At 44.0% G+C, this 60,948-nt stretch overlaps 1 protein-coding gene across 1 annotated transcript; it reads right to left on the bottom strand.

The window, feature by feature from the left end:
• Positions 1–2,241: 2,241 nt before the first annotated feature.
• Positions 2,242–42,301, bottom strand: LOC136578628 (leukocyte elastase inhibitor-like). Its single transcript, XM_066578823.1, has 5 exons — positions 42,115–42,301; positions 38,891–39,008; positions 30,787–30,929; positions 4,484–4,642; positions 2,242–2,773 (listed from the first exon to the last, which is right to left on the bottom strand). The coding sequence occupies exons 1-5, from the start codon at positions 42,277–42,279 to the stop codon at positions 2,372–2,374; spliced, it is 987 nt and encodes a 328-aa protein (XP_066434920.1). The 5' UTR covers positions 42,280–42,301; the 3' UTR covers positions 2,242–2,371.
• Between the last annotated feature and the right edge of the window lie 18,647 nt (positions 42,302–60,948).

Below are 60,948 nucleotides of genomic sequence, written 5' to 3'. Positions count from 1 at the left end.
TTCAATAGAAGAAACTGTAGGGTTTATTATACAGGTGACTGTCACAACTGGTTTACTTTGTGCATGAGGTATGCCTTCTGTCCCCCATTGAGGAGAGTGGTACAAATTACAGCACAATCCTGTGCTTCCAGAAGTTTAATAGAGGTAAGCAGCCTGGCACTAGACTCTGTACTATGAACAGTCATAATTGGGCAGATAGCGACACAAGGGTAGGTACTTAGTCTTCACAATGCTAAATGTTCACTTACATTTCAAATATATAGAAATAGTAGGCAATTGCCCGGAGCAGACAGTCTTTGAGTTGTGGGGTTGCTGTCTTCAAACCTAACTTGGACATTAAGAATATACACAAATAGTGGTGATGAAGCCTGTTTGCTCCTTAATGACCAGCTAATTTTTCAGGTTTTTTTATGGTCATGTTCCTAGAGCTATAACGTTTTATTTTTTTCTGTCTACATAGCCGTATGAGGGCTTGTTTTTTGTGGGACAAGTTGTAATTTTTAATATCATTTTTGGGTTCATATAATGTAATTTTGTATTAATTTTTGCTTAGGGGCAATGGGTAAAAAAACATTCAGCCATTTTGTTTTTCGGTTTTCATTTTTACAGCATGCTATGTTCTGGAGTCATCTCGATTCCAGCGATACCAAGTTTATACAGTTTTTTTATGTTTTGCTACAGTATGTCTGTACACAAAAAAAAATCACATTTGTTTTTTATTAGATGTGCTTTTGTGCCGCTGAATTCAAAGAGCCATAGTGTTTTTATTTTTCCATGGACAGAACTCTAGTCCCATCCCTCCAGCGCCGCCCCCTCTATAGTTTGCTATAGGGAATCTCTGAGCATCTCTTTAGCCACGCCCACTCATTCAAGCCCCGTCTCTCTGTGCTATGGGGATATCCCCCATTTTCTATTCTGCTTTTTTAAAGAGACGAGATGGTGAAAATAACTAATTTTGCCTATGTTTTTTGCATTTTATTTTATGGTGTGCATTGTGCGGGTTAAATAATGTACTCATTTTTTCTCACTCTATAAAAAGCCTGTGGACTCTGAGGTGATGCAATATATGTATATGTTACTTTTTTATGTTCATTTAATCTTGGTCAACCACACTAGGCTTAGAGTGTCACAGCCTAGTTTAGAAGGCTTTAGTCAGACAACCAGAGAAAGACAACCTATGATAGGTAGAAGGGTTCTACGCACTGGTTGGTAGATAGGAGTTACGGTAGGAGAATAGGATGCGTTTTGGGTAGGAAAGTGAGTTCTGTAGAGGAAGAAGTTGAGGGAGACTGGTGAAGAAGAAGGTTGCTAGACCAGGAGTTCTAGTGAAAGAGGAAAACTACTAACCAGTGCGGTGTGGAAGGATAGAAAGTGTAAGTACCCCAAAAGTTCTATAATCATACTAAGAAGAAAGTAAAGAAAATAAATAGCTAATCTTCAACAAGAATCTAAAGGAACTGTAATGTACTAAAGGAAACAATTATAATTAAAAAGAACTGAAAAAGAGCCAGCCAAGGACGAAGTAAATTGTAAAGGCACCACACTACACTTCAGGGGAAAGAAATGTTTTATTTTTCTCATTTTTATATTATTTTGTCCGACGCACACCCTGGCCTGTATATGCACTTTTTTCCCCCGTGGAAACCGCACCAGAAAACATACATTTTCCAAGGAGGAGAGCAGCAGCGCCTCCATGACAAAAAGCCGTCTTTCTGCTGCTCCCTCATCTGGGTCTGGTTCGGCTCACAGCACTATTACTGTTGTAGCCACTATGAGAGTCACAATCATTACTGGAGTCACTATAGGGGTCCCTTACTACTGCGACCATTATGATGGACTCTCACTACTGGGGTCACTATTATTACTGGAATCATTATGGGGGTCACTATTACTACATAGCCATACACTTACAATGCGTGTCTTTGAGGGCCACCATAAAGCTGGTGTGGCTCCTGATCTACAAGCAGAGTACAGGAAGCAGTTTACTCTGCTGACAGTGCAGTATGAGAATTTGATGTCCCCTGCTTTGCTCTATTATTCTATGTTACATTTGTGAAATGATATGTATAGGGGATTACTGCAGAAAAATGTTTCCATTAGCCAACGGCACAAAAAAAAATTCATACGTTTCCTTTCTTGCTCCCATAGCGGAGCAGGAAAACAGAAACCCCCAATGCAAATGTGAAAGCAGCCATAACCAACACTTCTTTACTGCATAAATATAAGAGATGACCTCTACAATGGAATACAGTATTTTATTCCAGGAATTAAATAGAAAATAGCCACAAATAAATTATATACATTACAGAATACATTTCATAAGAGCTGGCCAAGGTTTACAAGTAATAACGGCATGAACATATTTCTTTTCTTAGGGCTCATAGACCATCCCAGATAGGAGTATACAGCTGGACGTCTTCTCTATTATGAAATAGTAGAAGGGAAGATCTACGCTTACTTCTTCAAGGGGAAAACTTCGAACAGACATGACTGATGCAGTGGAACTGGCGGCCTCCGTTCCTCTTTCATTGACCACTAAGAAAGTCTGGTGATAAGCCTCAGACACAAACATATCGCTCTGCTCTGTCATTCCGGAGAAATTTGCCTTGTTCTGATTAAAAGCATCCACAATTCCCAAAGACGAAAGGATGTTTTTCATGGAGAGGCTTTTCTGTGTACTGAACTTTGGCAGATGTGCTAATACATTCATCTTCTGCATTTTTAATGGGCTCATCCAGATATTTAATTTTTCCATTGACAGCTGTTCTTTTACCTGCATGGAAAATAAGCAGCTAAATCGCGTAAATGCCTTTTTTAAAGTAACTTCTAATTGGAGACATAATGCAAGCTGGAAAAAATGTTTTAAGAATCTCTATAGCAAGGTTAATAAGTTATTTAATGCACGCAGTTGTTTTGTGGTGAGTTTCAAGGCGAGAACAAATATCCTGTGTATGTAAACCTAAGTATTACAATGTACCTAAAGTGCTAAAATGGGATCTACATACAAGCCTAAGATATACAAATTATAGGAAGGAACAGAGATATAAAACATCCAGGATACCATCAAAAGTGACATTGTATCCTTTTGATCTTAACGGGATATACGAATATTGTAGTATATCAGCACGATACGAAAAAGCAAAACAATATGATACTTTTCATCCAAGATAGATGATCAGCAATCTGGGGGAAGTCTGGTAGATTTTTCCATCAACCCCAGAGGTCAAGAATAGATTTCACCAACACAATTCCATGGGGACTCTGCCCTCTTTTGCTTGAAATCAATCTATATACCATGGATGACGCTGGATGATATTTTTACAAATTATCCGATGAGGCATTATACAGCCATTCTCTTATCACTTGTAAAGTGAGGCTTCTTCTTATCCCTGCATTTCTAAATCTCTTATTATTGGGGAATTTAACTAAGTGAATGCTAAAAACTAATTAACTCCACTATACAACAGTGAACAGTAGTAAAACAAAATACAAGAACCAATGGTGGTATAGCTTTTTTCTCCCCATATGCTTTGAAACATAATAAAAGTTATGACTGTAAAAAGGGAGCAACATTAAATACACTGTTGTGCAAAGTTAGTAAAACATAAAAAACTAGGCATATTTGTTTTCACCATAATTTTAAGGTCTCTCTCACACGGCGGCAGTGATATCGCCGCTATAATATTGAATAAAGAACCTTTATAACGTCATAACTTGGACAAGATTCATTTCTACAAGCTGACCTGGATTTTCAGGGGTGTCATTTGCACTGACACCCCTGCTAAGTAAGTTCCTTCTGCCTTCTCATTTCACCTATCCGATTACTGGAGCACGGTTTTTTTTTCTAATTTGTTGTCTACTGCCATTGCGGTGATATCGCAACTTTGTCCACATGATTTTGTAGCAGCAATGCATTTTCTTGTGAAAAATCGCATGCTTTTACAGTGAGAAAATTAAACTGTACTCTGAAAATAAGCCCTAGCTGCATTCCATGGGGAAAAAAAGGAATACTTAGCTAGCAGGCTCAGTCTGGGTTATCCCACTGCTCTCCGGAGCTCTGTCACAGATCCTGCAGTACTCATTCGCCCACAGAAGATCACTTCCTGGTTGCAGGATTCATAAATCCTGCCTCCAGGCTCCATTGCAGCCCTGGATGAACCAATCACTGTGATTTGTTCTTTGGCTGCTGCTCAGACAATCACAGCCATTGCATTGTGGAGGGGGGATTTATCAATTGGCCAATCAATGCCGCAGCTCAGCCAATTCATAAGTCCCACCTCCACAACACGATGGCTGTTGATTGCGTGCAGAATGTGACTAAACAATTCTCGTTCAGGTGCTACATGCTTTTACACGGAACGATTAAGGTTCAAATTCCCATGGGAGCGCAGGACAATGGTGTAAAAGGGCCATAAATTGTTACTCAGACAATACGTCAGATATTAATGCAAATATTTAATTTCTTGTCTGGCCTCTGACTTACCTGTTTGAACACTGAAATATTATCGGGGACAAGTGCAACCATAACGATGTTTCCTGATGTACCATATGGAAGCTCCAATATTTTAATGCCAGGATTCTTAACGTATTTCACATTGAAGTGACTAGTGATGTGCATCATGTTCACCATTACTTGTTCATTCTGAAGGGAAAAAAAACAGGGAAATAATCTGCCTATTTTTTCCATAACATAAAGGCAAAACAACTCCCTAATTGTGCGGCGGTGGAGTAAAGCTAATTACATGTTTTTCCACTAGGAAATGTATTCTGTTTATTTTCTCTTGATACATATATTATTTACAAAGTGTTGATGCTCTACAGAAGGTACGATTAATTGCAATTGTGAGGGTTATGAACATGAAAACTTATATATGTATACATTTCATCCATCTGTAATATACGTCTCCGGAGGCTGTAGGCCTAAATTGTACACTCTATTCTGTGTCCTATGAAAAGGTCTGCTAAATGCTTGTACATTTAGCCTAGTACTTAATTACATTATGTAGAGGTGTAATCTTAAGTGTCCATCATGTCTCCAAAGATCCTGTTTATCTCGTTACACTGATCAAAAGGTTGTATGGAATGCTTTGTACTGCTGTCTAGGTAGGGCATGCAATTAGAATGTAGAGTGTGATGATAATCAGGGTACCAGACACGATGTCTACAAACAAACAAATAAAGCATTGTTTATAAAGAAGACAAAATTATGTACCAGTAAAACAGGTCGACCTCTGTAAAGCAGTTCAACCTCTGATACGCCTACTATTTTTTGTATAAGAAAGACAAAGTACACAATAAACTCAGATTGCTCTAAGACACGACCGTGATGCCTGTGTCTATTGCTTTCTCATGGTGGCTGCCATAACCAGCTCTGATTTGGAGCCCCACAGCATATTAACGTAACATGGATTTTATCCCTAACATAATTGGCGCCCGATCGCGGGACTTGATGGAACAAGAGGACCACCTACACCTCGAACCCCCCCGGACCCAGATGGGATAAGGAGCCACTCGGAACCACGGATTGACAAAAACTGCGCAGTAAGGTAAGGTTTTATCTTGCCACAATCTATCCGTGCTTCCTGGCTGCTCCTTTCCTGTCCGAGGGGTAAGAAGTGCATGCCTCTTATAAATCTTCAAGCTTTTTAAGAATTCATATGGTGGGCTGAATATGCTGTGCGGGTGTTTAACTGTTATTGTCTTTATTTGTTACTTTGCATGGTCAGTGTATGATACCCTATTGCCAATCTCTGGAAGGCATGGTATAACTTATACCAGGGAAGCCTAAAATTTTCAGGGGATAAAACCCCTGATGGGATCCTCTTATAAACATAAGAGAAGTAGTAGAGACGAGGTAAAATATGCAGGGTGAGGAAGTACAGAATATGAAACCCTCTTGCCGATCTCTGAAAGGCATGGTATAAATTGTACCAGGGAAGCCTAAAATTTTCAGGGGATAAAATCCCTGATGGGATCCTCTTATAGGTATAAGAGAAGTAGTTGAGACGGGGGGAAATAAGCAGGGTTGGGAAGTACCGACACTTTTAGACAAGTGAGGAAGTACTGACACTTAAAAAAGTACTGACACTTTAGTAACTGACATGCAAATGTTTTTGTCTTTATGTGTGTGTATAAATGGAAGGACCTGTATGAGAATTAGACTGTGTTATATGGTGTATACTGTCCGGTAACCAGAAACGAAATGAAGCAAAAATGACCAAATGCTGAGCCAGACCACAGGGGGTGGAGCTAGGTGATGTAAGGAGATGGGAGGGAAGAACAATAGGAACAGGTCTTGCTCCACCCTACACACAGTCCAGCCTAGGTGAAAAGTGTGTCTCCATTTTAAGTGGATGTTGGTGTATATATATGTATATTGTGGTAATGTATAGAGTGAAGGTCACTCTTAGACTCCATGTTAAGTCTCCCACTTGAACAAATGGAGTGACCAAAGGAGGGGCATCTAATTTTATTCCTGAGACTAGTTGTGTGAGATAATAGCCCAGGATTACCACAGTGTATATATGTATATACAGATTCGTGGAATATGTGGAATTCAAAAATATTGGGTTGTGTTAATTTGAATATTATTGAATTAAGATATTAATATGAGATAATTGTGTACTTGAAACACCTGATAAGTACTTTAGTCAAATTAATAACAAAAGTTCTATTTAAAGTGTATCTCACTTTCAATTAACAACAGTATTTTATTTGAAGAGTGTATAAAGAAATTAATAATAAAAATAATAAGCCTCTTGGTGTACATAAACCGCCAGCCATTGGCCATAGTGCTGGTAAAGAGGATAAGGTATGGAAGACTGCATAAGAAAATAGTGAAACACAATTGTTTTATGTGTGTGAAAGAATACAAAATAATAAGCCTCTTGGTGTACATAAACCGCCAGCCATTGTCCATACTGCTGGTAAAGAGGATAAGGTGCGGAAGATAGCTAAAGAAATTGGCAAATGAATATTGGTCCCCATCCCACTTATTAGGGTCCCAATCAACTACAGTATGAACCTTTTATAGTGTCTAACTCTCTTTAAAGCGTAATTTGAACTAAGTCTTGCTCCTTCCAGCAATACATTAATAGCGCTGTGAACAGGATTACGCAGAGAGTAATACACTAGTTTGTTTTAAAGGAAAATTTTGATAAACTGATAGTTGAAGAATTTCTTGTGATAATCGGGCTTAGTGTGAAAATGTCGCCTTTTAAGAAAATCCGCAATAGTACGAAAATGTCGGTAGCTAAGAACAAAGAAGTGTCCGATGAATTGTTAATTATGCCAGGGTGGAATAAAGCCCCCTATAATATATTGGCCGCTGAGTGGTCGCAGTGTGGTGAATATCAGTATGTGGGTAGAAATGGGCATAAGTTGTATTGTGTTTGTCATTGGGTAGCCTATTCTGAGCAAATTGTGTAAAAACCGCGGTACTAAGAGTTTTTCTTATCTATACATAATTCGCTCATTATTGGAAGTCTGGTGTACAGTAAATACAATCCCAATTTCTACTTCACATATTATCAGTCCGTATAGGAATGAATAAAACCCCCCCTTAGTGAGTGTGAATTTGCAGTTTTGTAAGGTGGGGGGCAAGTGTATTACATTCTGGGTTAATCTTAAATAGACAGCCCAGGAAGATGGTCACAGGCAGTGGAACCTGTTATACAGCTTTGCTATCTGTCTGGACAAGTTTCTGTGTTCTATAGAAGATAAGATAAATTTCAAAGGGTGGGGAGTACTGGGCTTTAGAAGACCTACTTGTCTTTGCAAAGAAATCTGAATTAAGAATTGGTTATATTTGGCTATACAGGAAGTATGTTGTATTATATATATATATATATATATATATATATATATATATATATATATATATATATATATACTGTTCAGTAGCTGAAAATGAAATGAGAAAAGAATTCAAAGATGTTCTCTCATTGTCGGGTTAGTTCCCTCTTCCATCTTCACCCCCTCCTTCATCTCAATTCCAACCGTCTCCTCCCCACCCTATGCCAAGTCATCCACTCCAAGGTCAAACATTGGACTGGAGGGATGGACCTGCTGGCATTGTGGACAACAGAACCCGGATTGGAGAGAGAGCTGCCCTGCTTGCGGAGCTCCTCGGCACAAACCGGTTATGCCTATGCTCACTAGATCCTAGGCTAGTGAGTGGAAGCATGAGGACAAGGAGGAGATGCAGGAGTATATGTAGAACAGGGAAGGCAGCGGGAACTATAATCTAAAATTATGTGAAAGACTATTGTGGCACAGATTGGGATAAAATTAAACATAGAGAATTGAGAAGTGGTAAAATATTTTTAATTTGTCTGAAACATTGGGGAAAAAGAAAAAAAAAAACAAAAATTTGAGAGAATCCTCCTTGTCTCTTTCTAATATCACACAAAGAGAAGGAAGAAAGTGTAAAACAATTCTATGCCCGCCTTCAACAACATTAGTCAGATCTGGGGTATAGGGGCATAGAAAAGATGGGCAAACATGTACTTAGTATGGCCTTTGTAGAAGGTCTATTGGAATCCCTAAGGTCATAGATAATAAACCAGAGTGGAGACAGTCTGAATCTCCGGCCCTTTTTCAGACAAAAGGGCATTTATGTAACTGTCCTGCAGGCTTGGACTCCGCCTGAGGGGACTGTGCTGTTGCAATATGTTAATGACTTTCCAGCTTTGTGTTGAGGATCTGAAACATGTCAATCTGCATCTATTTCTCTTCTAAAATTTTTTTAGCAGAAAATGGCTGCAAGGCTTAAAAAGGAAAAATTACAGCTTTGTAAACAAAAGGTTGTTGTCTAGCTCAAGAAGGCAGACATCTCACAGAACGACGCAGGGCTGCAGTTCAAGCCATTTCTGTATCTTCTTCTGCTGCCAAAGCTTCGCACCTTTTTGGGACTTGTCTCATACTGCCGTCCCTGGCCTTTCATGCGACAGCAGTATTGACGCAAAAACATGGAGGACGTCCACGGTCACTTGGGTATTACTCCATGAGATTGGATCCGGTAGCCCGAGGAGCCCCCTCCTGTGTCTGTGCGGTGGCAGCAGTACAAGTAAGGGTTGACAAATCTTCTGAGTTGGTCCTGGACTACCCCCTAGTGGTTCTCACCCCTCATGACATCCAGAGTATACTCACTCAAGTACAACCTAAACATCTGTCTCTAGCTCGTCAAATAAGGTTGCAATGTGCTTTGCTCATGCCCCCCTTTTAATATTTCTTTTCAATGGTGAACCCGGCTACTCTTCTTCCAATCGAGTATCCTGTTTCAAATGGGGGAGGGGGAGGCATAGGTGATCAAATGGGGGAGGGGGATGCATAGGTGATCTATGTACTACAGATCAGCTATTTTTAAAAAAAAAAAATTTTTTTGCAAATAAGAACGTGATTTATTTGGAATAGAATATCAGCATGATTGTCTAGCATTGATGCAACAAGAAAGTTTAAGTTTTAAAGAGTTATTGAAACCCCTTGTTAATACATATTTTGAGTTGTATTTTATAGATGGTACCAGGGTGATTGACGACTCCACACCAGATGTTCACACAACAAGATCTCTAAAAGCAGAATGCCTCCGCATGTCTCGATACAAGAAGCGGAACTGAAGGCCCTCACTGAGGCGTGTAGAGTGACAGAAGGTAACCATTTACACTGACTCCTGGTATGTATTCGGCATAGATCATGGTTACGGCCCAATATGGAAGGCCAGACATTTTTAAACTTCTGTAGGACAACCCATTGAGAATGGTGTAGCAGTACAGAACCTTATGAAAGCCCTACTCCTACCAGACAAAGTAGCAATCCTGAAGGTGAAAGCTCATACTAAAGCCAACAGTGCAGAAGCAAAAGGCAACGCCCTAGCAGACTTCAACGCAGACAGCGGCCCTCAAGCCGTGGAAGAAAGAAGAAAAGAAGATACTGACCGCACAAGTCAGAGACTATGATTTGGACTTTGATAAAAATTTGAACATTGATGTACTAAAGACATTACAGTCACAAGCCAGCAAAGAAGAAAAAGATAAATGGACTAATATGAGAGCAGTAGAACAGGGTGGCGTATGGCAAACAGTCAGTAACTTGCCTACCACGATCCCTGTACCCCATGATGGCCCAGCTGATCCATGGAAAGACTCACCTATCGAAGGCAGCTATGTTACCTACGCTTGAGAGAGAAAGGGTTGCCCCCTGGGTTCTTTGTAGCTGCTACATCATTTGTCCAGTTTTGCATGAGCTATGCCGTAAGCAACAGGGTAGAAGTAAATTGACCACAAAGGCACTTGCCAGGACCACTCTACCCATTTCAGGGATTGCAAATTGACAACATTCAGCTCCCACGTGTTGGGAAGTATGAATATGTGCTTGTTGTTGATGTTTTTCAGGTTGGAGGCGTACCCTGTTACAAAAGTAAATGAGCAGGTAACCGAAAAGAAGCTCATGAATAAGGTAATCTGCAGATACGGGGTACCAGAGGTAATCGAGTCAGATAGAGGTACACATTTCACAGGTGAAATAATGCAACACTTCATGTCTGCCCTGGGTAACTCCCAGGCATTTGACACCCCTTATCATCCACAAAGAGCCAGAAAACCATATTGCATTATAATATTTCTCTTCAGGCAATGAAACCCTGCACCAGAGGAAAACGAAAATGGTATGCTACCCTATTAGGGGGAATTGGTACAGGTGTAGGGGTTCTAAACTCTATAGATTTAGAGGTGATGAAGAATAAAATGGCTGGGGTGGGACAGGATGTTTCTAGATTGATAAATGTTCAGGCACAATGCATGCCTTCCTTGTTCCTCCCCCGATGTCTTGCATTAGGATATGATAAGGATGTATTAACGCTTTTTAATCTGGTTTTGCGGTTTAAAAGGATTTGTTTGTAAATATGAGTAAATTCATGAACTATACACAATGTAGCCTGCAATATGTATATATGATTCACGAGAGGGACAAAGAACAGTCAGATGTGATGACAAATAATGAAAAATTGTGGAGAAATATTCTCAATAATGTAATTCCAGTAGCATCCTGGATACGGCCCGGGGCTGATGGTGTAGAATGCTCTGATGAATATTGCACTGGAGAAATGACTTTTTATGATGTAAAGGACACAAGCCTGATGTGTAAGTTTGTAGTACTACCTGTGGTGTTCGGACCGCCTCTATATGCTTTACAATATTGGTTGCCCAAGTTCACAGGTATGATGATTTATAGTGAAAATAAAACCCATGGTATAGAGAACTGTGAAGAAACACTGGATGGCCTAGCATGCGGACGGAGTACAGCCGCATATGAGCCATGTTTCCAGCAGCCTTCAATCAGCATATGTGATTGGACGGTGTTACCTGCTTCTTCTATATGCTGATAGAAGTTGGCCCCCAATATGTATATGTTCTTTGTTGCCAACCGAACTGGAACCACCAGTATGTATAATCTCACCACTCCATTATCTGGATGTATACAGAACATATCGGTGATACATTGGTTTACAGAAACTTACACATTTTTGCCAGATGCTGAAGCAACATTAAGGTACTACTGGTACCCAGATGCTATCCCTATGTCAACTCTGACAGTATCCTTGGGTAGAATTGTAAGACTAATGATAGATACTGAACACCTTTAAAAGCATTTGGATGTTACTAACCTCTCCCTTATGGAATTAGAAAAATGTATGGGTAGGAGATAAGCTAGTCAGCCTAGGTATTGAGATCCAGGTAGACACAGAGTATAACTGGTATGATATTTTTACTGAATGGTCACCTATTGCAGGAAAGATGATGGATTTTATGTTTCACCCATTACTAATACTGTTTCTTTTGTTCATTCTTTTGAGTGTTTGCAATTTATGGACATTCTGTGGGATACGGAGACAAGCAAATTATCTGGAATCGCCCCCTCTACGATATCGTTAAAACAGTCATACGTAAAAGAGCAACAACAGTGGGGATCCGGCAAAGAGGATAGAAAGACCGGCAGGGGTGGCTTAGCACCCTTGATAGTACCACTACAAAGGCTCTTTTCAAGATGGACTGTTTCAAAATGGGGGACTGTGAGGGTTATGAACATGAAAACTTATATATGTATACATTTCATCCATCTGTAATATACGTCTCCGGAGGCTGTAGGCCTAAATTGTACACTCTATTCTGTGTCCTATGAAAAGGTCTGCTAAATGCTTGTACATTTAGCCTAGTACTTAATTACATTATGTAGAGGTGTAATCTTAAGTGTCCATCATGTCTCCAAAGATCCTGTTTATCTCGTTACACTGATCAAAAGGTTGTATGGAATGCTTTGTACTGCTGTCTAGGTAGGGCATGCAATTAGAATGTAGAGTGTGATGATAATCAGGGTACCAGACACGATGTCTACAAACAAACAAATAAAGCATTGTTTATAAAGAAGACAAAATTATGTACCAGTAAAACAGGTCGACCTCTGTAAAGCAGTTCAACCTCTGATACGCCTACTATTTTTTGTATAAGAAAGACAAAGTACACAATAAACTCAGATTGCTCTAAGACACGACCGTGATGCCTGTGTCTATTGCTTTCTCATGGTGGCTGCCATAACCAGCTCTGATTTGGAGCCCCACAGCATATTAACGTAACATGGATTTTATCCCTAACACAATGAAAGTAAATACGTATTTCAATATAATGGTTATTAACTACAAAGTAACATGTAGTATGTTAGACTGAAAAGAGACATATGTCCATCCAGTTCAGCCTATTATCCCCAATAGCTTGATTAAATCTCTTTAAAATATTGAAATTGTGGACCCTTGACCGAAAAATATAATAAAATATAACTTTTATTAAAGAAATAACTAAAAGGAAGAACATACACACATAAATCTAGATCCAGGAAAACCCATGGAACCGATAAAAATATATTGATACCACTGTCCATAAACAGTAATAGACCGGTCAGTCTGAGTATCGTTATGACTCAGCCATTTAGTGTATTCGGTCTCTTTGCAGAATCTGACAGGATTGTCAGAATCTATTGTATACACGTCAACCTAATCAGGAGATGAAAAAGTGACATAAGTCCGACAGTTGGATGTTACAGGACGTGACATAGACTCCAGTGATCAGGTTCGGTGATGTATACGTCGTTCACATCGAGAAAATAAGCTATGCCGGACCACTAAAAATTGTAAGCGTAACCCAACGCGTTTCTCCCACAACGTGGGTTCATCAGGGGTTTCAATACGCAAAAAAATGGTACTTTACTGGTTTAATGACTCCCAGTCAGAAATCGGATAGTGGTACAAAAATAAAAAATTGATGAAGCCTCAAAATGTCCAGCACTGTCAAATAAATGACACACTGGATATAGAGGGATCAATCAGAGTAGAACTGTCATTTCCACTGGTGACGATTATATTACTAGATAGATTGTCGCCATATAAGATAAATGAACTGACAGGACTACGAGAACCCTACTACTACAATGGTAGAAATAAGAGTAGGGTACAGGTAAGAAAAATTTCTACCCTTTAAGCGAGAGAAAATTATAATTTCTCAGGGATAATAGTCCCGAGTACAGAAAGATAGAATAATTTTAGCCGTTAAGTCAAAGGGCATCCCGAGGGCAAAATTTTTGCAATCGGGTCCCTGGATAATCAGATGGCATATTCACAGCAGCCCAGACTAGCCGCCTTTTGGATAGCCATCTGATAAATTTTCACTCTAGACCTACAAGGAAAATTCCTAAGACCTATAATAGTCCCTCAATAGAGTGGAAAGAGGATTCAAAGACCTATATTAGTCCCTCAATAAGGTGGTCACTAAGTCAGAGCCTTAATAAGCAAAAACTGAAATCAAACAAACAAAACGGCGGCATGTCAGCCCTGGTGGTGGACTGACAGCATACTGAACTCACAGCTCCCTGAGCTTTAAATAGGAATCCTGTAGCTCCACCTTTAATGGGGGAGTCTAGGTGTAAGCCAATCATCATTATACAGGGGCGTACCTACGTCAGTTGTTACTATGGAGATCAAAGTGCTGTCGTGTTGTTTAAGACGCACTCATGTCCAAAATACATATCCTCACCATGTATAAATAGTGACAGTGCCCACCTGATGTTTAGCGCTCACAGAATATAAATCCCTGGTTGCCCCGATCGTCTGGGGAGAGTAGCGTTCCTGTAGTGATCATAGAGATGTAGAGGAGCTACAGAGATGCAGAGATCACATGACCCGCCCCTCCGGCAGTCAGCTGGGCAGAAGGGGGCGGAGCCAAAGGTCCTGTTTTCAGGTCCTGTTTTCAGCAGAGAGAAGAATAGAATAAAGGCGATATACTGATTACAGTGACATTTCTGCCCAGCCTTATGGATAAAAGTAAACAGTGCAATTGACAGTGGCATAATTAGCCACATTTAGTAGTAATAGTTCAGGTTATACAGATCCATAGATCCTCTACCATGACATGTCATGCTAATCGTGATGTGAAACATTAAGGGGCGTGTCCAAGACGCCGAGAGCTAGAAATAAACAAAGGTATTAAATCATGATAAATTAACTCAAGCAATGTGAGTTTACATAAGCCCAATATTTCAATTGGGACACACACTAAAAAGTGTCAATATGAAAATGCACTGTTTCTTATAATAAATCTGCTGTTGTCACATGATGTTTTTGTATATAATATACGTGCTTATATTGATGACCATAAAATGCAGACGCTACGTGCAGGAAGATAAATCAGCAACCAGGTTACAAAGAGCAAGTGGCGAGCAGAGTGTGTTACTGTGGAACGGAGGGCCACAGTGATAACTACATGATACAAATAGCTTGATGCTCAATACAAAGGTGAGGGGTTAGTTAAATTACACAGGCACAACCACAGGGCAGAGATAATCCTAACCTTGGTAACCTAAGATAAAGTAACAGAGTCATGGAATCGTTTATTCTTCCAATATATGATAGCTTTGTTAGTACTGCACATCTAGCACTTTGGCACGCATCGATGCCCCAGTTAAATAAAGCAGTTAAAGGAGAGTTGCTCATTAAGTCCATCCGGGGAGACCGAGCGCAAACGAAAAATCCAACTTGCTTCTTTTTGCAAGAGGAGTCTGTTGGTGTCGCCCCGGCGTCCGTCCGGACGTATGCACTCGATACCTTGAAAGTGAACCTGGGTTTCGTCCCCTCCATGTACATCCCATATATGTGTGGCTAGAGGTGTTGCTTCGTTCCGTCTGATATTTCCTATGTGGGCAAGCACGCGACGGCGAAATTGTTGGGCCGTCTTGCCCACATAGTTCAAAGGACACGAGCAGGTGGCTAAATAGACCACGTTCTTAGACCGGCAATTCATGAATTCACGGTTATGGAATTCCTTAGCGGTAGCCGCACTTCGAAAGACAGAACTTTTTTGAATAAAGGGACATGCTACACATCCAGAGCACCGGAATGTCCCCTTTAGATGGTGTCTTCCGAGCCACATACTGGTCGGTATTTCCGGTTTGAGATAGCTCCTGACAAGACGATCTCGCAAGTTGCGACCCCTCCTAAAAGTGATAAGAGGGGACGCAGGTAATAGATCACACACATCCTCATCGTCCTTCAGGATATCCCAGAAACTACCCAAAATCCTTCTGACTACAGAGGCTCCCGTGTCGTACGTACCAATAATTCTGGTCAGGTTGCTGTTATCCCTTTTACGTGATTGCAAAAGGTCACTTCGGTTCAAGCTAGCTGCATGGTCATAGGCCTCAGTGACTATCGTCTCTGGATAGCCTCTTTGTAGAAACCTCGATGATAATTTGTTGCCTTCCGCAACATATTCATTTTCTGAGGAACAATTTCAGCGTATACGCATGAATTGGCCTTTTGGGATCCCTTTGCGCAGGGAATAGGGATGGTAACTGTCCCAGGTCAATAATGAGTTTGTTGCTGTAGCCTTACGAAATGTTGTAGTACTCAGAGTACCGTTTTCTTGTTTGGTAATTCTCAAATCGAGGAAGGTGATTGTGTGCTCATCACATTCAGCTGTGAATCGTAGGTTGAGATTATTAATGTTTAATTTCTCAACGAATGTACCGAAGTTTTCTTTAGTGCCGGACCAGAAAATGAGAATGTCGTCTATGTACCTAGACCATAGAACGACATTGTTGGTAAACAGGAGGTTTTCCTCCGTGAAGACGTGCCTTTCCTCCCACCAGCCCAGGAGCAGATTAGCATACGAAGGGGCACAGGGTGTCCCCATCGCGGTGCCCCTGAGCTGGTGGAAGAAGGCCCCCTGGAAGAGGAAATAGTTGTGGGAGAGGATGAACCCTAAAAGTTCCTGAACGAACTTATTATGATCACGGTATTGAGAGCCCTTTTGATTCAGATAATATTCAGTGGCTCTCAAACCCAAATCATGGGGTATGGAGCTATAGAGGCTCTCAACATCCATAGACGCCAGGATTACATCTGAATCCAGATGAATACCTTCAATCTGGCGCAGCAAATCAGGGGTATCCTCAACATGTGATGGTAGAGAGGTAACAAATGGCCTAAGTATCTGGTCCACATACGTACTTGCATTTTGGCTGAGATTAGATACACCCGAAACAATCGGTCGCCCCTTGATGGGTGACAGTCCCTTGTGCACCTTTGGTAAGGTATAAAATGTAGCAACTCTTGGGTGCTTCGGCACAATATATTCAAATTCTTTGGGACTAATCAATTTCGATGACAATGCCTTCTCTGCGATAGATAATAATTCGCGAGAATATTTAATTGTCGGGTCAGATGCAAGTTTCTCATATGTGGCTGTATCATTCAACAGAGACATACAGATATTAACGTATTGGTCCCTGTTGAGGACTACCACGTTACCCCCCTTGTCAGATGGTTTTATGACAATCCCACTGCAATCTTCCAGGGATTTCAAAGCGCATATTTCTTCACGGGTCATATTACGGGAACCTCTGTAGTCATTGGGCTGGACATTTTTAATTTCCTTGAGGACAATCTTCTCAAAGGTGTCAAGAAGGGGACAGTGCAGGGAGGGGGGGGGGTAGATGAATTTTTGTTTTTCAACTGTGTAAATGGACCCTTCCCAGGGACACTATTCATATTGTTCTCTAGTTGTTGGAGATCTCTCAGTATGGGCATATCAGATGGAGATAGTCCAAATTCAGCTGCTTGTTTCTTATCCAATTGGACAAAATATTTTTTCCATCTGAGGCGGCGTATGAAGAGGGAGATGTCCTTCGTCCAGACGAACGGGTCAAATTGGTTCGTCGGGACGAAGGACAGCCCCCTCTCCAAAACGCCCACCTCCACAGGGGAAAGTTCCCTGTCTGAGAGATTAATCACTTGCAACTTATCGGGTGCAGGTTTTTCAGCTGTTATAGTCTGAGGATAGGCGTGAGTCAAACGACTCTTCTGTCTCGCAGAGGATAACGCGGCATAGGAGGACCTAAAAAAACTCTGGTCCACATTGGTATTGGGATGTCTAGTTTTGCCTCGACCTCTTTGTTGCGTCTTGTTTCTGCCTCTCCTTGAATATGTATTATACCTGCCTCGCGTTGGGTTGTTGTTATCTGAAGTTACAAGGTCGGAAGAACTCATATCGGTATCTGAGTATGGTCTATCAATGTTGTAAGCCCGATTTTCCCTAAAATCTATGAGATCGCGGTTAAACTGTCCATGCTTACGCTCTTTTGTTTGGGAGGTATATTTTTCAACATTAGTCTGGAGAGCTTTCTCTTTAATAGAGAACTCTGGATCGGTGGAGAACTTCCTCACAGCCTCCAGGGATTCATCCAGACTTTGTTGGTTCTTAGTAAGAATCTGTTGTTCCTCATTGATAAGAAACTGTATCAGTCTCAATGAGGATTCCGTCGATTCTTTCTCCCATTGAGCCAAAAAGTCACTATTTCTCAGTCTCAAAGGAGGTAAAATCGGGTTACGTAGACCCCTCGGAACGATTTTGTTCTCGAGATATCTTTTAAGACCTTGAACTTCCCACCACCCCCTAAGTATCTGGTCCACATACGTACTTGCATTTTGGCTGAGATTAAATACACCCGAAACAATCGGTCACATATGAGAAACTTGCATCTGACCCGACAATTAAATATTCTCGCGAATTATTATCTATCGCAGAGAAGGCATTGTCATCGAAATTGATTAGTCCCAAAGAATTTGAATATATTGTGCCGAAGCACCCAAGAGTTGCTACATTTTATACCTTACCAAAGGTGCACAAGGGACTGTCACCCATCAAGGGGCGACCGATTGTTTCGGGTGTATCTAATCTCAGCCAAAATGCAAGTACGTATGTGGACCAGATACTTAGGCCATTTGTTACCTCTCTACCATCACATGTTGAGGATACCCCTGATTTGCTGCGCCAGATTGAAGGTATTCATCTGGATTCAGATGTAATCCTGGCGTCTATGGATGTTGAGAGCCTCTATAGCTCCATACCCCATGATTTGGGTTTGAGAGCCACTGAATATTATCTGAATCAAAAGGGCTCTCAATACCGTGATCATAATAAGTTCGTTCAGGATCTTTTAGGGTTCATCCTCTCCCACAACTATTTCCTCTTCCAGGGGGCCTTCTTCCACCAGCTCAGGGGCACCGCGATGGGGACACCCTGTGCCCCTTCGTATGCTAATCTGCTCCTGGGCTGGTGGGAGGAAAGGCACGTCTTCACGGAGGAAAACCTCCTGTTTACCAACAATGTCGTTCTATGGTCTAGGTACATAGACGACATTCTCATTTTCTGGTCCGGCACTAAAGAAAACTTCGGTACATTCGTTGAGAAATTAAACATTAATAATCTCAACCTATGATTCACAGCTGAATGTGATGAGCACACAATCACCTTCCTCGATTTGAGAATTACCAAACAAGAAAACGGTACTCTGAGTACTACAACATTTCGTAAGGCTACAGCAACAAACTCATTATTGACCTGGGACAGTTACCATCCCTATTCCCTGCGCAAAGGGATCCCAAAAGGCCAATTCATGCGTATACGCCGAAATTGTTCCTCAGAAAATGAATATGTTGCGGAAGGCAACAAATTATCATCGAGGTTTCTACAAAGAGGCTATCCAGAGATGATAGTCACTGAGGCCTATGACCATGCAGCTAGCTTGAACCGAAGTGACCTTTTGCAATCACGTAAAAGGGATAACAGCAACCTGACCAGAATTATTGGTACGTACGACACGGGAGCCTCTGTAGTCAGAAGGATTTTGGGTAGTATGCTGTCAGTCCACCACCAGGGCTGACATGCCGCCGTTTTGTTTGTTTGATTTCAGTTTCTGCTTATTAAGGCTCTGACTTAGTGACCACCTTATTGAGGGACTAATATAGGTCTTTGAATCCTCTTTCCACTCTATTGAGGGACTATTATAGGTCTTAGGAATTTTCCTTGTAGGTCTAGAGCGAAAATTTATCAGATGGCTATCCAAAAGGCGGCTAGTCTGGGCTGCTGTGAATATGCCATCTGATTATCCAGGGACCCGATTGCAAAAATTTTGCCCTCGGGATACCCTTTGACTTAACGGCTAAAATTATTCTATCTTTCTGTACTCGGGACTATTATCCCTGAGAAATTATAATTTTCTCTCGCTTAAAGGGTAGAAATTTTTCTTACCTGTACCCTACTCTTATTTCTACCATTGTAGTAGTAGGGTTCTCGTAGTCCTGTCAGTTCATTTATCTTATATGGCGACAATCTATCTAGTAATATAATCGTCACCAGTGGAAATGACAGTCCTACTCTGATTGATCCCTCTATATCCAGTGTGTCATTTATTTGACAGTGCTGGACATTTTGAGGCTTCATCAATTTTTTATTTTTGTACCACTATCCGATTTCTGACTGGGAGTCATTAAACCAGTAAAGTACCATTTTTTGCGTATTGAAACCCCTGATGAACCCACGTTGTGGGAGAAACGCATTGGGTTACGCTTACAATTTTTAGTGGTCCGGCATAGCTTATTTTCTCGATGTGAACGACGTATACATCACCGAACCTGATCACTGGAGTCTAGGTCACGTCCTGTAACATCCAACTGTCGGACTTATGTCACTTTTTCATCTCCTGATTAGGTTGACATGTATACAATAGATTCTGACAATCCTGTCAGATTCTGCAAAGAGACCGAATACACTAAATGGCTGAGTCATAACCATACTCAGACTGACCGGTCTATTACTGTTTATGGACAGTGGTATCAATATATTTTTATCGGTTCCATGGGTTTTCCTGGATCTAGATTTATGTGTGTATGTTCTTCCTTTTAGCTATTTCTTTAATAAAAGTTATATTTTATTATATTTTTCGGTCAAGGGTCCACATAGTCAGTTCTTTCCAAACTAGTTGGACTTCACTGCCTCTGTTAAATTGCCTTTTCTCGCTATGGCAGGCTTTTTATCTCATAAACTTAATGTTGAGAGTTGGGTATCTGAGGCTAACGCCGTATTCTCCCAAGAGGGATATCACCCAAGCACATCTAGTACTGACATGCATGGTTGCTTCAAATTACTCACAAGACAATATCGGGATTGCATTAGGGAGTGGTGGGAAGTTCAAGGTCTTAAAAGATATCTCGAGAACAAAATCGTTCCGAGGGGTCTACGTAACCCGATTTTACCTCCTTTGAGACTGAGAAATAGTGACTTTTTGGCTCAATGGGAGAAAGAATCGACGGAATCCTCATTGAGACTGATACAGTTTCTTATCAATGAGGAACAACAGATTCTTACTAAGAACCAACAAAGTCTGGATGAATCCCTGGAGGCTGTGAGGAAGTTCTCCACCGATCCAGAGTTCTCTATTAAAGAGAAAGCTCTCCAGACTAATGTTGAAAAATATACCTCCCAAATAAAAGAGCGTAAGCATGGACAGTTTAACCGCGATCTCATAGATTTTAGGGAAAATCGGGCTTACAACATTGATAGACCATACTCAGATACCGATATGAGTTCTTCCGACCTTGTAACTTCAGATAACGACAAACCAACGCGAGGCAGGTATAATACATATTCAAGGAGAGGCAGAAACAAGACGCAACAAAGAGGTCGAGGCAAAACTAGACATCCCAATACCAATGTGGACCAGAGTTTTTTTAGGTCCTCCTATGCCGCGTTATCCTCTGCGAGACAGAAGAGTCGTTTGACTCACGCCTATCCTCAGACTATAACAGCTGAAAAACCTGCACCCGATAAGTTGCAAGTGATTAATCTCTCAGACAGGGAACTTTCCCCTGTGGAGGTGGGCGTTTTGGAGAGGGGGCTGTCCTTCGTCCCGACGAACCAATTTGACCCGTTCGTCTGGACGAAGGACATCTCCCTCTTCATATGCCGCCTCAGATGGAAAAAATATTTTGTCCAATTGGATAAGAAACAAGCAGCTGAATTTGGACTATCTCCATCTGATATGCCCATACTGAGAGATCTCCAACAACTAGAGAACAATATGAATAGTGTCCCTGGGAAGGGTCCATTTACACAGTTGAAAAACAAAAATTCATCTAACCCCCCTCCCTGCACTGTCCCCTTCTTGACACCTTTGAGAAGATTGTCCTCAAGGAAATTAAAAATGTCCAGCCCAATGACTACAGAGGTTTCCGTAATATGACCCGTGAAGAAATATGCGCATTGAAATCCCTGGAAGATTGCAGTGGGATTGTCATAAAACCATCTGATAAGGGGGGTAACGTGGTAGTCCTCAACAGGGACCAATACGTTAATATCTGTATGTCTCTGTTGAATGATACAGCCACATATGAGAAACTTGCATCTGACCCGACAATTAAATATTCTCGCGAATTATTATCTATCGCAGAGAAGGCATTGTCATCGAAATTGATTAGTCCCAAAGAATTTGAATATATTGTGCCGAAGCACCCAAGAGTTGCTACATTTTATACCTTACCAAAGGTGCACAAGGGACTGTCACCCATCAAGGGGCGACCGATTGTTTCGGGTGTATCTAATCTCAGACAAAATGCAAGTACGTATGTGGACCAGATACTTAGGCCATTTGTTACCTCTCTACCATCACATGTTGAGGATACCCCTGATTTGCTGCGCCAGATTGAAGGTATTCATCTGGATTCAGATGTAATCCTGGCGTCTATGGATGTTGAGAGCCTCTATAGCTCCATACCCCATGATTTGGGTTTGAGAGCCACTGAATATTATCTGAATCAAAAGGGCTCTCAATACCGTGAACATAATAAGTTCGTTCAGGAACTTTTAGGGTTCATCCTCTCCCACAACTATTTCCTCTTCCAGGGGGCCTTCTTCCACCAGCCTAGACTCCCCCATTAAAGGTGGAGCTACAGGATTCCTATTTAAAGCTCAGGGAGCTGTGAGTTCAGTATGCTGTCAGTCCACCACCAGGGCTGACATGCCGCCGTTTTGTTTGTTTGATTTCAGTTTTTGCTTATTAAGGCTCTGACTTAGTGACCACCTTATTGAGGGACTAATATAGGTCTTTGAATCCTCTTTCCACTCTATTGAGGGACTATTATAGGTCTTAGGAATTTTCCTTGTAGGTCTAGAGCGAAAATTTATCAGATGGCTATCCAAAAGGCGGCTAGTCTGGGCTGCTGTGAATATGCCATCTGATTATCCAGGGACCCGATTGCAAAAATTTTGCCCTCGGGATGCCCTTTGACTTAACGGCTAAAATTATTCTATCTTTCTGTACTCGGGACTATTATCCCTGAGAAATTATAATTTTCTCTCGCTTAAAGGGTAGAAATTTTTCTTACCTGTACCCTACTCTTATTTCTACCATTGTAGTAGTAGGGTTCTCGTAGTCCTGTCAGTTCATTTATCTTATATGGCGACAATCTATCTAGTAATATAATCGTCACCAGTGGAAATGACAGTTCTACTCTGATTGATCCCTCTATATCCAGTGTGTCATTTATTTGACAGTGCTGGACATTTTGAGGCTTCATCAATTTTTTATTTTTGTACCACTATCCGATTTCTGACTGGGAGTCATTAAACCAGTAAAGTACCATTTTTTTGCGTATTGAAACCCCTGATGAACCCACGTTGTGGGAGAAACGCGTTGGGTTACGCTTACAATTTTTAGTGGTCCGGCATAGCTTATTTTCTCGATGTGAACGACGTATACATCACCGAACCTGATCACTGGAGTCTAGGTCACGTCCTGTAACATCCAACTGTCGGACTTATGTCACTTTTTCATCTCCTGATTAGGTTGACGTGTATACAATAGATTCTGACAATCCTGTCAGATTCTGCAAAGAGACCGAATACACTAAATGGCTGAGTCATAACGATACTCAGACTGACCGGTCTATTACTGTTTATGGACAGTGGTATCAATATATTTTTATCGGTTCCATGGGTTTTCCTGGATCTAGATTTATGTGTGTATGTTCTTCCTTTTAGTTATTTCTTTAATAAAAGTTATATTTTATTATATTTTTCGGTCAAGGGTCCACATAGTCAGTTCTTTAAAATATTGCAATTAATCTCAGGGTTGTTTAAAAAGCTTTGATCAATCAATATCACAAATTCACAATCTACCCAATTGTTCATTCCGATCATGCACTGGTTACATTGAAGTTACAACTGGTCCCTCCCAGGAGGCTATCGCGATTGTGGCGTTTGCCTTCTTTTATGTTGGAAGCAGAGGATTTCAGAGGGTATCTGAGACTCCACTGGAATAATTACACGGATGATAACAGAGAACATGAGGACAATATAGTATTGTTTTGGCAAGCCTCAAAGGCAGTAATGCAGGGACATATTATAGGCTATATATCCCACAGACAGGAGGAAATTCCATGAGGAATTTACGACATTACACTCCTCCCTGCTGGAGGCGCAAAGGGAACATATTGACTGCCCGGGAGATCATTCCTACCAGATATTCCAGACAGTGAAGCACCTCTTACACATTTGAACATGCCCAGCACATCGGCAGACTCAACTAACAAAAAACAGATTTTACAGATGGGGTACCAGAACAGGGCGCCTATCAGCTAATCTAGCTAAACAACAACAACCACATAAACCAATCCTAGCCTTAAGACACTCTGATATGGGCAGTTTGGTAACCAGCCAAGAGGGGGTGGCCCAGATACTATATGATTACTTTGAGGATCTTTATAGAGCTGAACAGTCAAACACTCAAGATATACAAGATTTCCTGAAAGCAGTGGGCTTACCTAAACTTACGGACGAACAAATATCATTACTAGAGGCCACCATACAAGAGGAAGAGGTATGGGAAATAATCGCGGCGTCAGAGGGGAAAAGTCACCCGGACCAGATGGATTCTCGGTTGAATACTAGAAAATACTCACATCACATCTAGTATCAACCTTGACCCAACTGTATAATACAATTATATATATATATATATATATATATATATATATATATATATATATATATACACACACACGCGGAAAGGAAGTAGAAGACTTACTCCCCATGCCCAACAAGGACACTACTGACCCCCACTGCTATAGGCTGATAACCTTACTTAACTGTGACTATAAGTTTCTGTCCAAGATACTAGTAGATAGGCTTCAGAATATTCTTCCTTCCATACTCGACCCATCCCAGAAAGGCTTCACATATGGAAGAAGCATTTAAAAAAACATTAGTGCTGTAATAGCGGCGACAGTTGTTATGCAGAATCCCAATAGCCCAGTGGCAATGCTTCTGAGCTTGGACGCCGAAAAAGCCTTTGACAAAATGGCTTGGCCATATTTGAGCGCAGTACTGGGGTGATGCGTTTTTGGACAGATCTTCACAAACTATATAAACGTGACACACACAAATGCTACCACTACCCTCACGGTTAAGGGTGTCAACACCCCGGCGATTGATCTATTTAGAGGAGCCAGGCAAGGCTGCCCCCTATCCCCATTGCTTTTTACTCTATCCATAGACCTGCTACTTAGATATCTAACAAAAACCACATCAGTTACAGGAATCCGATATGCTGATATGGAAAATAAAGTGGAGGCATTTGCAGACAACATACTCCTAGTAGTTAGCAACCATAAAGAAACACTGACACCCTTGCTACATAAGATTGAAAAGGTGGGGATGCTTTTGGGTTATACCCTGAATTTAGACAAAACTGAGGCCCTGCTGCTTAAGGGACAGCCAAACCATTATGGACAACATACCGTTTTCAGTGGGAAACACATTCTATACAGTATTTGGCAGTACAGGTCACAAGATGCCCTTCCAGATTATATAAAACAAACATTGAGCCCTATATAAAAAACAACTGGAAATCACCTTAAATTTGTGGAAAAATTTCACACTGTCTTTTATGGGAAGGGCAAATCTTTTAAAAATGACAGAATTTCCGCGCCTACTGTATATCCTACATTCTTACCTATATTTTTAAAACTAAGAGACATAAAAAAATCAATTTTCTCTACAGAACTTTTATCTGGGATGGAAAGAGACCACACATTGCCCTTAAAACACTGCAAAAACACTGAGTCAACGGGGGAAATAAACTTCCCACATTTACAGGACGATACCCTGGCAGTGCAGGCCCGAGTTATCCAGGGTTGGATATATTCCCAATCAAACTTTACCAATAACCCATTAGAAGAAAGAATGTCAGGCCAAATACAATTGCAAAATATCCTTCACCTTCCGTACGTGGAACTACCAGAAACTGTTAAACATAACCCTCTGATACTAGCGGCCTGGGACAGACTACGTAGGGATAGCTATGCTTCCCCACATATATCACAATATCTATCACTTATTAATAACCCATACTTTCAAGACAATCATCCCCACAATATTTGTTTCTCCTGGTGGGCTTAAGGAATTGGCTCAATAGACAAACTATTTCACAGGAAAGAAAGACGTATCCTGTCACTCGAAGAAGTGAAACAAAAATATCCTGAACTGTCAATACCATGGTTTTCATATTTACAGGCCAGACATTATATTTCAGAAATTAGTACCACAGTTTCAGGAACTCGACTGGGTGCAAATAGGCAGAACATGGATCTCTAGATCTATGGGAGTGAGGGGAATGATATCTAGAATGTACCGGGCAATAAGGGATACGTGGGAACAGGACCATATAGATCCGGGAGTGGGGAAGTGGTCGGGGGACAACCCCAGTCTTACTCCTGAAATGATTTTGAAATCAATGTCCTACAAATATCTACTCTCTGTCAGATTCCTGGAGATGAGATTACTCTGACTCACCTGTTTGAACACTGAAATATTATCAGGGACAATCATCTCCATTGGCACCCTGGAGTTCACCATCAGGACTGTTGTCTATATCTGCTTATTTGGCATTCATAGCCTAATAATCTTGGCTAGTGCATTAAGCTCCTGATGTTCTGTCCATATGGCCGGAGAAACGTGTCGAGCATTCTAAATATTTGTGCATTTTAAAATTGGATTGAGAGCTCTGTCATTTTTAACAGAACATCCTAATATCATGCTGTGGAGCATTTAAAGGTCTTTTTGAGCATTCAATATATCTACATACTGTTAGAACATCAATTCAATAGTTTTGTAGGATACTGTTCAGTCTGTATCACCTAGCGGTGATCACGTAGCAGTTTAAAAAAAGTGGAAGTTTCATCTCCCCTCACCGATTTGATCTGTGAGAAGAGATGAAACGTCTTAACGAAGGTCTCCGTATTTGAACCCAGACGCAATCATTTTACATGGCTTCTGCGCATGCGCCCGCTAACAAAATGCCAGACACATGCGCAGAAGCTGGGGAGCCCAGGAAATTTTAAATCTCTTTGCTTCCAGCAACCAACGGACGCCGAGAGCCTAGGGCAGTGACCAGTGGCCTTGTTGAGCGGTCCGCGGTCACGTGATAAAAAGGTAGCGATCTACTATTAGGCCGGTCTCACATGACTGGATAGAAATTGTGGATTCCACATGCGTCTGATCTGCGGTAACACTTAGATCAATCGCATTGGATTTCACAATTCCGCTCACATTAGCGTGTCAGAATTACGTAATCCACTCGCAGAAAAAATAATGCATCATGTTCTATTTTATCATGGATATGCGCAACACAGCCCATTGTGCTCCATGGTCGCGGATATATCCACAGCCCATACGCATCTACATTGTCTACGGGCTGTGGGTATCCGCGTCATTGCTAAGCAATGGCAGGGGAAATATAAACAAGAAAAGGAGTACTGTGCATGACCGCCTGTGTGAGTACGCAGTTATGTACAGTACGTTATGGGCCCTACGCAGGGCCACGGCCGGGCTCACAGCTGGGAACCGCTGCAGGCCTCCGCAAGCAGATTCCACATATGGCGTTATTCAGATCGCTACCGCAAGCGCTACGGAATAAGTTGGCGCTATACAAATAAAGATTATTACTACCTGTAATACGTAATTTACAAGAAGTTACCGGGAACGCTTGCCTTCCTACAGTTCTAGGAGCAGCTTGTTGAGCGCCTTCTGTGTGAGACCACCGCACCTCAGCAAGATTACGAAGCCTCACAGGCGCCACTTTTTACACACCATCCCCGCTGCTGAGGTCAAGAAATGCCCCCCAAAAAGCATGGGTGAAGGAGGAGGGGGAAGGCAGGTGGGGGGGATACCCGGTTTTATTGCCCCATGTGCCCATCCCAACCAGGCCCCCGTAATTACCCCTGTCTTCGGAAATACCACACAGTTTACATGATTACTTTTATCTAAGATTTAGGGAATGCCAAAAAATGGGGATTTTTAGGGAGTCAAATTTCTTTTCACACCAGTGTGCCTGGAATTTATTCACTTGTGCCCTGAAATCCAGCGGATGTTCCCTCCATTATATGCCTAGCCATGTATTCTATAAGTAGATTGGGGCCACAATGGGTATGTTTCTCAACCCGGGAAAAACAAGGGGATCCATTTTAGGGGGCAAGGCTTCATTCCTATGTGTGCTGTACAAAAAAAAAGCTGTTTTTAACATGACACAATTGCCAAAAAAATGAATAATCGTAACGGAGGCATGGAGCACAAGATGGCTCTTTTTGAAGATGATCTCCTACTCTACCTATCTAACCCACGCATTGGGCTTCCAGCGTTACATCAGGAGTTCATGCGGTTTCGGAAGCTAAGTAACTATAAGGTCAATGCGCAAAAGTCAGAAGTGCTTAATGTCTCACTGCTGCAGACCGAGGTGTCTCAACTAGAAGATCAATTCCCCTATCAATGGAGACATACCGCAATAAAATATCTAGGTATCCAGTTACCTGTGGACACCTCACGAGCATTCGAATTAAATTACCTACCATTTCACCACTAACCTAGAGAGAGACCTAAATAATTGGAAATCCCTACTTCTCTCCTGGGGGGAAGAATTAACGCCCTAAAAATGGACTCCCTTCCCAAGTTCCTGTACATTTGTCAAACGATTCCAATAAAATTACCCAGCTCCTATCTAAAAAAATTACGATCAATAGTCACAGCGTTTGTGTGGAGAGGTAGGAAACCGCGCATGCGATACTCCCTACTCACGAGACCCAGGGGTAGCGGTGGGATGGGCCTACCTGACTTAGCCCTCTATCATAAAGCAAGCATCACTAATTGCATGCTAGACCTACTCAAAAGAGAAAGCTCAAAGCTCTGGGTGGAGGCAGAACATGCGCTAGTACCAGGATCCCTACCGGTTGCAATCTGGATCCCACCCAGACACATAAGAGCTATTCCTAACATATCCCCATTTATGGAACAACTTCTTTGTACATGGGCAGAATTTGCGCCAAACGCAGGCTTAATAACGATGCCAGGCCCACTTACTCCACTGATAGCTAACCCACAATTCAAGACATCCATGCAGGGACTTCCAGTCCTGGGGATACCGATCTGCCCAACCCCGCGCCTCCGAGACGTGATGAACCCCACGGGAATGAAATCGCTGTGGGAAATTTTGGGTGAGAGATGCGCGACCAAGTGCGTGGCTGCAATACTTTCAGCTTAGGGGGTTTGTGGGGTCCCTGGTCCCTCAGGTAAATCTTGCCAGCCTGTTTACGGCTTTCGAACAGAGATGCATGTCAACGGGTGCCCAGAGACATATGATATCCGTGATCTACGGAGAGCTGCGGACTCGGGGATCAGAGTTCCAGATGCCTACCTACGTGGCCAACTGGGAGAGGGAACTGGGACAGAGCCTCCTACAGGAGGACTGGGAGAGGGCATGGAGCATGTGTCATAAATTATCATCAGCATGCAAATTACAAGATCTTAATTTCAAGATTATGTCCTGGTGGTAAGGACCCCGGAGACCCTACACAAAATATACCCCCTTACACTACCTACATGCTGGAGATGTAATGCGGACAGAGGTAATATTTCCCACATCTGGTGGAGCTGCCCGGCGATAGCCACATTATGGAGAGAGGTAATTGAGATACATAATGCCATTTGCTCCCCTCAAGTCACATTAACCATAGAGATGGCCTTTCTCTCAGTCCTCCCGGGATCAATCAAAAGGATCAAAAACAGCATTTTACGTTTCTTTATTTTAGCAGCCAAAAGAATTATACCAAGAGTGTGGAGGTCTAGTACCCCACCGACGAGGGCCATGTGGGTGGAAGAACCTAATGAACTTATGTGCTTTGATGAGCTAGGGGCGGACGAGAGTGGAGCCCTGGAAAAATTCTACGGAGTTTGGCAGGTGTGGATTTCCTTCCGGACTTCAAGGAGGTTAAAGACGTGGATAGACACGGGCAGACTTTGAAAGAGCAAAACAAACGCCCAATAACACACATGGGCCCGGGCTCCGCTCCTTTCTTCACCCCGGAAGATTAAGGTACGGCTTATTACACCTTGTTATGATGTTTGTAATATTGGCAAAAATACAAATAAAAAACGTTTGAACATAAAGTAAACGGATGGAAACATATCTTATCAAATATACAGCATGTTTGCACATATTTGATATATTACAATTGAAAATGTGAAAAAAGTGACAATTAAAAAAAAAAATTCCCAATTTTGGCGCTTTTATTAAATATACACAAATTCTGTCAGACTATTTTTACCACCTAAATGAAGTACAATATGTGGCGAAAAAACAATGTCAGAATCACTTGGATATGCAAAGCCTTTATGGAGTTATTCTATGTTAAAGTGACACATGTCAGATTTCCAAAATTTGGCTTGGTCATTAAGGGGCAAACAGGCTTAGTCACTAGGGGGTTAATAAAGCTCTAAATTTTATATAAAAATTTTTCCTAGTATTTTTCACAGTATTTTGTTTGCCAAAATTAGTAGTGGAACGTACAGAAAGTATAAGGGAGAGATTTGCATTTCTCTGTATAAGCCCTAAGGGCTTATTCAGACGACCATATATCGGCCGGGTTTTCACGCCTGGCCGATATACGGTGTCCCTATCTGCACAGGAAGGAGGCTGGAAGAGCCATGAGCAGCGCACTGAGCTCTCGCCCCCTCTCCGTCCCTCGGCACCATTTGCAATGGGAGGGGGTGGGGCTAAGTCCTGGAACTTAGCTTCACCTCGTCTCGCCACCTCCCATTGCAAATAGTGCCGAGGGGCAGAGAGGGGGTGGGAGCTCAGTGCACTGCTCCCAGCTCTTCCAGCCTCCCCCCCCCCCCCCGGCAGAGAAGGACATCGTATATCGGCCAGGCGTGAAAACCCGGACGATATACGGTCGTCTGAATAAGCCCTAAGTCATACAATAGTCAGAAACAGAGTTATACTTCACGTACACACAGTCTACTCTTAAAAGTCTACTGAAAAGTCATGTATACTTTAAGTAGATAGCAAGTAAATACATACCGAAATTTTTGTGAAGGGAGACTTATTGGTCTTCCTTTGACTAAAGGGTTTTGTCCAGTTTGCAGCAAAATAAAATGTATTTGCAAGTACTAATGCGGTGTTTTCAGAAACTGATCGGTCTGGTAATAATTCTTGAATTTTCCCTGCAAAAGCAAAAATAGTTGATTTTCATAGTAAATTTAAACATGCTCAAATTAGTAAGTAGCCTTCATTTTTTGGCTTTATTGCATAACATTTTTAAATAACTTATTTCACGTTTGACATTGAATGGTCAACTTATTAAAGACAGTCATCAACTAGCAAGTTGGACGTCCTTTTGTGTTCAGAACCTCAGCAATTAGTTGTGGCACAGATTTCACTAAGTATTGAAATGGTTCTTGGCCTATGCAGACAGGACAGGAAGCTTCTTGAAGTTGCTGCAAATTAGATGGAGGTGCTGACATGCTGTGAACAGCTGACAGGAAGGGTTCTTTAATTCATGCTGCTTGCACCAAATTCCAGCCCTCCTATTAGTATGGAGCAACAGAAACCTGGATTCATCTGACCAGGTAATGTTTCTTCACTACTCAGTGATTCAGTTTTATGCACTCTTATACCCACTGATGCCTTTCTGTTTCTCTTAGACAATAATGGCCATGGAACTGCCCATCTGTTATAGCCCATCTGTGCTAAGGAACGATTTGTTAGTTGGAGCACCAGCATTGTATTTGGCTGCAAATTGCTTGACGGTGCAGCGCCTGTTTGTCACAATTCTCAACATCCTCTTCTGACCACTTTTATTGCCAAGTATTTAAGCCACAACCTCTGGTTTGGATGGATTTTTTTCCCTCTATCCCACCATTTTTGGTATATTCTCGACACCATAGCAAAAGAAAACCCCACACAGTTGGCAGTTTTTTTTAAATACTACCACTGCCAGGTCTAGCACTAATGACCAGGCCTTGTTCAAAGTCACTCATCTCACACAATCTTACTATTCTACTGTGGATTCACACTGAAACTGATCCACGGGAAACTTGCTCACTTGTTGCACTCCAGAGTCACGTGTCTAATTTCCATACAGGAAAGCCCCTTACAGGAAATACAGGAAGTCATGGATTTTTTTTAAAGTATCTGTGGGGATAGTGTTCTTGGGGTGATGGGAAGTGTTGGGTTTGCACCGCACATAGTGTTTCCCATGGTGGCTAACAAACGCAGTTTTAATTTCAGTAAATTTTTATTGTGCATCATGAAGTTACATATTAACATATAAATTTTCATACATTGTTCATATACATTGTATTGGTTTACAATATAACTAGCATGTATTTCTTCATACATTTGCAAAACACGAACTATTAAATTGCATTTAACCAACATTTATGTCCCCATGAGTTGTGCTTAAAGATTTGCAGTGTATTGTAAACTTTTTTGTCTAACCTAAGAGTGTGTCATATTTGTTTGCTTTAATATTCTGTGAGTTTTCTAAGCAATTTGCATATTATTAGATTCCTGTGGTCAGTAGACTTTCCTCTCATGTTTTCTTACAAACAACATATGTAGTACTATGAACTAATGTCAAACTTGTGTGAATGCAAAATTGCAGCTTAACCATTCCTTTTTATTATTGTTTATGAACTTACATATGTGAAAATGGTAAAACTTATAATGGGGGGGGGGGGGGGGGGGAGGGAGGGGAAAGAAAAGCAGGGAATACAATGATAGAATCTACTCTAAAGTTCCAAGCCAAGCCAGTATGTGTTGTGTGCCAAAGATTACTTGGAGCTGCTTCCTGTAATTTTTTATTTGTTTTATTTTTGTTCCTCTAAGTTATTGTGTTTACTTGATGAGGGGTGAAGTTGTCTAGCTGGGAGTATTCTAGCCATGGTTTCCACATTTCTGTAAATTGGTTAACCCTGTCGTTCCTAAATGCGAATATTCTTTCGTAAATGCAGTGTTCAGAGAGGAGCTGCGTCAAATCAGTAAGAGAAGGAACACGGTTTGTTTTCCAGTTTCTGGCTATCAGCAGCTTTACAGTAAGAATACCATGTGCCACCAGCTTCCTTATTTCTCCTCGGAAAGTATTTATGTCTATCAATAGCATTGCTAGTTCAGGTGTGGGTGGAATGCTCGTTCCTATGATGTTTTCAAATAAGGCGAAGAATTCCCTCCATAGAACTTGAATAAAGGGGCATCCCCAAAAGATGTGAAGAAGTGTGCCCCGGTTACCGCAGTTCCTCCAACATTTATCGGAGACTCCCGCAAAGAAGTCAGAAAGTCTAACCGGGGTTCTGTACCATCTTGTGATAGTTTTGTTGTGAACCTCCAGAAGGGATGCGCTAGAAGATGCTTTAATGGCCCAGTGGTGTGCTGTGTTCCATTGTTCTATTTGGAAGGATTTGCCTAGCTCTCTCTCCCAATTTAAAAGATGTATTTTTTTCTGTGGATTCGGGTCGTGAGATCCATTCCCACAGAAAATTTCATAGATTTTTCTGAGTTTTAGTTTAAATGGTGGAGGATCAAATAGAAAGCTATGTAGGTAATATGGAAGATATAGTTTCCAGGTGGTGGAAGATGTTAAGATGCCACGTATTTGGGAGTATGTTAGGAAATCTCCGTCTGCCAGGCCAAACTCCAGTTGTAGGGCTCTGAATGTTTTTATTGCTACTCCATCCTCCTTTATGATATTTGAGACTAGTTTGATACCTTTGTTTGCCCATGATTGTACGCGGAGATTATCTGACCAGTATTCCAGAATTTCAATCGGGAGGGGAACTAGCTTCCTAGGAACGTGGTTCTTTGATATTTGTATTAGGAGCTTCCACGTGGCCATTGCTGTATTAATTGTGTGATTTTTTATGGGTTTTATGTTTGGATTTAAACTTGTTGCTAAAAGTAAATTTTTAAGGGATTTCTTCCCCATTATGTCCTGCTCGATATTAGGCCAGCTTACCCCTGGTTGTGGAATGCACCACATTCTCATCTGGGAAATTATGTTCGCTTTATAGTATGCAGTTAGATTGGGGACACCCATGCCACCTTGTTTTCTCGGACTGTACATGATGGATGCCGCCACCCTTGGCTTTCCCCCCCCCCCCCAGATGAATGTCGTCATCTGTTTTTGTAGGCTATTAAGAAGTTTACTGGGACAGTTGGTTGCTATAGTGCGGAATATGTACAGTATTTTCGGTAGAACCATCATCTTATATAGTACAATTCTCCCCACCCAAGAGAACTCCACTTTGTTATATTCGTTTAGACTCTTCTGGATTTCTTTTATCAAGGACATGATATTGGATTCCATAGAGTTCTTTATTGGCGTTGTGATTGTTATGCCTAGATAATGAATTTCTTTAGATTCTAATGCGAAGGGGAATTCTTTTTTAAGTTGAAATAGCAATTCTCTGTGGGTATTGATAGCTAGTATTTTAGATTTTGATGGGTTAATTTTATAGTATGATATTTTTCCAAAATTTTTTAGAAGTTCATATGCTACTCTAAGGGATTCTATTGGAGAGGTCAGCATCAAAACAACATCATCGGCAAACAATCCGATTTTGTGTTGCCTTAAGGATAACGGGACTCCCCGGATATTAGCCTCCATACGGATCGCCTCTGCCAGGGGCTCCATGGTCAATATAAACAGGGCCGGAGAGAGGGGACACCCTTGCCTGGTTCCGTTTGTGATTGTGAAAGCATTTGATATAACTCCATTTATTAGGACTTTCGCCGAAGGTGCTCCGTATAAAGCTTGGATTGCTCCCAAGATCGTTCCCTCAAATCCCAGCTTCCTCAGCACTGAGAAGGCGTAACCCCAGTGGATCCTGTCGAACGCCTTCTCAGCATCCAAAGTTAGGAAGAGACAAGGCGTCCGACAGGCCTCCACTTCTCCCAGCACATCTATTAGTCTTCTAGTGGCGTCCGATGTCTGCCTGCCTTTTACAAACCCTGACTGATCACTGTGGATTAGATTTGGGATCACCTCCAAAAGGCGTAGCGCCAATATTTTCGCATAAAATTTAGTATCATTATTAAGTAATGATATTGGTCTGTAGTTGATGGTAGAAGAGGTGTCTTTTCCAGGTTTTGGTATTGTTACTATATTTGCTTCCAACATTTCCCGGGGGAGACGACCTTCCAGCATGGCTTGGTTGAACAAGTTGTGTATGTGGGGCACTAGTTGTTTTTGAAATGTTTTATAGTATTCGGAGGTAAAACCATCCGGTCCTGGGGCTTTGTCCTTTTTAGAGTTATTAATAGCTTGTGAGACTTCTTGGGGTGATATAGGTGTGTTTAGCTTTTCTAGTTGAGTCTTATTTAGTGTGGGTAGTTGAATGGAGGACAGAAAGTGATTTATTTCTTCCTCAGATGGGTGTGCTGTGTGGGTCTCCCTACTTATATTGTATAATGATTCGTAATATTTCCTGAAGATTTCCGCTATTCCTAGTGGATTGGCTATTTTGTTCCCCGAAGCTGGGTCAATTATATGTGAAATTTTTGTTTTTACCTTTTTTTGTTTGACCCTATTGGCCATTGTTCTTGTGAATTTGTTGTTGCTCATATAATATGTAGACCTAAGGTGTTTCAGGTTTTTTTCGTAGCTATCAATGAGTAGGTTTCTTACCTTTAATCTTAAGTTTATTAACTTGTTGTGTGAGCCGGCAGACGGTGACTCCTGTATTTCTTTTTCTACAGAGACTAGCTCTGATAATGTGTGTTTTAGTAATTTTTCTTTCTCTTTTTTGTATATAGACCCTTGCTGGATCATTGCTCCTCTAATCACCGCTTTGTGTGCATTCCAGAGGATGAACCGACATGTTCCTGGGGAGTCATTTAGCTTAAAATATTCTTCCAACGCATCCTTTATTTTCATTTGGAAATTTGGTGTTTTCATTAGGAATGTATTATTTCTCCAGTTTCCGTATAAGGGAATCTGGGAATCTAGTTTAATTTTTAAAGTAATCGGAGCGTGGTCGGACCAAGAGGTCACTCCTATGTTTGCTTCCCGTACACTTTTTAAAATTTGTAGGTCCACCAGGAACATGTCGATTCTGGAGAAAGACATATGACATGGTGAATAGAAAGTATATTCCTTCGAGCTTGCATTTAAGCATCTAAAGGAGTCATACATATCTGTCTTCTGCATCCAGGAGGACAGAGTCGGGCCTCTTCTTTTGTCTGGCGAGCTGGTGTCCATATTTCTATCTGCAATGAGGTTAAAGTCACCGCAGATGATCAGGCTTCCCCTCTGGATTTTCCTTTTTCTTTTTCGTCACTTTCTTCAGGAAGTTTAGTTGTCTTGAATTTGGTGCGTATATATTAACTAGAGTAACAAGAAGATTCTCTATCTTGCACACCAATATTAAGAATCTTCCCGCTTCATCTTCTATTTTCTCCAAAAGATGAAAATCTACTGAGTCTTTGACTGCGATTAGGACTCCTGCCTTCTTCTTAGTAGCATTAGCGAAAAAGATCTTCGGGTATTTGTGGTGTGACATTTTGGGGGCTCCATCTTTAACGAAATGGGTTTCCTGAACACATATTATGTCCGTCTTAGAGTACAGGGCCTCTTTCCATAGTTGAGACCTTTTATTGGGTGAATTGAGGCCTTTGGCGTTCAATGAGAGTAGGTTCAACTCCATTTGTGCATCTGGCGATAAGCTTGTGTTGGCTTGGTACTTTTCTTTAAGATGCTTCTTGGTTGGAATTCAGTTACGTCAGAAAGTAGGTTGGTGGAATGGTATTCCTGTGGTTTTGGCTTGAGTAGGGGAAAGTTTTGGTTGAGTTTAGGATTGGTTTGAGGGAATAAACGTTTAGTTGTCGGTTTTTGGTATGCTTGTTTGTACGTAAGTAACCAAAAAGGACCTTTGTGGGATGCAGAGTCCGTCTTGACTCTACGGATAAAGGCCATTATTAAATGGGGTTTTGTAAGATTCGGCCTTTGGACGGGTAGCACCCTTATTGTAAATGTTCTCCTTTGTTGAGGATGATTTGCAAGATTCAGCGATGAGCGGGAGGCTGTCTTTTGAATTTGTTTGACGTTTGTTTTTGGGACCAGTCTTTGGGGATCCGGGAGGGAGGCGTATTGTCTTTTGGCGTCGGGAGGTTCCATTTTTCTAGGAAGGTTATTCCTGCTTCGTATGAAGTGATGGTGTTCGGGGTTCCTTCCATGTTTATATATAGTTTGGTTGGAAAACCCCATCTGTATGGGATTTTATTGTCTCTCAGTATTGCCGTTATGGGGGAGAGTTTTTTTCGCGCCTGCATGGTAATTTGCGAAAAATCTGAGAATAACTTGATGTTGTTATAAGGTTGAGGGAGTTCTTTCATGTTTCTTGATACTCGCATTAACTCTTCTTTGATGTGATAAAAATGCACTCTCGCTATCACATCTCTGGGGATGTTATCTGGTAAGCTCTTGGGCTTAGGTAGCCTATGTATTCTGTCGAGAATATTTTCTTCAGGCTTAGAGTTTGGGATTAATATTTTTATGAGGTCTTGTGCGAAGCTATTTAGATTTTCAGGTCTTACTTCTTCGGGTATGCCTCTGATCTTAATATTATTGCGCCTGCTACGGTCTTCTATGTCAGCCATTTTGTTTTTAAGGGCTTCCACCTCTTCTTCTAATCCGTAGTGGGCGTCAATAAGTTCGTTATGCGAGCTTGTTATTTCGCCTGTTTTACTTTCAAGTTTTTCGACTCTCTCCCCCAAACTATTTAGGGCAGTGCTTACTTGTGTGTTAAACGATGCGAGTTCATTTTTGAGGGATCCTCTCAGTGCTAACACCATATCTCTGATGAAGTATTCAGAGGCGGCACGGCCCGAGCAGGTGATGTTTAGAATAGGGTTCAGTACACTGTCTCCAGACTTGTTGTGAGTTATGAGCTCATTTTGCTCAGGCACTTCTCTCCTTGGTCTTCTTTTTTCAGGGCTGGTGCTAGGGGAATCTGTCTCCCTGCTTCCCTCTGCTAGTTCTCCCCAAGCTGCTTGTTGAAATTGCTGTGGCTGTAGCTGTGGGGAGTGAGAAATAGCCGGTGCTGGGCTGTCTGGCCCCCCCTCCTTCTCTCCTGTGCCTTGCAGGGCTGGGTTATCAGTTTGGACTGTATTTTGCATTGGAGCTGCCTGATGTTGTGGCCGTGCATGGTGACCCTGCTTCTCTGGGACGTCTGTGAGTAACTGTGGGGGCGAGGGACTGGAGGAAGTCCGCTCTCCCTCTACTCTTGTTGCGGGGTCCCCCCCTCCCGCCGCCCCAGCCTCCTCACCGCTCGTTGCGCAGGTCGCTCCGTCCTCCATTGCCGGCTCTCCCTCCTTGCCGCGCGCCCGGTAGAAATCAGTCAGGCGTTTCGGTCCCGTTTTTGTCTGCCGTCTCCTGTTCATTTTTGCCTGCTGCTGCCTCCCTGGTGTCTTGCGGATAGAATTTCTCCTCTTTAGGATCTTCTCTGACGCTTCTATGTCGCTTGGGATGCTACTCTTGAACGGAGCTCAGTGAATTGCGCCCGCCATTAGAGCCGTCCAGGCCACGCCCCAACAAACGCAGTTTTAGTCTCATCTGACCAGCGCTTTATTCACTGTGTTGGGGCGTCCGCAACATGCTGTTTGGTGAACTCTGAACATGGTTTCTTATGTTCTTTCTTTAAGAGCCCCACCACCCATTTCATGGGCTTTATTGGGGTTGAGCACTACATCATGCAGAAATCGGCCCTGATGCACAACGTCATCACCCCACTCAACCCTTTTGTAACTGACACCAGGCTTAAGAGACATAATATATGTGATGCCCAGTAATTGAGAACGTGACTGAGGGCTGGCATCTATATTGGCTGGGTGACGTGTTCATGTAGCTTCCTGTGCACTACACTGCATTGCTTTATAAAAGATGGCTGAGCCATTGTACAAAGCAAACGCTTTTACATTTTGTGTCACCCCTATTGTCTCATAGATTGTAAGCTCTTGTGAGCAGAGTTCTTACTCCATTGTTTCAATTGTTGATTAGGTTGTTACTTTGTAATGTCTGATTGTCTACGCATGTACCCTCTAATTTGTAATACGCTATGGGATATGCTGGCGTCACATGAATAAATAAATATTATTCATCTACAAGCTATGAATAAAATGTTTCACACACCTTGTGTCTGTTGAGTAATCCAATCATTAATGTACTTCCTTGATTTTTCTGGGTCATTCAAAAAATCCAGTTCTTCCAAACTAGCACCATATAAATTCTCAGTGTCCTTCAAAAATGTCTGACAAGAGATGTGATGTATGTAAGAAACATTATACATAACAATATGCAATGATAGCAGAAAGATAAAAATCAGCAAAAATGTCTAAATATGAAGTAAGTCCTATTGTCTCATCATGATAACCCCTTTTTAAATTGATACAAGATCAGCCTTCTGAAATCTCCAGAAACCATTTCCAGGCACTTAGATGAAAGACATTTGGTCTCACGGCACCCAGAGAGAGAGAGTATTCAAAAAGATCTAGAAAAGCTTGAACAGTGGGCGGTGACTAATAGATCATAGACTGAACATGAATCAACAGTGTGATGCAGCAGCCAAAAAGGCAAACACAATTCTGGAATGTATTAAGAGAGGCATAGAGTATAGATCATGTGAGGTAATTATCCCCCTCTACTCTTCCTAAAGGCCCATTTAGACACAACAAGAATCACTCAAAAAGTGCTCAAAGCCATCTTTTGAACGATTTTCGTTTTGTCTAAATGCACTAACATTGTGCTGTTTTTGTGCACAAGTCGTTCCTCGCTCACTTCAAATTTTCTTCAATTGAGCGATCAGCTGTTTTTAGCACAGCTGGCTGCACTGATAAGATTATCTCTACTTGTGTCCCTATGGGAGGGAGCCTGATAAGTGCCACTGTGACAAATGGCCACTCTACCATCCCAGCTCCTCAACGTATACCCTTTATCTGGAGTTACCCTCTGGGACACTGCACTCTTAGCCAGTATTTTCTCACCCATTCACACGACTGGGAGCAACATTTTTTAGAGAAAAAAATACGTCGCAACCTGGAAAACCAGCGCTCTGCCAAAATCCTCAGGTTGCCTTCTAATGTCTATATAGAGGCACCTGTAGGCTTTTTGCAACCTTGGACACTGCTAAAATGCTTCCCCCCTCCCTTTCTATGTCCAGCTCCCATAGGAGTCTATGGGAGCTGCCGTCGTATATCGGGCAAAACATAGAACCAGAACAATCTTTTTCTCCCCGTATATGCGTTCGCGTGTATTTCGGTTGCATATGTCCCATTTTTCACAGTCCAACGTATTTACACCCGTGTAAACTAATGCATTGGAAACGAATGCCTCAGATGGTCGTGTATATCGGTCGGCCATAGAAACTCTCCCCTGTTCCCTCCCGCTCTCCCCCACGACCCCCCGAATCTTTTCGGGCAAGCAGGCATGTACTCGAAAATGGCGATACTTGCTCGAGTAATTTGCGTAATTCGAGTAATCTCTAGAAGCCATCCTTCCCGCGACGCTTCTGCAATGAGCTTTGCAAAAGTGTTGTGGGTCAGCGTCATCACCTAGGTGACGGCACGGGGGAAATCTGTGATGCGCATGTATGCTGGTGGCGCATCTGCATTACAGAAGAAAAAAAATTCTGACAGGTCAGCAGGGTCGCTGGCAGCGGGCAGGTTTTCCACACGCAATCTGTGCGTGCCATGTGCATGCTGCCTTAAACATGCAAGTTCACCTACAACATCAGCCTCCAAAAACACTGAATCGGAGCTGTGCAACTTGAAGTAATACCATTATCATTCAGAAAACTGGCTTCTGAGAATACAGAACAAAAGTCTACAGATTACATTTCTGCCCCCTTCATCTTAGTTTAAATACCTGCCAGAAGAAAAAAGTTCTGAACTCCTCCCAAAGCACTATTCTACCTTTATGTAAAGGATGCAAGCTATTTGTCTTCAATAACTCCTTAGACACCTACCAACTTCATGACTATCAAAAAACATTCCGCTTTACACCTCTGTGAAGCCACAAATTATACTTTGTTCATCTGATTACAGACTGGCAGCACCTCTGAAAACATAACTGAACCGGTAATTTTACAATGGTGCCGTTATGAGCTTTGTTCTGGTGCTACATTCAGGTTATTCACCTGGTCCTGGTGCTGTATTTAGGTTATGCACTTGGTTCTGGTGCTGTATTTATGAACTGCGCTTGGGTCTAGTATGTATTTATAGTATGAGCTCGGTTCTGGTGCTGTATTTATAATAAAAAAGGCAGGAGTACACAGGTTAGAGATGGGTCACAATTCATGGGCCAGTGCTGTGTGCTTGCCCCTACTCTAAAATGTAAGTAATTTAAAGCTAAATAATAATAACGATCAATCTTGCACTACAACGTTCACCAAATGCTAATAAGGCAGCATCTTTTTGTTGGCATTTAGCTCAGACCTTAACCTGACCACAGACCTGGGTAAGTGGACCTTTACTAAAACTAGTTGGGTATGGTCCCAAGTTGCATAAACTTCAGGTACCCAAACCTTGCCCACCCACATGGGCCAAAGGCAGGGAGATTTACTGGCCTTTAACTGGCAAAATCTACCAGCTATTTGCTACTGTGAGTGGGCATGGTTTCAGCCACATGAGGTTTATGCAGTGTGGGACCATACCCTAAGGCCTCATGTCCACGGGGAAAATCGGGCCCGCTACGGATTCTCCATGGAGAATCTGCAGCGGGTCCCTCCTGCCCCGCGGACATGAGCGCCGAAAAGGAGAATAAATGAGAATAAACTTACCTCCGATCCGCTCCGTTTCTGCTCTTCGCGGCGGCGTCATCTTCTCTCGTCGCGGCCGGATCTTCATTCTTCGGCCCGGCGGATGTGCACGATGACGTCGGTGACGTGCCCCGCGCATGCGCCGGTCCGAAGCAAAATTATCCGGCCGCGGCTGAGAGAAGATGGCGCGGCGCCGAAGAGAAGAAACGGAGCGGGTAAGTAAAATGTGATTTTTGTGTCCCGCGGATCCGGACGGCTTCCATAGGCTTCAATAGAAGCCCGCGGGAGCCGTCCCCGCGGGAGACCCGCATGAAAATGGAGCATGGTCCAGATTTTTCCATGCTCCATTTTTTTTTAAATCACTTTTATTGACGATCCGCGGGTATTTATGTACCCGCGGGTGGTCAATGCATCCCTATGGGGTGCGGATCCGCATGCAGGAAATCCGCTGCGGATCCTAAATCCTATTTTCCCCGTGGACATGAGCCCTAAAAGTCTCAAACTGCTTTAATTGGAGAAAAAAAACAAAAAAAACAAAAGGAGATTATTTTTCTATATAATGTGACTTAGTAACATTGTACAGAGACATTTCATAACTTACCTTACCCATCTGGGCTGCAGTGTTACCTCTAGCCCCAAGATATACCATTGAAAGTGTAGTTAGTATGCTCAGAGGAGCAAGGACAACATTTTGACCCGGATCACTTTTATCGATCACTCCGAAGATGTCAATAGCAAATTGGTTGCTTGCAGCACAAATATCCATGACCAACGATTTCTAGACCTGCAGAAGGAGTACAGATGGGACTAAACTTAATTATTGTTATTTTACTCCAAGAGTTAGCTCAGTTCATCAAACTAAAATAATCCGCTTCTCTACAACTTAAATGCAGCATAATACTAGATCCTCTATGCTGAAGGTTCTACAAGCACTCGAAACCTCTCAACTAGTACTATTTTGCAGTTTTAGACTATGTGGAAGCATTGTTAATGCCCAAATATTCTATGAATATCAATTTGAACATTGAGGAAAGAAGACAGAAAAACAATTGGCACTGTCATGTTGGAGAAAACTACTACGAATCCCATTGACAGCTAGGGTCACCAACAAAGTTGTCCTGGACCGTATCAACCCAGAGGTGTCCCCGGGAGGCACGATACCCACACAGACTGACTTACTTTGGACACGTAATGAGGGCGAATTTGCGGGAAAAAGAGATGCTACTTGCGATGGTCAATGGTAAAAGTAAACAGGAAAGACAAAAGATACTTTTGCCTGGATACCATCAAGAAAGACACAGGAATGGACATTAGGCAATTGAAAGCAACCGTAGAGAGTAGAGAAAACCAGCCTACACAGTACCCAAGAGTCGGGCATGACTGACCGGATAGAATTGGAATTCTATGAATATAGGTAGTAACAAACACAAGGAATGTTACAACTATATTATAACATAGTTTGGCCCTGTGAAGAATAAAGAGGTTTTATAAGAGTAGAAAAAGGATTTGTGAGGCTACGTTTCTATTATGGAGGCATATTTCTTTCATATAGAGCCTTATTTTAACATTTCAGGCTTTATTGTGGCCGAGTTTCTATAACAGCCAATAAAAGCCCCCCGGTCTGCCTTCTGTATATGTAGGGCCTAAAAGAGTTATGGCTCTCAGAATATGGAGATGCAAGAACAATTATTTTTGTTCAAAATGTTGTGCAAACGTAGGAAAACATAAGAAAATACATATATTTGGTATTGCTGTAATAGTACTGACCCACAAAATAAAATTTACATGTCACTTATACAGTATGGTGAGTGCCATAAATACAAAGCCCCCAAACATTGTGGAATTACCTTTTTTACCATTCTCTCCTAAAAGATGGTGGCATTGCAAAGTACAACTTATTCTGCAAAACATAAGCCCTCGTGCAGCTATGACTGTCGGGGAGCTGGGGTCCAGATAACTGGAAGTCCCTAAAACTACCCGCAACCCCTGTCCCTACCTACTTGCCCCCCTAGGCAACAACTGGGCCACAGTCCTTAGGCTCACTGGGGATGCGGGGCAGGAGTCAGACAAACAGACAAATACAGGGAACAAACAAACACAAAGGCAGGTCAGGCAATCCGGGTCGGCAACAGGAGAAGGCGAGGTACAAGGGGTCAGACGAAGGCAAGGCAAGGTCAGGTCAGGTCAGGTTCGAAGCAAGCAAGCCACAGCAGGGAGTAAAATACAATAACTGGAGCTGGGAACATACACTGGCAGCATAAGACAGAAACTAAGCAGGTTAAATGCTGTCAGAACTCCTGGCACAGCAGCTGATTGTGGCAGGGAGCTTAAAGCAGCAGGACCCAATCACTGGACGCTGGGAGAACAGCCCCCAGCGCCTGCTAAGGACAGGCAGAGACTCAGACATCAGGCAGCGAGTGCAGAACAAGCGGGTCCGGTTGTCATGGTAGCGGGGACACGTCGTGGGGCGCTAAACCCACTGCGTCTCCGGCAACACGGCTAACTAGGCACACGGGAGCCGGTGGCCAGGACTGGTCACCAAAACCAGGGCTCCCCTGCGCCGCACCCCCGCAGCTCGGGTATTAGGAGCGCGGGCACGGAGACCCCCAAAGCCGCCGGACCTGACAATGACAACAGAAAAAATACAAAAGTTATGGCTGTAGGAATGTGGAGACATAAAAAAAAGGCTGTGTCCTCAAGGGGCTAATAGGAAATTCACCAATTGGCAATTGCTTTTAAACCAACATTTATATATGGCCTCGATGTCTATTTGACTTAACATTTGTTTACTGCCCCGGTCCCATTTACTTGAAATGCAATGAGCTGTAATACCAGACACAGCGATTTATCAAGAGTGGTGCTCTTTCTAAATGGATAACAAACCAATTTTGTTCTAACACTGGACAAACCTTTTACACAAATGCACAGGGCATGGGAAACAAACAAGGAGAATTGGAGCTCCTAACAAAGGAAGATAAATATGATGTCATAGACATCACAGAAACATGGTGGAATGATACACATTATTGGAATATGAGCGCTCCCAGCCTAGAGCATGAATCAGAGCACAATTCGCGTCTAACACAAACTCACTGTTTTCACCGTCCTGTAACTCGGCACCTGAGAGGTGTAGACCGTGTTTGAAAAAGCATTACACTTGCGCTCCCAGCCTAGAGCATGAATCAGAGCACAATTCGCATCTAACACAAACTCACTGTTTTCACCGTCCTGTAACTCGGCACCTGAGAGGTGCAGACCGTGTTTGAAAAAGCAGTAAGCTTGCGCTCCCAGCCGAGAGCATGAATCCTAGCACGATTCGCGTCTAACACAAACTCACTGTTTTCACCGTCCTGTAACTCGGCACCTGAGAGGTGCAGACCGTGTTTGAAAAAGCAGTAAGCTTGCGCTCCCAGCGTAGAGCATGAATCCCAGCACGATACGCGTCTAACACAAACTCACTGTTTTCACCGTCCTGTAACTCGGCACCTGAGAGGTGCAGACCGTGTTTGAAAAAGCATTACGCTTGCGCTCCCAGCCGAGAGCATGAATCAGAGCACAATTCGCGTCTAACACAAACTCACTGTTTTTACCGTCCTGTAACTCGGCACCTGAGAGATGCAGACCGTGTTTGAAAAAGCATTACGCTTGCGCTCCCAGCCGAGAGCATGAATCCCAGCACGATTCGCGTCTAACACAAACTCACTGTTTTCACCGTCCTGTAACTCGGCACCTGAGAGGTGTAGACCGTGTTTGAAAAAGCAATAAGCTTGCGCTCCCAGCCTAGAGCATGAATCAGAGCACGATTCGCGTCTAACGCAAACTCACTGTTTTCACTGTCCTGTAACTCGGCACCTGAGAGGTGTAGACCGTGTTTGAAAAAGCAATAAGCTTGCGCTCCCAGCCTAGAGCATGAATCAGAGCACGATTCGCGTCTAACACAAACTCACTGTTTTCACCGTCCTGTAACTCGGCACCTGAGAGGTGTAGACCGTGTTTGAAAAAACAATAAGCTTGCGCTCCCAGCCTAGAGCATGAATCAGAGCACGATTCGCGTCTAACACAAACTCACTGTTTTCACCGTCCTGTAACTCGGCACCTGAGAGGTGTAGACCGTGTTTGAAAAAGCAATAAGTTTGCGCTCCCAGCCTAGAGCATGAATCAGAGCACGATTCGCGTCTAACACAAACTCACTGTTTTCACCGTCCTGTACCTCGGCACCTGAGAGGTGTAGACCGTGTTTGAAAAAGCATTACGCTTGCGCTCCCAGCCTAGAGCATGAATCAGAGCACGATTCGCGTCTAACACAAACTCACTGTTTTCACCGTCCTGTAACTCGGCACCTGAGTGGTGTAGACCGTGTTTGAAAAAGCAATAAGCTTGCGCTCCCAGCCTAGAGCATGAATCAGAGCACGATTCGCGTCTAACACAAACTCACTATTTTCAACGTCCTGTAACTCGGCACCTGAGAGGTGTAGACCGTGTTTGAAAAAGCAATAAGCTTGCGCTCCCAGCCTAGAGCATGAATCAGAGCACGATTCGCGTCTTACACAAACTCACTGTTTTCACCGTCCTGTAACTCGGCACCTGAGAGGTGTAGACCGTGTTTGAAAAAGCAATAAGCTTGCGCTCCCAGCCTAGAGCATGAATCAGAGCACGATTCGTGTCTAACACAAACTCACTGTTTTCACCGTCCTGTAACTCGGCACCTGAGAGGTGTAGACCGTGTTTGAAAAAGCAATGAGCTTGAGCTCCCAGCCTAGAGCATGAATCAGAGCACGATTCGCGTCTAACACAAACTCACTGTTTGCACCGTCCTGTACCTCGGCACCTGAGAGGTGTAGACCGTGTTTGAAAAAGCATTACGCTTGCGCTCCCAGCCTAGAGCATCAATCCCAGCACGATTCGCGTCTAACACAAACTCACTGTTTTCACCGTCCTGTAACTCGGCACCTGAGAGGTGTAGACCGTGTTTGAAAAAGCAATAAGCTTGAGCTCCCCGCCTAGAGCATGAATCAGAGCACGATTCGCGTCTAACACAAACTCACTGTTTTCACCGTCCTGTACCTCGGCACCCGAGAGGTGTAGACCGTGTTTGAAAAAGCAATAAGCTTGCGCAACCAGCCTAGAGCATGAATCAGAGCACGATTCGCGTCTAACACAAACTCACTGTTTTCACCGTCCTGTAACTCGGCACCTGAGAGGTGTAGACAGTGTTTGAAAAAGCAAAAAGCTTGCGCTCCCAGCCTAGAGCATGAATCAGAGCACGATTCGCGTCTAACACAAACTCACTGTTTTCACCGTCCTGTAACTCGGCACCTGAGAGGTGTAGACCGTGTTTGAAAAAGCAGTAAGCTTGAGCTCCCAGCCTAGAGCATGAATCAGAGCACGATTCTCGTCTAACACAAACTCACTGTTTTCACCGTCCTGTAACTCGGCACCTGAGAGGTGTAGACCGTGTTTGAAAAAGCAAAAAGCTTGCGCTCCCAGCCTAGAGCATGAATCAGAGCACGATTCGCGTCTAACACAAACTCACTGTTTTCACCGTCCTGTAACTCGGCACCTGAGAGGTGTAGACCGTGTTTGAAAAAGCAATAAGCTTGAGCTACCCGCCTAGAGCATGAATCAGAGCACGTTTCGCGTCTAACACAAACTCACTGTTTTCACCGTCCTGTACCTCGGCACCTGAGAGGTGCAGACTGTGTTTGAAAAAGCATTACGCTTGCGCTCCCAGCCTAGAGCATCAATCCCAGCACGATTCGCGTCTAACACAAACTCACTGTTTTCACCGTCCTGTAACTCGGCACCTGAGAGGTGTAGACCGTGTTTGAAAAAGCAATAAGCTTGAGCTCCCCGCCTAGAGCATGAATCAGAGCACGATTCGCGTCTAACACAAACTCACTGTTTTCACCGTCCTGTACCTCGGCACCCGAGAGGTGTAGACCGTGTTTGAAAAAGCAATAAGCTTGAGCTCCCCGCCTAGAGCATGAATCAGAGCACGATTCGCGTCTAACACAAACTCACTGTTTTCACCGTCCTGTAACTCGGCACTTGAGAGGTGTAGACCGTGTTTGAAAAAGCAATAAGCTTGCGCTCCCAGCCTAGAGCATGAATCAGAGCACGATTCGCGTCTAACACAAACTCACTGTTTTCACCGTCCTGTAACTCGGCACCTGAGAGGTGTAGACCGTGTTTGAAAAAGCAATAAGCTTGCGCTCCCAGCCTACAGCATGAATCAGAGCACGATTCGCGTCTAACACAAACTCACTGTTTTCACCGTCCTGTAACTCGGCACCTGAGAGGTGTAGACCGTGTTTGAAAAAGCAATAAGCTTCAACTCCCCGCCTAGAGCATGAATCAGAGCACGATTCGCATCTAACACAAACTCACTGTTTTCACCGTCCTGTAACTCGGCACCTGAGAGGTGTAGACCGTGTTTGAAAAAGCTATAAGCTTGCGCTCCCAGCCTAGAGCATGAATCAGAGCACGATTCGCGTCTAACACAAACTCACTGTTTTCACCGTCCTGTAACTCGGCACCTGAGAGGTGTAGACCGTGTTTGAAAAAGCAATAAGCTTGAGCTACCCGCCTAGAGCATGAATCAGAGCACGATTCGCGTCTAACACAAACTCACTGTTTTCACCGTCCTGTACCTCGGCACCTGAGAGGTGTAGACCGTGTTTGAAAAAGCATTACGCTTGCGCTCCCAGCCTAGAGCATCAATCGCAGCACGATTCGCGTCTAACACAAACTCACTGTTTTCACCGTCCTGTACCTCGGCACCCGAGAGGTGTAGACCGTGTTTGAAAAAGCAATAAGCTTGCGCTCCCAGCCTAGAGCATGAATCAGAGCACGATTCGCGTCTAACGCAAACTCACTGTTTTCACTGTCCTGTAACTCGGCACCTGAGAGGTGTAGACCGTGTTTGAAAAAGCAATAAGCTTGCGCTCCCAGCCTAGAGCATGAATCAGAGCACGATTCGCGTCTAACACAAACTCACTGTTTTCACCGTCCTGTAACTCGGCACCTGAGAGGTGTAGACCGTGTTTGAAAAAACAATAAGCTTGCGCTCCCAGCCTAGAGCATGAATCAGAGCACGATTCGCGTCTAACACAAACTCACTGTTTTCACCGTCCTGTAACTCGGCACCTGAGAGGTGTAGACCGTGTTTGAAAAAGCAATAAGTTTGCGCTCCCAGCCTAGAGCATGAATCAGAGCACGATTCGCGTCTAACACAAACTCACTGTTTTCACCGTCCTGTACCTCGGCACCTGAGAGGTGTAGACCGTGTTTGAAAAAGCATTACGCTTGCGCTCCCAGCCTAGAGCATGAATCAGAGCACGATTCGCGTCTAACACAAACTCACTGTTTTCACCGTCCTGTAACTCGGCACCTGAGTGGTGTAGACCGTGTTTGAAAAAGCAATAAGCTTGCGCTCCCAGCCTAGAGCATGAATCAGAGCACGATTCGCGTCTAACACAAACTCACTATTTTCAACGTCCTGTAACTCGGCACCTGAGAGGTGTAGACCGTGTTTGAAAAAGCAATAAGCTTGCGCTCCCAGCCTAGAGCATGAATCAGAGCACGATTCGCGTCTTACACAAACTCACTGTTTTCACCGTCCTGTAACTCGGCACCTGAGAGGTGTAGACCGTGTTTGAAAAAGCAATAAGCTTGCGCTCCCAGCCTAGAGCATGAATCAGAGCACGATTCGTGTCTAACACAAACTCACTGTTTTCACCGTCCTGTAACTCGGCACCTGAGAGGTGTAGACCGTGTTTGAAAAAGCAATGAGCTTGAGCTCCCAGCCTAGAGCATGAATCAGAGCACGATTCGCGTCTAACACAAACTCACTGTTTGCACCGTCCTGTACCTCGGCACCTGAGAGGTGTAGACCGTGTTTGAAAAAGCATTACGCTTGCGCTCCCAGCCTAGAGCATCAATCCCAGCACGATTCGCGTCTAACACAAACTCACTGTTTTCACCGTCCTGTAACTCGGCACCTGAGAGGTGTAGACCGTGTTTGAAAAAGCAATAAGCTTGAGCTCCCCGCCTAGAGCATGAATCAGAGCACGATTCGCGTCTAACACAAACTCACTGTTTTCACCGTCCTGTACCTCGGCACCCGAGAGGTGTAGACCGTGTTTGAAAAAGCAATAAGCTTGCGCTCCCAGCCTAGAGCATGAATCAGAGCACGATTCGCGTCTAACACAAACTCACTGTTTTCACCGTCCTGTAACTCGGCACCTGAGAGGTGTAGACAGTGTTTGAAAAAGCAAAAAGCTTGCGCTCCCAGCCTAGAGCATGAATCAGAGCACGATTCGCGTCTAACACAAACTCACTGTTTTCACCGTCCTGTAACTCGGCACCTGAGAGGTGTAGACCGTGTTTGAAAAAGCAGTAAGCTTGAGCTCCCAGCCTAGAGCATGAATCAGAGCACGATTCTCGTCTAACACAAACTCACTGTTTTCACCGTCCTGTAACTCGGCACCTGAGAGGTGTAGACCGTGTTTGAAAAAGCAAAAAGCTTGCGCTCCCAGCCTAGAGCATGAATCAGAGCACGATTCGCGTCTAACACAAACTCACTGTTTTCACCGTCCTGTAACTCGGCACCTGAGAGGTGTAGACCGTGTTTGAAAAAGCAATAAGCTTGAGCTACCCGCCTAGAGCATGAATCAGAGCACGTTTCGCGTCTAACACAAACTCACTGTTTTCACCGTCCTGTACCTCGGCACCTGAGAGGTGCAGACTGTGTTTGAAAAAGCATTACGCTTGCGCTCCCAGCCTAGAGCATCAATCCCAGCACGATTCGCGTCTAACACAAACTCACTGTTTTCACCGTCCTGTAACTCGGCACCTGAGAGGTGTAGACCGTGTTTGAAAAAGCAATAAGCTTGAGCTCCCCGCCTAGAGCATGAATCAGAGCACGATTCGCGTCTAACACAAACTCACTGTTTTCACCGTCCTGTACCTCGGCACCCGAGAGGTGTAGACCGTGTTTGAAAAAGCAATAAGCTTGAGCTCCCAGCCTAGAGCATGAATCAGAGCACGATTCGCGTCTAACACAAACTCACTGTTTTCACCGTCCTGTAACTCGGCACTTGAGAGGTGTAGACCGTGTTTGAAAAAGCAATAAGCTTGCGCTCCCAGCCTAGAGCATGAATCAGAGCACGATTCGCGTCTAACACAAACTCACTGTTTTCACCGTCCTGTAACTCGGCACCTGAGAGGTGTAGACCGTGTTTGAAAAAGCAATAAGCTTGCGCTCCCAGCCTACAGCATGAATCAGAGCACGATTCGCGTCTAACACAAACTCACTGTTTTCACCGTCCTGTAACTCGGCACCTGAGAGGTGTAGACCGTGTTTGAAAAAGCAATAAGCTTCAACTCCCCGCCTAGAGCATGAATCAGAGCACGATTCGCATCTAACACAAACTCACTGTTTTCACCGTCCTGTAACTCGGCACCTGAGAGGTGTAGACCGTGTTTGAAAAAGCTATAAGCTTGCGCTCCCAGCCTAGAGCATGAATCAGAGCACGATTCGCGTCTAACACAAACTCACTGTTTTCACCGTCCTGTAACTCGGCACCTGAGAGGTGTAGACCGTGTTTGAAAAAGCAATAAGCTTGAGCTACCCGCCTAGAGCATGAATCAGAGCACGATTCGCGTCTAACACAAACTCACTGTTTTCACCGTCCTGTACCTCGGCACCTGAGAGGTGTAGACCGTGTTTGAAAAAGCATTACGCTTGCGCTCCCAGCCTAGAGCATCAATCGCAGCACGATTCGCGTCTAACACAAACTCACTGTTTTCACCGTCCTGTACCTCGGCACCCGAGAGGTGTAGACCGTGTTTGAAAAAGCAATAAGCTTGAGCTCCCAGCCTAGAGCATGAATCAGAGCACGATTCGCGTCTAACACAAACTCACTGTTTTCACCGTCCTGTAACTCGGCACTTGAGAGGTGTAGACCGTGTTTGAAAAAGCAATAAGCTTGCGCTCCCAGCCTAGAGCATGAATCAGAGCACGATTCGCGTCTAACACAAACTCACTGTTTTCACCGTCCTGTAACTCGGCACCTGAGAGGTGTAGACCGTGTTTGAAAAAGCAATAAGCTTGCGCTCCCAGCCTAGAGCATGAATCAGAGCACGATTCGCGTCTAACACAAACTCACTGTTTTCACCGTCCTGTAACTCGGCACCTGAGAGGTGTAGACCGTGTTTGAAAAAGCAATAAGCTTCAACTCCCCGCCTAGAGCATGAATCAGAGCACGATTCGCGTCTAACACAAACTCACTGTTTTCACCGTCCTGTACCTCGGCACCTGAGAGGTGTAGACCGTGTTTGAAAAAGCATTACGCTTGCACTCCCAGCCTAGAGCATGAATCCCAGCACGATTCGCGTCTAACACAAACTCACTGTTTTCACCGTCCTGTAACTCGGCACCTGAGAGGTGTAGACCGTGTTTGAAAAAGCTATAAGCTTGCGCTCCCAGCCTAAAGCATGAATCAGAGCACGATTCGCGTCTAACACAAACTCACTGTTTTCACCGTCCTGTAACTCGGCACCTGAGAGGTGTAGACCGTGTTTGAAAAAGCAATAAGCTTGAGCTACCCGCCTAGAGCATGAATCAGAGCACGATTCGCGTCTAACACAAACTCACTGTTTTCACCGTCCTGTACCTCGGCACCTGAGAGGTGTAGACCGTGTTTGAAAAAGCATTACGCTTGCGCTCACAGCCTAGAGCATGAATCACAGCACGATTCGCGTCTAACACAAACTCACTGTTTTCACCGTCCTGTAACTCGGCACCTGAGAGGTGTAGACCGTGTTTGAAAAAGCATTACGCTTGCTCTCCCAGCCTAGAGCATGAATCAGAGCACGATTCGCGTCTAACACAAACTCACTGTTTTCACCGTCCTGTAACTCGGCAGCTGAGAGGTGTAGACCGTGTTTGAAAAAGCAATAAGCTTGAGCTACCCGCCTAGAGCATAAATCAGAGCACGATTCGCGTCTAACACAAACTCACTGTTTTCACCGTGCTGTACCTCGGCACCTGAGAGGTGTAGACCGTGTTTGAAAAAGCATTACGCTTGCGCTCCCAGCCTAGAGCATCAATCTCAGCACGATTCGCGTCTAACACAAACTCACTGTTTTCACCGTCCTGTAACTCGGCACCTGATAGGTGTAGACCGTGTTTGAAAAAGCAATAAGCTTGCGCTCCCAGCCTAGAGCATGAATCAGAGCACGATTCGCGTCTAACACAAACTCACTGTTTTCACCGTCCTGTAACTCGGCACCTGAGAGGTGTAGACCGTGTTTGAAAAAGCAATAAGCTTCAAATCCCCGCCTAGAGCATGAATCAGAGCACGATTCGCGTCTAACACAAACTCACTGTTTTCACCGTCCTGTAACTCGGCACTTGAGAGGTGTAGACCGTGTTTGAAAAAGCAATAAGCTCGCGCTCCCAGCCTAGAACATGAATCAGAGCACGATTCGCGTCTAACACAAACTCACTGTTTTTACCGTCCTGTAACTCGGCACCTGAGAGGTGTAGACCGTGTTTGAAAAAGCAATAAGCTTGCGCTCCCAGCCTAGAGCATGAATCAGAGCACGATTCGCGTCTAACACAAACTCACTGTTTTCACCGTCCTGTAACTCGGCACTTGAGAGGTGTAGACCGTGTTTGAAAAAGCAATAAGCTTGAGCTCCCAGCCTAGAGCATGAATCAGAGCACGATTCTCGTCTAACACAAACTCACTGTTTTCACCGTCCTGTAACTCGGCACCTGAGAGGTGTAGACCGTGTTTGAAAAAGCAATAAGCTTGCGCTCCCAGCCTAGAGCATGAATCAGAGCACGATTCGCGTCTAACACAAACTCACTGTTTTCACCGTCCTGTAACTCGGCACCTGAGAGGTGTAGACCGTGTTTGAAAAAGCATTACGCTTGCTCTCCCAGCCTAGAGCATGAATCAGAGCACGATTTGCGTCTAACACAAACTCACTGTTTTCACCGTCCTGTAACTCGGCACCTGAGAGGTGTAGACAGTGTTTGAAAAAGCAATAAGCTTGCGCTCCCAGCCTAGAGCATGAATCAGAGCTCGATTCGCGTCTAACACAAACTCACTGTTTTCACCGTCCTGTAACTCGGCACCTGAGAGGTGTAGACCGTGTTTGAAAAAGCAATAAGCTTGCGCTCCCAGCCTAGAGCATGAATCAGAGCACGATTCGCATCTAACACAAACTCACTGTTTTCACCGTCCTGTACCTCGGCACCTGAGAGGTGTAGACCGTGTTTGAAAAAGCATTACGCTTGCGCTCCCAGCCTAGAGCATCAATACCAGCACGATTCGCGTCTAACACAAACTCACTGTTTTCACCGTCCTGTAACTCGGCACCTGAGAGGTGTAGACCGTGTTTGAAAAAGCAATAAGCTTGCGCTCCCAGCCTAGAGCATGAATCAGAGCACGATTCGCGTCTAACACAAACTCACTGTTTTCACCGTCCTGTAACTCGGCACTTGAGAGGTGTAGACCGTGTTTGAAAAAGCAATAAGCTTGCGCTCCCAGCCTAGAACATGAATCAGAGCACGATTCGCGTCTAACACAAACTCACTGTTTTTACCGTCCTGTAACTCGGCACCTGAGAGGTGTAGACCGTGTTTGAAAAAGCAAAAAGCTTGCGCTCCCAGCCTAGAGCATGAATCAGAGCACGATTCGCGTCTAACACAAACTCACTGTTTTCACCGTCCTGTAACTCGGCACCTGAGAGGTGTAGACCGTGTTTGAAAAAGCAATAAGCTTGCGCTCCCAGCCTAGAGCATGAATCAGAGCACGATTCGCGTCTAACACAAACTCACTGCTTGCACCGTCCTGTACCTCGGCACGTGAGAGGTGTAGACCGTGTTTGAAAAAGCATTACGCTTGCGCTCCCAGCCTAGAGCATGAATCAGAGCACGATTCGCGTCTAACACAAACTCACTGTTTTCACCGTCCTGTAACTCGGCACCTGAGAGGTGTAGACCGTGTTTGAAAAAGCAGTAAGCTTGAGCTCCCAGCCTAGAGCATGAATCAGAGCACGATTCGCGTATAACACAAACTCATTGTTTTCACCGTCCTGTAACTCGGCACCTGAGAGGTGTAGACCGTGTTTGATAAAGCAATAAGCTTGCGCTCCCAGCCTAGAGCATGAATCAGTGCACGATTCGCGTCTAACACAAACTCACTGTTTTCACCGTCCTGTAACTTGGCACCTGAGAGGTGTAGACCGTGTTTGAAAAAGCAATAAGCTTGCGCTCCTAGCCTAGAGCATGAATCAGAGCACGATTCGCGTCTAACACAAACACTGTTTTCACCGTCCTGTAACTCGGCACCTGAGAGGTGTAGACCGTGTTTGAACAAGCAATAAGCTTGCGCTCCCAGCCTAGAGCATGAATCAGAGCACGATTCGCGTCTAACACAAACTCACTGTTTTCACCGTCCTGTACCTCGGCACCTGAGAGGTGTAGACCGTGTTTGAAAAAGCATTACGCTTGCGCTCCCAGCCTAGAGCATCAATACCAGCACGATTCGCGTCTAACACAAACTCACTGTTTTCACCGTCCTGTAACTCGGCACCTGAGAGGTGTAGACCGTGTTTGAAAAAGCAATAAGCTTGCGCTCCCAGCCTAGAGCATGAATCAGAGCACGATTTGCGTCTAACACAAACTCACTGTTTTCACCGTCCTGTAACTCGGCACCTGAGAGGTGTAGACCGTGTTTGAAAAAGCAATAAGCTTGCGCTCCCAGCCTAGAGCATGAATCAGAGCTCGATTCGCGTCTAACACAAACTCACTGTTTTCACCGTCCTGTAACTCGGCACCTGAGAGGTGTAGACCGTGTTTGAAAAAGCACTACGCTTGCGCTCCCAGCCTAGAGCATCAATACCAGCACGATTCGCGTCTAAAACAAACTCACTGTTTTCACCGTCCTGTAACTCGGCACCTGAGAGGTGTAGACCGTGTTTGAAAAAGCAATAAGCTTGCGCTCCCAGCCTAGAGCATGAATCAGAGCACGATTCGCGTCTAACACAAACTCACTGTTTTCACCGTCCTGTACCTCGGCACCTGATAGGTGTAGACCGTGTTTGAAAAAGCATTACGCTTGCGCTCCCAGCCTAGAGCATGAATCAGAGCACGATTCGCGTCTAACACAAACTCACTGTTTTCACCGTCCTGTAACTTGGCACCTGAGAGGTGTAGACCGTGTTTGAAAAAGCAGTAAGCTTGAGCTCCCAGCCTAGAGCATGAATCAGAGCACGATTCGCGTCTAACACAAACTCATTGTTTTCACCGTCCTGTAACTCGGCACCTGAGAGGTGTAGACCGTGTTTGAAAAAGCAATAAGCTTGCGCTCCCAGCCTAGAGCATGAATCAGAGCACGATTCGCGTCTAACACAAACTCACTGTTTTCACCGTCCTGTAACTCGGCACCTGAGAGGTGTAGACCGTGTTTGAAAAAGCAATTAGCTTGCGCTCCCAGCCTAGAGCATGAATCAGAGCACGATTCGCGTCTAACACAAACTCACTGTTTTCACCGTCCTGTAACTCGGCACCTGAGAGGTGTAGACCGTGTTTGAAAAAGCAATAAGCTTGCGCTCCTAGCCTAGAGCATGAATCAGAGCACGATTCGCGTCTAACACAAACACTGTTTTCACCGTCCTGTAACTCGGCACCTGAGAGGTGTAGACCGTGTTTGAACAAGCAATAAGCTTGCGCTCCCAGCCTAGAGCATGAATCAGAGCACGATTCGCGTCTAACACAAACACTGTTTTCACCGTCCTGTAACTCGGCACCTGAGAGGTGTAGACCGTGTTTGAAAAAGCAAAAAGCTTGCGCTCCCAGCCTAGAGCATGAATCAGAGCACGATTCGCGTCTAACACAAACTCACTGTTTTCACCGTCCTGTAACTCGGCACCTGAGAGGTGTAGACCGTGTTTGAAAAAGCAATAAGCTTGAGCTACCCGCCTAGAGCATGAATCAGAGCACGTTTCGCGTCTAACACAAACTCACTGTTTTCACCGTCCTGTACCTCGGCACCTGAGAGGTGCAGACTGTGTTTGAAAAAGCATTACGCTTGCGCTCCCAGCCTAGAGCATCAATCCCAGCACGATTCGCGTCTAACACAAACTCACTGTTTTCACCGTCCTGTAACTCGGCACCTGAGAGGTGTAGACCGTGTTTGAAAAAGCAATAAGCTTGAGCTCCCCGCCTAGAGCATGAATCAGAGCACGATTCGCGTCTAACACAAACTCACTGTTTTCACCGTCCTGTACCTCGGCACCCGAGAGGTGTAGACCGTGTTTGAAAAAGCAATAAGCTTGAGCTCCCAGCCTAGAGCATGAATCAGAGCACGATTCGCGTCTAACACAAACTCACTGTTTTCACCGTCCTGTAACTCGGCACTTGAGAGGTGTAGACCGTGTTTGAAAAAGCAATAAGCTTGCGCTCCCAGCCTAGAGCATGAATCAGAGCACGATTCGCGTCTAACACAAACTCACTGTTTTCACCGTCCTGTAACTCGGCACCTGAGAGGTGTAGACCGTGTTTGAAAAAGCAATAAGCTTCAACTCCCCGCCTAGAGCATGAATCAGAGCACGATTCGCATCTAACACAAACTCACTGTTTTCACCGTCCTGTAACTCGGCACCTGAGAGGTGTAGACCGTGTTTGAAAAAGCTATAAGCTTGCGCTCCCAGCCTAGAGCATGAATCAGAGCACGATTCGCGTCTAACACAAACTCACTGTTTTCACCGTCCTGTAACTCGGCACCTGAGAGGTGTAGACCGTGTTTGAAAAAGCAATAAGCTTGAGCTACCCGCCTAGAGCATGAATCAGAGCACGATTCGCGTCTAACACAAACTCACTGTTTTCACCGTCCTGTACCTCGGCACCTGAGAGGTGTAGACCGTGTTTGAAAAAGCATTACGCTTGCGCTCCCAGCCTAGAGCATCAATCGCAGCACGATTCGCGTCTAACACAAACTCACTGTTTTCACCGTCCTGTACCTCGGCACCCGAGAGGTGTAGACCGTGTTTGAAAAAGCAATAAGCTTGAGCTCCCAGCCTAGAGCATGAATCAGAGCACGATTCGCGTCTAACACAAACTCACTGTTTTCACCGTCCTGTAACTCGGCACTTGAGAGGTGTAGACCGTGTTTGAAAAAGCAATAAGCTTGCGCTCCCAGCCTAGAGCATGAATCAGAGCACGATTCGCGTCTAACACAAACTCACTGTTTTCACCGTCCTGTAACTCGGCACCTGAGAGGTGTAGACCGTGTTTGAAAAAGCAATAAGCTTGCGCTCCCAGCCTAGAGCATGAATCAGAGCACGATTCGCGTCTAACACAAACTCACTGTTTTCACCGTCCTGTAACTCGGCACCTGAGAGGTGTAGACCGTGTTTGAAAAAGCAATAAGCTTCAACTCCCCGCCTAGAGCATGAATCAGAGCACGATTCGCGTCTAACACAAACTCACTGTTTTCACCGTCCTGTACCTCGGCACCTGAGAGGTGTAGACCGTGTTTGAAAAAGCATTACGCTTGCACTCCCAGCCTAGAGCATGAATCCCAGCACGATTCGCGTCTAACACAAACTCACTGTTTTCACCGTCCTGTAACTCGGCACCTGAGAGGTGTAGACCGTGTTTGAAAAAGCTATAAGCTTGCGCTCCCAGCCTAAAGCATGAATCAGAGCACGATTCGCGTCTAACACAAACTCACTGTTTTCACCGTCCTGTAACTCGGCACCTGAGAGGTGTAGACCGTGTTTGAAAAAGCAATAAGCTTGAGCTACCCGCCTAGAGCATGAATCAGAGCACGATTCGCGTCTAACACAAACTCACTGTTTTCACCGTCCTGTACCTCGGCACCTGAGAGGTGTAGACCGTGTTTGAAAAAGCATTACGCTTGCGCTCACAGCCTAGAGCATGAATCACAGCACGATTCGCGTCTAACACAAACTCACTGTTTTCACCGTCCTGTAACTCGGCACCTGAGAGGTGTAGACCGTGTTTGAAAAAGCATTACGCTTGCTCTCCCAGCCTAGAGCATGAATCAGAGCACGATTCGCGTCTAACACAAACTCACTGTTTTCACCGTCCTGTAACTCGGCAGCTGAGAGGTGTAGACCGTGTTTGAAAAAGCAATAAGCTTGAGCTACCCGCCTAGAGCATAAATCAGAGCACGATTCGCGTCTAACACAAACTCACTGTTTTCACCGTGCTGTACCTCGGCACCTGAGAGGTGTAGACCGTGTTTGAAAAAGCATTACGCTTGCGCTCCCAGCCTAGAGCATCAATCTCAGCACGATTCGCGTCTAACACAAACTCACTGTTTTCACCGTCCTGTAACTCGGCACCTGATAGGTGTAGACCGTGTTTGAAAAAGCAATAAGCTTGCGCTCCCAGCCTAGAGCATGAATCAGAGCACGATTCGCGTCTAACACAAACTCACTGTTTTCACCGTCCTGTAACTCGGCACCTGAGAGGTGTAGACCGTGTTTGAAAAAGCAATAAGCTTCAAATCCCCGCCTAGAGCATGAATCAGAGCACGATTCGCGTCTAACACAAACTCACTGTTTTCACCGTCCTGTAACTCGGCACTTGAGAGGTGTAGACCGTGTTTGAAAAAGCAATAAGCTCGCGCTCCCAGCCTAGAACATGAATCAGAGCACGATTCGCGTCTAACACAAACTCACTGTTTTTACCGTCCTGTAACTCGGCACCTGAGAGGTGTAGACCGTGTTTGAAAAAGCAATAAGCTTGCGCTCCCAGCCTAGAGCATGAATCAGAGCACGATTCGCGTCTAACACAAACTCACTGTTTTCACCGTCCTGTAACTCGGCACTTGAGAGGTGTAGACCGTGTTTGAAAAAGCAATAAGCTTGAGCTCCCAGCCTAGAGCATGAATCAGAGCACGATTCTCGTCTAACACAAACTCACTGTTTTCACCGTCCTGTAACTCGGCACCTGAGAGGTGTAGACCGTGTTTGAAAAAGCAATAAGCTTGCGCTCCCAGCCTAGAGCATGAATCAGAGCACGATTCGCGTCTAACACAAACTCACTGTTTTCACCGTCCTGTAACTCGGCACCTGAGAGGTGTAGACCGTGTTTGAAAAAGCATTACGCTTGCTCTCCCAGCCTAGAGCATGAATCAGAGCACGATTTGCGTCTAACACAAACTCACTGTTTTCACCGTCCTGTAACTCGGCACCTGAGAGGTGTAGACAGTGTTTGAAAAAGCAATAAGCTTGCGCTCCCAGCCTAGAGCATGAATCAGAGCTCGATTCGCGTCTAACACAAACTCACTGTTTTCACCGTCCTGTAACTCGGCACCTGAGAGGTGTAGACCGTGTTTGAAAAAGCAATAAGCTTGCGCTCCCAGCCTAGAGCATGAATCAGAGCACGATTCGCATCTAACACAAACTCACTGTTTTCACCGTCCTGTACCTCGGCACCTGAGAGGTGTAGACCGTGTTTGAAAAAGCATTACGCTTGCGCTCCCAGCCTAGAGCATCAATACCAGCACGATTCGCGTCTAACACAAACTCACTGTTTTCACCGTCCTGTAACTCGGCACCTGAGAGGTGTAGACCGTGTTTGAAAAAGCAATAAGCTTGCGCTCCCAGCCTAGAGCATGAATCAGAGCACGATTCGCGTCTAACACAAACTCACTGTTTTCACCGTCCTGTAACTCGGCACTTGAGAGGTGTAGACCGTGTTTGAAAAAGCAATAAGCTTGCGCTCCCAGCCTAGAACATGAATCAGAGCACGATTCGCGTCTAACACAAACTCACTGTTTTTACCGTCCTGTAACTCGGCACCTGAGAGGTGTAGACCGTGTTTGAAAAAGCAAAAAGCTTGCGCTCCCAGCCTAGAGCATGAATCAGAGCACGATTCGCGTCTAACACAAACTCACTGTTTTCACCGTCCTGTAACTCGGCACCTGAGAGGTGTAGACCGTGTTTGAAAAAGCAATAAGCTTGCGCTCCCAGCCTAGAGCATGAATCAGAGCACGATTCGCGTCTAACACAAACTCACTGCTTGCACCGTCCTGTACCTCGGCACGTGAGAGGTGTAGACCGTGTTTGAAAAAGCATTACGCTTGCGCTCCCAGCCTAGAGCATGAATCAGAGCACGATTCGCGTCTAACACAAACTCACTGTTTTCACCGTCCTGTAACTCGGCACCTGAGAGGTGTAGACCGTGTTTGAAAAAGCAGTAAGCTTGAGCTCCCAGCCTAGAGCATGAATCAGAGCACGATTCGCGTATAACACAAACTCATTGTTTTCACCGTCCTGTAACTCGGCACCTGAGAGGTGTAGACCGTGTTTGATAAAGCAATAAGCTTGCGCTCCCAGCCTAGAGCATGAATCAGTGCACGATTCGCGTCTAACACAAACTCAC

This window comes from Eleutherodactylus coqui, chromosome 9, assembly GCF_035609145.1.
Source record: "Eleutherodactylus coqui strain aEleCoq1 chromosome 9, aEleCoq1.hap1, whole genome shotgun sequence".
Classification (NCBI taxonomy): Eukaryota; Metazoa; Chordata; class Amphibia; order Anura; family Eleutherodactylidae; genus Eleutherodactylus; species Eleutherodactylus coqui.
The sequence above is the reverse complement of the archived record's forward strand: the minus strand, read 5'-3'. Positions and strand labels throughout refer to the sequence as shown.

Coding starts and splice junctions, on each gene's coding strand:
- LOC136578628 (XM_066578823.1), bottom strand. CDS start 42,279: ATGGATATTTGTGCTGCAAGCAACCAATTTGCTATTGACATCTTCGGA. Junction 30,930..38,890: donor GATTACTCAACAGACACAAG/GTGTGTGAAACA, acceptor TTGCTTTTGCAG/GGAAAATTCAAGAATTATTA. Junction 4,643..30,786: donor CTCCCTTCACAAAAATTTCG/GTATGTATTTAC, acceptor TTTTCCCTTCAG/AATGAACAAGTAATGGTGAA.